Source organism: Syzygium oleosum, unplaced genomic scaffold (genome assembly GCF_021117445.2).
Source record: "Syzygium oleosum isolate NSW1041296 unplaced genomic scaffold, Sole_v2.1 Sole_v2.02, whole genome shotgun sequence".
NCBI classification, from domain to species: Eukaryota; Viridiplantae; Streptophyta; class Magnoliopsida; order Myrtales; family Myrtaceae; genus Syzygium; species Syzygium oleosum.
In genome coordinates, this window is record NW_026607486.1 from 10,433,431 (window position 1) to 10,505,519 (window position 72,089).

At 41.8% G+C, this 72,089-nt stretch overlaps 3 protein-coding genes and 2 pseudogenes across 3 annotated transcripts in view; 3 read left to right on the forward strand and 2 right to left on the reverse strand.

Moving 5' to 3' along the window:
* The window catches only part of LOC130137500 (uncharacterized), a 2,956-nt gene extending 2,917 nt beyond the window's left edge, over nt 1-39 (forward strand). The window contains exon 6 of the mRNA XM_056308943.1: nt 1-39. This exon is cut by the window's left edge and continues 331 nt beyond it. The gene's annotated coding sequence lies outside the window, so the exon portion shown is untranslated.
* Nucleotides 40-4,825: 4,786 nt separating this feature from the next.
* On the forward strand, nt 4,826-6,630 carry LOC130137132 (uncharacterized). Its single transcript, XM_056307896.1, has 5 exons — nt 4,826-4,900; nt 5,007-5,112; nt 5,264-5,401; nt 5,786-5,867; nt 6,378-6,630. Exons 1-5 carry the CDS (start codon nt 4,826-4,828, stop codon nt 6,628-6,630), a joined length of 654 nt encoding a protein of 217 aa, XP_056163871.1.
* Nucleotides 6,631-27,612: 20,982 nt separating this feature from the next.
* LOC130135311 (uncharacterized) lies at nt 27,613-28,521 on the forward strand. Its single transcript, XM_056304116.1, has 3 exons — nt 27,613-27,774; nt 27,863-27,936; nt 28,046-28,521. Exons 1-3 carry the CDS (start codon nt 27,718-27,720, stop codon nt 28,284-28,286), a joined length of 372 nt encoding a protein of 123 aa, XP_056160091.1. The 5' UTR covers nt 27,613-27,717; the 3' UTR covers nt 28,287-28,521.
* Nucleotides 28,522-30,268: 1,747 nt separating this feature from the next.
* Nucleotides 30,269-32,486, reverse strand: LOC115690054 (protein FAR-RED IMPAIRED RESPONSE 1-like; annotated as a pseudogene).
* A 54-nt stretch (nt 32,487-32,540) lies between these two features.
* On the reverse strand, nt 32,541-33,285 carry LOC130137147 (protein FAR1-RELATED SEQUENCE 5-like; annotated as a pseudogene).
* Nucleotides 33,286-72,089: the final 38,804 nt, after the last annotated feature.

Below are 72,089 nucleotides of genomic sequence, written 5' to 3' on the forward strand. Positions count from 1 at the left end.
ATCAAAGTGTAAGATGTCAAATTTGAGTTTGTGTTTGTCGGTCGTTATGATGGTTAAGCTAATTTATGATGTTTAGGCTTCTGTGCTGACAATCTTATTCAATAGTAAACCTAAACTAAAATAGTGAGTTACTAACTAATATAGCTACATGGGATACAATCATACAATGTGCATGGACTGGAATAGAACAGAACATCGATATCTAGTATCCCGAAAACTGCATGCTCCAGGAAATCTCAAAGCAAAAGCGTGACAAATTGTGAGATCCATCTGAGGTCTTGTTCTTGGTATATTGACAGTAGGAGTACCAAATCCATATACATTTCAGGAAATGATATTTACCTTGTTGAGCTTGCACGTAGCATAATACAATCTCAGTTCAAATAACATAGGTATAAGTGGGAAAATCTAAAACAGGGATTTGATGCACATGAATGAATGAGACAATTTAAGAAGCATCATCGCCAGTAGTCATTGCATGTTGCATCCCTTATGGAGATATACTTGATGGTAGAAAGAATCTCCGCAAACGCAAAGATTTTTAAATACCCTGATAGATCTTGGACTGGAGGAGTTGCTTATAAGGCCAAAAACAAGGGCAGTTTATTCACTGAGATGGAGCAACTATTGTTCCTTTTGTGCCACCTCTACACCATTAAGATTAAATTCGGTATTCGGGGCATAACCGGTTTTTCTTTATTCGACTAACCCATGGGTCCAATTCGTCATTGATCTCTCGAGGTTAGGGTGTGATATAGAATTTTTGAACTATAATTTTCACTTGAATCCAGCTACAACCGGCTTCTTTGGTAAGATTTTTCAGTTTCCATCTTCTGTCTGATTGCAGCTGCATCTTCCCATAGACCTGTTGAGGCATACACATTTGCTAGCAAAATACAACCTTCAGGTAGGGTCATCCAGTTCCTGGTAAAAATTCATTGATGCAACTTATTTTGCAAGTTCAACATTGCGTGAACTTGGCAAGCTCCAAGAAATGTACGCTAGACCAGTGTATAAACCCGGAAGGCATTGAATTTATAAACTGACGGGTTACGACATCAGATTCTGATTTGCGCGATAAGTCCACCATGCATGCTTGGCGTTCAATTCTGGGCACGAATCCATGTTCTGTGTACATTAAAGTGTTTCCATCCATCAGAAATACCACATGGCTACAAGAGGATAAAACAGCAACATGGTTATCATAAGAAATCAAATTCTTTTCGAATAGTGCACCAAAAACCCTCTGAGCATCTTCGATGTGACTCGACCAAGAATACATGCTAATAAGAGAACTACCCACGCAAGTATCACGGCAAAGCCTAATTTGATTGCTAGAGTGTAGATTTTTATCCCCATATCTACATCACAAATACTTTCACATGCCTTGAGAACAATAAAATTCTGAAAGGGTCTGGCCTGACTGGACCTTTTTCATTTCCCAGGAGAGTTTGATAGCCTCCTCATTCTCCAGTTTGTGCATATCCTGTGATTATCGCTGTCCAAGATCTCACATTATGATCTTGCATCCGATCAAATACCTTTCTCAAATCATGAAGCGATCTCCTAGCTACAAACTTCACGTACATAGCTACCAAGCTGCATCAGACACGGACATTTGAAGCCAATCTAGACCGTATAATACTCCTTCAACCACCCCCAGCGTGGCAACTTGGCTGCTGGCACCACACTCAAGCACCAGCACCTTGGCCCCCAAAACCAGCTGCTGCCTTTATCACCATCACCATCACCATCGCCTCTCTCTCTCTCTCTCTCTCTCTCTCTCTCTCTCACGACTTCCAATGGAGGTCGTGCGACTCCAATCTAAGTTTGCACTAATCCGTTAAAGGTCAGTTAGAGAGAACAAGCTCGAGTTTGCAAAACTCCACCTCTTGGGATTGGGCTGCGCATGGAGAGTCGACACCGCAGATGATGGTGGTGGACATGGCAGGACGACTCCACTGACGTTACTGGTGGTGATGGCCAGCAACAATGGAGCGGTCAGCACTAAAGAAGAGAGAACGAAAGGAGCAGAGAAAAAGAAATAGTCTTACTTTTTCAGAAACCACTCTAAATTGAGTTACTCCATAATATCAATGATGTATAATTCTTTCTCAGTTAAGCAAAATATCAATGATTTGAACGGAAGACCACGTTGAACAGAATTTGAAAAGTACAAGGATTAAGTTAGCAAAAAAGAAAATTTAGGGACAACATCCAACGTGAAAAAAAAATCCAGAAATTACTTATTTTGTTACCTTTTTTCCGTGGTTTGGTGGGGGAGGGGAGCTATTCCTCTCTAATGATAACTGAGAGGTATTCTTCATGTTAGTAATTTAAAGGGGTAGACCACAATAAATCTCTTTCTTTATAGGATAGAATAGACATAATTGATAATAGTTATTCCTCTAGTGATCATTGCTGGGTATTCTCAAGATAATTTCCAAATAATAGCATCAAAGTTTCTTATGACTGAAATCAATTAAAATTCCAAATCTTTCTCGTTCCACGATCAAATGATTTTCCGAATATGATTTAGTTCCCATTTGTCCAAGATTAAGTAATCCCGCCAAAAATTTTATAATACTATTTAAATTTTAGAATCTTTGGAAAAAATATTATATTCGAGTTTACCTGCCAATATTTATATATTATGAAAGTTTTGAATATTTCGGGTTGAAAAATTCAAAGTGAGTCTGTTGCAAAATTTAGATTGAATGAAAAGTAAAAGTTTATTTAGACACGCTCCTATTTTGGTCAACCTTTTTTTTTTCTATTGATAATGTTTCCACTTATTTTCAAACATGCGTTTGTACTGTTTTGCTAGAGACTTTGAAATAGATGCAACTAACGATAATAATAGCGATTCAAATCCAATGGAGATCCGGTTTCATCATCATTTTGACAAGTCATTGAGGGGCACAAAACAACGCTAGAAATCATCATTTGAAAAGCATACTATCGAATCAAATATCATTTTGAATGCCATCATCCTATGGAAAGGCTTACATTCGGTGCCAACAGGCATCATTTTTTAAGATTGTTTAAAAGGCACACATTCGACTCTAGAAATCATCATTTGAGAGTTTGGAAGTTACACGTTCCGCATCGAAACTATTTTTCAATAGTCAGTCATTTGAAAGGTGTGTTTTGAATGCTATAAGAATTATCATTCTGAAGATCATCAAATCAAATAATTATAATTAATCACATTGATCATTGACTCATCGTTCGAATTATCATACAGTTGCATCAATCATCAAATAGCTCATTCAATCATTAACCAAGTCATGAACAGTGCAGGCAATTATTATGAAAGTATATCATTTATAATTATCATACTGTATTAAATAAATATTTAAATAATAACATAAAAGCATGATTATGATAATTAACCATAAATATAATAAACACGAATCATTCTTTGATAATGTTGATTTACTTTTAACGTTATTGCAAATGCAGTCTCTGAGAGTCATAATCAACTACAAAAGGGGGCTGTCTTGCGTAAAATAAGGCAAAAACCTTACCAATCTATCATAATTGGCTAAAATGTTCATTTAAACTAGGGTTGATGCCATGAAAAATCCAAAACTAGTACACCTGTGACAAATTTATCTCAAACTAATTTTTTGATCACGAAAAACCCTAAACTGGTATACTTGCAACAAATTTACCCCAAAAACCCCAAACTGGTATATTTGTGACAAATTTACCATCCGTTAAAATTGAATTAATACCACAAAAATCACAAATTGGTACACCTGGCAAATGGAGGGTAAAATCCCAAACTGGTATACACGTCAACTGCCACATGTCATCCAACTCAAAAATTTGACAGTAAAATTTAACGGAAACAAATGGAGGGTAAATTTATCACAGGTGTACCAGTTTGGGGTAAATTTGTCACAAGTGTATCAGTTTGAGGTTTTTCATGATATTAACCCTTTAAACTATGATAAGTCTAATGTCCGTAAAAAAAAATATAACCCTCTTCTTTGATAAAAAAAAAAAAAAAAAGAACATAGGTGATGATTATCGATTTATGATTATAATCCCGTTCCCTTTGCTTTTCAGGTTTATGCATTTCTGTTTCATAAGAAATATTTTAGTTTCTAGAGCTGCTGAAATAGTAGTGCGAGTATACTTAATATTATTACATTATGTACTATAAAAGGTTGAACCATTCAAAGAGCCTTGGCTATAACAAAATAATATTACATTAATTGATCAACAACACACTTCAAATAATACTCTTTTTTCTTCCCCTTATTCCTAATTTACGAGTTGTCACTCATCTAATCTGTTTCACAATATAAACTGCTGGGCACAACTGAAAATTTTCGAATTGCTGGGGTAGAACTGAAAAGTTCATGAGAATTCTTCATTTAACTTGCTCGTTTTCATCCGATTTCAAACATTCTAGTAGTAAAGAGAACACAAACGGAGGGAAAGAGAAAAAGAAGGGCCAAGATCGAAACTAAACTCTAGTACCATAGAATTGCTGGAGTAGAACTGAAAAGTTTTGAAAGCTTAGGGTTGAACTGAAATAATTCAAAGTTCGGGGAGCAATTGGCAAAAACAGTTGGCGTCGTTAAAAAGAGGCGGTGACAGTTGAACAAAATGCTAGTCCATCTCCAAACTCCGCAACGAGAATCAACTTTCGGTTACTCTTAGTCACTTCGTCTTCGCCAGGTCTTTCTCTGTCCTTTCACATATTTTTGCTCCAAGTTCCTGGTTCAATGGCTATCGTATGAAATCATCGTGCATTATTTTAATTCTTTCGTTATGTTTGATTGCAGAAAGTGGTTTTCACAATAGAATCATGGCGGCCCCGGATCCAAACGCTCGGCCAACCGAAGGCAAAAGATATCCTGAGGATGAAGTCGAAGAGGCACAAGTTTTATTATATTTCGAATTAATCTCTCACACTACATTGCATAAAGATCGCCAAGTTTCTTCGAATTAAAGGGTCTTTAATCGCATCGCGTGTTCTTTTTCTGTAGGCCCACAATTTGATAGAGAAGTGCATTCAGCTGTACATGGACCGTGACGAAACAGCCCGTGCGTTAGAAATTCATTTCGGGATCGTCCGCCAGCTCACACGTCTCAGTGAGAGATCATCTTTTTTGGTCTGATCAGTGATTAATGCTAAGAACTAGTCCGGTTGAGTATTCTGAATGATTCGGTCCTGTTTACCCACCGTTTCTTGGATGGGTTATATCTTGATGCGAAGCTTCTGAACTTGTCCTTCGAATTCCAGTTTGGGACAAATTGGAAGAATGTAATCAGGAGTTTTTCCAAAGTTACTACACAAGGCTAGCCTTGAAACAACAGATCGTCAGGTTCAATGAATTGCTCGAGCAACAGCATCAAGCCATGAATTCTCCTCTGGTGCCTGGTAATGCTCTCATAAGACTGCACTTCATCAATGCATAACTTCACGGTTCAAATGCATAGCTTCTATCCTTCATAGCATATGGTATCATGTATACTCTGGTCAACTCCCGAACAAGAGTAAAAGCCCATCGAACTCGGTTCTTACACTATATCATAAAAGCGAAAGCTAGTTGCACTCTCAAGATGACTGTAAAAACTTGGGTATTGTCGAGTGCTCATCTAAGCGTGCCCATCTGTTCATGATTGTTTGCTTCTTGAAGACGTTTTGTGTAGACCTTGAAGTTCAACCTATGAATTTCGCCTCCCATTAGATGGCTCTTTGTTGCACTTTGAACACTTTGTTTAGTGAGGTATTAATTGTTCTTGCCCTCCTTTCATGGTGCAGCGGAGCAACAAATGTCAATGGAACCGGCAGAGACAGCTCCACGGGCTAATTCTCCAGTGAGCAAGACGAGCAATGAGAATGAGTAAGAAACTCAATTCTTGCGTTGTTTCCTTATCTCGTCTCTTCGGGAAAATTTATTTGGTACATCTTCTACAATTTCTTTTACCTTTTTCTCCACTGTGTCGAACACACTGATGATTAGCTTAACTATTTATCTCAATCTGAATCCTACTTACCTACTTTATAGGATTCTTCAATCAAATTACCTGCGTGTGCCCATTATTTAACTATGCAAATTCTGTTATCCGCACTGGTTTAAATTCATGCATCGTTGGGGACTGCAAGTCGCTTTGTCAGCTTATGGCACGAGGTGTGGCACAATTTCAGTTGCCTAGTCAAGTCTTGCTTCACAGGACATGAATATTCTTTTGATACGAATTGTATGTTGATGATCCTAAATGCTATCACGGATAAAACCCATTGGCAGAAACAACATGATAGTCACGGTGCGCATTCTTGTCAAACATTTTGCTTTTCAAGTTGTGATGCTGACTCGTGCTTATGCTTGTGGTTGAAAAATGATGATGAGCAGAGCTGAATCTAACAAGCTACCTGCAAATCCTGTCGGCATTGTCGGATCAGAAGATGTGGTGGGTTCCGACCCAAATCTCATGCCCAGCGGTAGTCTTGCTTGGTCTTCATTGGAAAATGCTGCATTAGACACTGCACATATGTCAATTTCGCAAGTCCCGAACCTTATCGCAGGTGACCACCACACTGCAAACTTCAGGGGACCTGTTCAATCATCATCCTCAGGGTTTGTGCCACTTGGACTCAAACCCTGAAGGTATTCATGATATTTAATGTTGAGCAAGATATTGCGTGTCGTCGCTCTTAGTTTGGAGCTTGGATTGGTGAATCTTTCCAGCAAAGGTTTGGCTGGGCATATTACTAGTCAGCATACTTGCATAGACATGGTGGTTTTGTTCGTTTGACACCAGGGCATTCAACTAATGGTGCATCAGATCTGATAAAAGCTAGCAATATGACACTAATCTATGTTTCAATTAGTACATCTCCTAGTACATACAGACACAATTTGCCATTTACAGAATTGAGACATCAAGTCAGCTTTCGGCAGCGACTTCATTCCATTTTGTTTTCTCCTAACAGAGATTCTTTTGGAGTCAATGAAAGCATTCAGTTTTTGACTTTGTTGTTTGTACTAGGAAGGTCATCTATGCTTTATCTGTTCCTACGCACTTTAAAAACCATTTGAAGCAATTGAAAATAGCATTCAAATTTGGAAATTGTTTTTGTAATTGGTGAGACGACCCAAGTTTCAAGAGCAGCGTGTGCTTTTGCTGCTTTTCAAGAAGTTGTGATAAACGAGTTTTTTTGGCAGCTTCCAAACAGAAGGACCTTGCTAATTCGGCATCAGGTCAGGGCTCTCTGTCTACGGATCTCTGAGTGAAGTGGTAGCATGCGTCCCTTATCAAGATCAGTGACTGGTGGAATGTTTGCTTAGTAGGGAAACTCATGCAGAGGGGACAATAGTGAGGACTACGATGCTTGTTTGGAAGAATGTAAGACACCATCTTTTTGTCTCATCATTGGGTGAACAAACAAGTTCTCACTACATTTAGGGATTGAGCTTTTGTATTTGTACATCATATTTTATGCTCTGATATGATGTTCAAATTTGGGACCTGTTAAGTAGAGAGGATGACTGAATTTCTAAAGATGATCACTTCTATCTTGTCCTTAATTAAGATCAAAGTGAGAGGTGTGCAAATTTGATTTTGTCTATGTCCGTCGATGTGGTAGCTAAACTAATTTATGTTGTTTAGGCTGTTGTGCTGACGATCAAATTAAATAGTAAACCGAAACTAATATAGTAATGTATTAATGAATATAGTTTCATGGGAACAGTGTGTTTGGACTCGCCGAGATCAAGATATCCGTAAAATAAATGAACTTTAATTAAGGGTAAAACCAGTAGCCAATATCTGGTATCCTGAAAAGTGCATGTTCCAGGAGAATCCCGAAGGCAAAAGCGCGGCTGTTTTAGATTCCATGACTCATATTGTTGAAATTTTGCGAGATTCAATTGAGGTGTTTAACTTGGTATTTTGATGGGAGGAGTACCAAATCCATATACATTTCAGGACATGATATTTACACAATGTTGGGCTTGCAAGGAGCATAATAGAATCCCGATTCAAGGTAGTGTCACGCCCCGTACCCCACGAAGCATGAGCATCCCGCTTATAGGTCGAAATAGTAGCGCGACGCTTCCAGGTTACGTCACCGACCCGAAAACCAAAATCAGAGAAAGCACGCCACATGCAGAAACGACGTATATGTAATAAATATACATATGCACCCAGACAATTTAAAAGCAACCACGAGTGGCAAGAGAAAAATAAATTACGATTGATTAAACCCCCATATACATTATCCGTCTACAAACAAAAAGGTACAACAAAAGGCCACGAACAAAAAGGGATCGGTGACCTAGGGGTGTCAAACTAACTACCGGAGGGGTACGGTCAAAAAGTGTCGACCCTCACTCCTATGCTGATATCTAACCTACGGTACCCAGTCAGGATCAGAACCCGACGACTCCGAAGAACTCTCGAGTCGCTCTTGATCCTCCTCAGAACTCATGGCCTCCAACTCCATCTCTGGCTCAGGGTCTTGTTCTTCGTACTCGTCTACGTCCATAGGCTCAGGGGCTTCTGCGTCCACCTGCTCTGGAGCTGGATCGACTATCTCCGGCTCAAAAGCTAATCCACCAAGCTCCTCGTGCTCTTCCTCTTCTTCCACAATCTCGTACTCAACCTCAGAATCAGGATTGCCCTCCATATCGACATCTACTATATCACCGTCTGGACATTGAATATCTAGCAGACCCTCTCCCACAAACGGAACGTCGGCGGACCTGATGGGACCGAACTCTACTCCAAAACGATCCCGGAAACACCAGGCTAGATACTCGTGAGTCTCAAAGTGAGCTAAGCCTACGTCTACCCATACTAAAGCATAGTGTCTATAGTACTTCTCCCCGTTCCCCACGGGGTGCACGGTCAGCGTACGCTCTATATGGTGGGGAATCCCAAAGCGTAACGGTGCGTTGTCGAAGTTCATGGCGGGAGATCTGAAAAGTCGGTTTTACCACAACCGTGAGAAAACTCAGCAAGTAAAAACCACTAATCCTAAACTAGGCTAATGTGCACCTCCAGAGGGTAAATAAAACACATATATAGATAAATAAACCAGTACAACAATCAATAAGCTCACCCGGGCCCACAGCCCAATTCACTACTTTGTCCTGCAGGTTAGACTTTTAATATAAATATAAAACATATGTGAGTAAATCGACCCGAAGGCCCGACCCGAAGGCCACAATTTCTCCCGACCCGAAGGCCCGACCCGAAGGCCACAATCTCTCTCGACCCGAAGGCCCGACCCGAAGGCCACAATCTCTCTCGACCCGAAGGCCCGACCCGAAGGCCACAATCTCTCTCGACCCGAAGGCCCGACCCGAAGGCCACAATCTCTCTCGACCCGAAGGCCCGACCCGAAGGCCACAATCTCTCTCGACCCGAAGGCCCGACCCGAAGGCCACAATCTCAATCACTTCAAACATGTACACCAATGCGTCCAATATTGATAAATCAACGTCACGAGAGATGAATACAAGCCAAGGCACTCAAGGTTAATCGCCCACACTAATGTACCAAGCATACTCATTCTCGACTTAGACGCATTCAACTCATCCTCAAAACAATCAATTTACTTCCGTTCTCACCCAATCCACCCGACATTGATTCGCACCTTTATTACCATTCAATGTAATGCACCTAAGGCCCGCCTTGGGTAATTCAAACTTAGTCCTCATTCTCATTGGTACGGGGTCACAAGATAGGATTTATATAAGTCCTAAGTAACCTCTAAAAATGCATAATTCCTTGCCATTAACCAATGACTCAACTAAGTATTCAACTTGGATAAATTGCACAAATTCGGTATTCAATGAACAGTACCAGGGGAGGACACATTTTGCCCACTAAACCACAATTAAACACCCTCATTAGGCTCCAATCTCAAGCTCCAATCACCCAACAACCAAATCCACTTAAATAAGGTTCAAACAAGCCTAAATAATCCCCAAAATGTCCACTTCCAAGTCATTAGCACTTGAACTCAATTAGTGAAACACTTAGACAAAATTTCACAAATTCGGTGCCCCATGAACAGTACCAGGAAAATCAACACTTTGGCACTAAACCACCTTTAAACCAACTCATTAGGGCCTAATCACTTACCCTAATCATTCAACCACTAAATATACATAATTAAGCCTCAAATAAGTTTAATTGATCCCTACAATGACCAATCCAAGATCATTATCAATTGAACCCAAATAATTTCACACTTAGACAAATTGCACAAATTCGGTATTCAATGAACAAGTGTCGAACGTAACTCCAATTAGGCCATAATCCACCTCTAACTTACTTCATTAGGCACTAATTAGGCCCCCTAATCACCCCACACCACATTAGGCATATCTAGACCATGATTAGGCTTAATTAACCCCCTAATTACCCTCTAAAATGCACAAATAAACTAATTAAGGGTTTAGGGGTTTATACTCGCCTAGAATCGACTCGAGGCGACGGGAGCGGGCGGTCGATTACCGACACGCGGTGAGAATCGACGGCGGCGCTCCGGTGGCAAGCCGGCGGTCACGGCGGCGCCGGTGTGATTCACGGCCACACTCCCAACCGGAACGGGGAGGCTGCTGGGCGTACGGGCCGAGGATGGTGGAGAGAGAGACGGTGAGGTGAGGTGGTCGACGAGGCGGCACACGGCGGTGGACGGCGGCGCGGTGCCGGCGAGGTGAAGACCGGCGGTGTTTCTCTCCCTCCCTCGCCTGGAACAGCTGCTGTGGGGCGGACAATGCAGAGGGTGGGGCTGGTCGACGGGGGTTGGGGCAGTGCCAGGGGGTGCTGTGCGGCGGCCAGAGGACAGCAGCCCCGGCGGCGCGGCTGTTCCGGCGTGAACAGTGGCCGGCGGAGCAGAACGACCGAGGAGTGGCGTGAAGAAGACGATCGTGAGGCCGCTCGGGAGAGAGAGAGAGAACGTGAGCTGAGAGGTCTGAGGAGAGAGAAGAAACAAGTCAAAAGTGGTCAAACTTGGGTGAGTGGAATCCAAGTGTCAACAATCCAAGGATTTGGACAATTTGCCCTTGAATCCAATGGCTTAGGTTCACTTCTCTCCAATAATTCAAGGGTGAGAAGGTCAAATGCCCCTAACCAAGGCTGACCAGGTCTGGTTTGGTCCACTTAACCTTAGTTAGTCCCCAAATTTTATCCAAATTTCGGAATAAGTTAAAATGGCCTAGGGGCATTTTCGTAATTTTCCGATCCCGGACCGAAATTTCAATTTTTGTCCATACCGGTCCTATATGTTCATGGGAGACTTAATACGGTGTCGGATTCGCGAAATTCACTTTCTACGCCTTCGAAAATCGCCTGCGAAGTCCCGGGAATAAAATAATATTATTTTTCCAATTTTTGCCGAAATTCCCGTTTTTGTCCAAAACCACTCTAAATGTACGTGGCCACTCCAAAATGACCTTGGCCGCGAAAAATAACCTCAAACGGCCTCCGAATCCCGCCCCCGTGCCCACGGGGGCAAAACCGTAATTTTCCCAATTTTTGTCGAAATTCCTATTTTCAGCCGATCTTGTCCCAAACTTACTTGGCCACTATAAAATGACGTCCGTCCTATAAAATAGTCATAATTACCCTTGAAATTTTGATATCGGAGTTCGGCTTAATATCGCGATCAAAATAACTCGTTTTGAAATCTTAGGATCTCTCACTAACGGGTGGCCATTTAGGTGTTACGCGTATCGACCTAAGACTGTCCGAGTCTCGATAGTCTCAAATCTCGAGAGAAGGTGAGAGATTATCACTAGTACCGGGGGTCGCGATCGTTCGGATATAATTTGGGATTTGTTTGTCAGGCGTACTTTCGGTCGTGCGGAATCACCCGCGATCCAATCGTACGTTACTAACTATATCAAATCTATTATCTTCCTAAGATCGGCCCATATTGGCTCAAGATATTCCCTCGACGTTTCTCGAAATCAGTGTCCAATCGCGATCGTCTTTCTCGGTCCACGTACCTGTTCCTATTTTAGCCTTTCCCATTTGGTTAGTATCCCGTGATTGATCAAGTCCGGGCGAGACTCACTAAAATCACACGAGAATTAATATACGCTTTACTGGTTCCGATAGCGGGTCAAAATTCAGGATGTTACATTTCTCTCTTGTCTCACTGAAAACTTGAAAAGCAGTTTCAAAGTTTTCACACCTTGAATACATAGTGATCAAAGCATTGGAAATGCACTGATTTGTGTGGAGTCCTGATTTTACCATCCTTGCATCGATTTACTCTTTCTACCGATAGCGCCAATACAAGCAGCTCCACTCAAAAGGTTGGCAAATGTAAAAGCACTCGTTCCAATTCCTCTCTCCCCAATCTCATGTAGAAGTTCAAAGGCGTCATTAGATTCATCTAGCTTTTTTCTGAAAACCCGTTTGGTTCCAATTATTGGATGGTTCTTTAATTTAGGCACAAGTTTCCATACTTCATTTACTCTGAACCAGTATATTTCTTCTTGTATTGCTTATATCCAGCATTCGTCAGAGAGTGCTTCTTCAACCTCTTTAGGTTCTATCTCGGATACAAGCGCCAAAGTGCTCATAATTTCCTTGAATGAGGATCGGGTTTTAATGCCATCATCCAACTTTGCAAGAACAAGTTCCTTTGAATGGCTGGATTTGTGTTTCTTTTTTTTGTTAAATCTACTGTTACGATCTTCATTTGCATTAGAAGATTCAGGTTGGTTGACTTCATCGCTTGCTAGGACTTCTTATGTATGATCAGATTCATAAGCATATTCAGCTTGTTGAGTATATCAAGTTATTGAATATCACCAGTCTCTTGAGTAGTACATGTAAGTACTTCAATATCATCAGCTGCTTGATCATATCCAGGTCCAATAGGATGAGTATGAACACTTTCTTCAAATTTCAGGTTCATCAATTTTTTGACAGTGCGAGTATTTTTGTTGAAAACTTGTAGAATATCCAAGGAAAATTCCTTTGTCTAATTTCTCATCAAACTTGTCAGGACAATCATTAGCACTCTTAAGCACAAAATATTTACAAACAAATACTCGAAAATATGAAATATTTGGCTTCCTAACATTGTAAAGCTCATAGAGGGTTTTCTCAAGAATTAGTTTAAGACAAACTCAATTAATTATATAGCAAGTAGTTGAAACGACTTTTGCCCAAAAATGTGAAGGAACTTTGCTTTAAATCAAAAGTGTTCTTGCCATTTCTTGTAAGGAACAATTTTTTCTTATTACAATACCATCTTGTTCTAGTGCACAAGGAGAAGAAAAATTGTATTGAAATCCATTTTCATCACAGAAATCTAAAAAATTGGGAGTTGCCACTAATTTATTTACGGTGGGTCAATTAGAAACCCAAGTATCAAGATATTTACTTTACTCTTATGAACCAAAGATTATGAGTACGGAAACTTGATTACGCTAGATTACTTTAACACCCTTTCAGTACATTTTCTTTTCATGAAATATTTGAGCAAACAGCTTGAATCGATTTTATTACTTCTTAACGTGTGAAGTGATCTCGAAGCAATGTAAGCATTTGTCATGTTAGTTAGAAAATCATATCATCAATCCTAATATGATTTTTAATTAACACGCAATTCTACTCAATGTATTTTCTTGGCTTTATCTTGATTATATGAAAACTAACCTATATGTAATTACGTACAAAAAATGACGTGCAATTCCTAATTAAATGCCCTAACATGCAATACTTCCCGTACAACGTTAGGTCACTTTCCTTTTGTTTTTCTGCGAAAATCCCTCCTTTTAACAACACGGCACCATCTTCAAACCAAAGATTCCCTAGTTTTCTTCAAAGTGAGGCCAAACGAGCATCACTACCCCCCTCCCCTTCCATAGAACTGCTTTTAATAAAATGCAGCAAGCCGACTCAAGTTACCAAAACTAGCAATGGGCCGCAGCAACAGCTACTAAAAATTGCTCAGTAACATTGGTGTAATGTGTTGCAGCAGGGCTTTCGGACGTGGTTCTCAGTTCCTAGGAAAATGCATGCTCATCCTTCTCCCTGTTCTGATGCAGCTCAACGGTAAGCATTGGGAGACCTGTCTGAGCTATGCAGAACAGACCAAAGCAGGTGGAAAGGTTGATAATATGGAGATGGATTGAAGGGGGCTCAAATGTCAATGGGCGAAGGGAAAGTGTATGAGGGAGAATTTTGTAGTGGCAATGTGAGGTGAGAGCAGCCAGCTGTGAAGCCCACAGCTTCCCTGTTCCATCAAGAAAGTTTAGAAGCAGGTCAGCCCCTTGAAATGGACGGTGTGGTTAGGGAAAAGAAGGCAGCTGGGAGGTAGACTGAACAGCCCCGAGTGAAGGACTGCAAGGGTTTACGGCATGAGAGGCTGCTAAGTGGGGATCGGGATGGGTGGGAATTGGAGCTGGTGAAGTTTAGGGTTTAGGGCAACTGGGGATTTTGGAGAAAACTATCACCATGGGGATAGGGAGAAGCTCTCAAAGAGAGAAAGAGAGAGAGTGAAGGGTGTCCCTATCATTGATCTTGGCAGTTCCATATATACATATTCGGAATCCATGTTCGTCGTTGTTTTATGGGCGTCATTTTTTTAGGTTCTTCGTCCAGTTACATATATACATGTTCAGAATGCTGTCCAGTGCCTTCCTTTGGTGTTTCGCTTTAAAAGTGAGCCTAGTTACTATTCGTACGTGTTTTGATACTAACAGAATGGTTGTACTTTTTTACTCTATCACAGAGAAATAGATGAAGCTTTGAGACCTGGGGTGTATGCTTTAATTGATGCTTGCTCAGCTGATGATCTTCAATATCTTCATACAGTATTTGGAGGTATGCTTTTATAAGCTAACCTGGCCGTAAACTATTTTCAATGGATAACATAACATTTTCTTTTTCAAGTTTCATATGTTGCAATTTCCTTCTATATGCAGAGGGTCCTTGCAGAAACACTTCGGCATCTCTGCAGCATGACTATAAAGTGTACTTTCAGTACGAAGGAAAAGTTTGATGTGAGCGTACTCCCTTTGAATTGGTCCGTCGGATTAAATCATCTTTTTCGGTTTTTCTAAAATGAAGACATTTTGGTGCGTATTGTTGCTGCTGCCTTTCGAAGGGGACATAAATTCTGCAAAATATGACCCTGTTATGAGGACTATGAAGAAGTGCTGTGAAGACAGGAATGATTATAGTTATTTGCTTCACTTTGTTGCAACCCGTTAATCACACGACTGGAGTATCATCGATTAATCATATGCTTGAAGTGAAATGTTGTTGTGTATCATCCTTACCAAAAAAAAAATGTTGTTGTGTATCACCAAGATATGGAAGAGCTATTGAATGGGAAAGATGACCTTTTCTCATACATACTTGAAGTTACTAGAAAACTTCGATAAGGGAAGACAATTTTGACACCTAGACATAAACAAGTTTTATCAGGAAATTGGATTACAAGCAACTAGGTGATTCATGTACATTCGATTCTTATAGAGTTTTAGGCTTATTAGGGGTGAGCATGGTTCTAAGGTAGAACTTGGAACCTGAGAACCGGGCTGATGAGAACCTGTCGGTTCCAAGTTCCCAAAATTGGAGAACCTGTTTTGATGGATAGGTTACAGGTTCTAGATATGTGGAATCTGAAACCTAGAACTTGGAACCTAAAATAAGTTTTTTTGTTTTTTTTGTGTATGTCTTCGCGCGATCCTGCGGTATTCCATGGCATCCAATAACGAGTGTATAATCTGGAATCACTAGTCTGAGCTTTCATTTTATAACCGAAACTTTTATTTTGTTAATGTTTCGTATTCTCCTTGTGTCTAAATATAAGTTGTTGTCAGTGGATTGTAACAACAAGTGGTAGTTATTAAAAATGATAAGTCACTGCAATCATTCAATTAATAATACAGGTGAAACATGGATAGACCCTGGAACTTGTGATAACGTAGGTTCCAGGTTTCAAGTATGTAAAGTAGGTTCTAGGTTTCAAAAAATGAAAAACATGTTCCAATGGGTAGGTTTCAGATTTCAGGTGAAACCTGTATAGAACCTAGAACCGCTCACCCCTAAGGCTTATATTGGAGTTAAATTAGTTAATGGCAATACCATGCGATTTTGAGTATTCTCCAACCTAGTGTAAATGGCCTCACTACGATTGTAACATTTGTAATTTGTTTATGTAATTTTTTCCATTTTTGCCTGTCTGTGTTATATTTTCAAAATAGAAAGTTGTAAAATCGCCCAGAAGCAATGATAACAGAGTACGATTCACTTTGCCTATTCATGCTTTTCATGTTCTTTTCTAGTCGAGATGAAGTCTGATCTCGCTTGGATTAACCCTCCATACTCTTATCTTATATATTTCTCAACATGCAAGTAAGGGGGATCCTCTTATCATATAACAATTCGCTGGCATCGGAGTGTAACGTGCGACCTCATTTTGACTAAAATCGTAAGATGCAAGGAAGCAAAAACGGGAGGCACTAGTTATATGCTGTCTTGCATCATATTTTCTCCATACCGACTGTTTATATATTGCAGCGACTTATCAGATGGTTCGGTAGTCGCGACTCATCTTTACCTATGGCTGATTCATACTTCGAGCCTCTCGGTTAATTTATCTTGTGTGGAGACTAAATCAGGTACCAAAAGGCTTTCTAGTGTCACAGCCCAACATGCTTGTTTATGATCCTATAAAGTCAGAGAGAGAGAGAGAGAGAGAGAGAGAGAGAGAGAGAGAGAGAGAGAGAGAGAGAGAGAGCATGTATTTATGCTTGATATGCCCTGTTACTTGACCTTTTTAATTGTCTACCCTGTGTATTCTCATCGCGAACCAGAAAGATTCTAAATGGTTCACTATCCCTACCACAAATGCAGAGCTCGAGGACCTTTGCCATACCCAGTTCTCCTTTGCTTGGCCTTGGTCTTTCTCTTCATCGCCTTATCGAAATTGTTATCGTGGGACTCGCCCTCTAAATCTCCTAAGAAGATCAAGATCAATTGGGCACTCTTGGCTGTTCCGATAGCCATCTTAGCCTTGGTCCACTGGATTTCTTGCATGGAGAAACGCCAGCACCGTGTTGCCATTGCTGGAAGACCCACCAATGCTATTGCCGTTAATCACCGTTGGCGGTGACGGCGGCGTCTCTCATGGTCAATGCTCGTCCCCACTCCCGAAAGCATGGTGACAGCGGCGTATCTATTGGTCACTGCTCGTCCCCACTCCTGGAAGCGTCTGTGTCCCGGTACTTCCTCATGTGCATAATTTTTATCTGTCAACAAGCCAAGAGCTCAAGAGAGCGGCTATGAGGTTCTTGTTCTGTCGTGATCACAAACAGCAAAAAGAAACGATCACGACCAATATTGATCTGTTGATTTGCTAAGGTAACTTGTGTATATGCTCTTTCAACTGAATTCTGAATGACAGTCCGATTGGAGTGGATTTCTGTCATGGTGTATATTCCGCCTTAAGACATTTCATTTTCCATAGTGCCGAGAAACTTATACGGAAAGATGAGTTGAATAATTATTCCGTTTTCATTTAGGTTCCGTTTGTTTCGTTAAAAATGAATAATTTAGAAAATATTTTCCTAATAATAATCGCTTCTATTGCTTAAAAATAATTAATCAATAAAAAATATTTTGATTATCAACAACAATTTATGTCTAAATATTTTCGTGAACGATGAAAACACTTTTTGTTCATTCGTTTTGCAAGCAATACAAGTAATCATTTTTAGGAAAATGTTTTCCAAATCATTATTTTTTTGCGAAACAAACGAAACCTAGATAAACAATATTATTTTCCAAGTCAAGCGTTATAAATCTCGAGGGTAATCCGGGGAACTGAATTATCTTTATCTCAAATTTCATGAGAACTACCAAGCCATGGTGATTTTCTTCCCCTTTTTTCATGTTCTGCAGATTGTTTTTCCCTAAGTTTGCCACATGTTGATATTTTTCCTTCAACTAAGGTGAAAACTGAATGATAATGGCTACTAAGTTAAGTTCCATCATGACGTAAGGTAAAGCTTTATTGGGTAGGCCAATTTGAGTAACCCTGAATATATCTGTCACAACATGCAATAATATCTGTCAGTATCAAACCCTAATTGAAGGAATCATACTGGATTGGGATCATTCTAATCAAAGGGGCCTTTCCTTCGTTAACACTTCCCATTTTTCTCATGAAAATGAGCATTTTCCATTGCTGTTTGGTTTCCTAGTGGATGCGAAGTATTCACTCAGAGCCACTGCTGTAGTTCCAAACTCTGGAATACCATATTGTTTCGTTACGTCTTCACTCAATAGAGACGACTAATCGACCCTTGACCCTTCAAAATCGTTTAACAACAGTGTTTAATCAAGTCCCAAAGCTACTGAACCAATTCGAGTTTTTATCTATCATGATTAATGTCTAGATGTGGGAAAGCCACAAATGATGATGTCAATCGAGGTGAAAATTATAGTAGCATATGCTTATGTCTAATCGTAGTTCATTTTGAAATGCTAATAATTAACATGTAATCAGGAACAAATGGTTTTCGTTTAAAAGTACGAAACAGGTGAAAGCAATTTTCTGCGGATTTGTTCATGAACAAAAATCGATTCATGTGCCACGATATATATAACCTGGTGTTTGTTACGGTCTTGAGGTATAAATTATCATAAGTTCAATTGGTAAAAATCTTGTGGGAGTAGAACCAAATACTCTAAAAGTCTAAGTATCAAAGGACGGTATCTGTATATTTCAATAATAATAGCAAGCCATGAAATTTCGCTACGGAGGAATTAATCATAAGACATTTGACATTGACTGCTATATCTGCACCAAGAAAGAAAGAAAGAAAGAAATTGACTGATAATGGATGCTAGCTATTTCAATTGACAAGCTGTTTTAGACAACTTCTATATTGTGCCATTCAAAGAAGTATATAAATTCCTTTTCCACTAATGGTCCCATTGGATTTTCTAATGTATTCATGCTAAGGCAATTTTGATAATGTCATCAATGGGTCTCATCTGGAATATTTCGGACATGCATATGCCTATTTTAAGTATAATTTCGGTAGAATTGAACTTTCTCCATTCCACGTCCATCAGTGTAAGCCAGCCTAGCCAAGCCAAAGGGATACCACATATTGACGGATTGATCGGATTTCCGCTGATTGCGGCCTTAGAAATATTACTAGTTCTGAGACGCGGCTTGTTCTTCGGTTGAACGATTCTTATCAGAAATCCCCCTTGCGTCGTGGCCATAACAATTCTTACTAGCTCTAGGCCGCAGCATGTTCTTCCATCAAACGGTTTCTATTGAAGTTTCTACTCCGAGAATTACCTAATGCAGGAAGGTGGAAGCGACCAAAGGGTCTTAATCGTTTATGTGGTCTGAAGGGTCTTGATAATTATGTTCACTTGAATGCATGAACTTTCGAGTTCGATCCTTTAACCGGGAAAAAGAACACGTGCTACCGTACGTCCATTAAACACATAGCCCTTGAGAAATCTTAAATTTAACCTAAGTAAGAATGCTTCATGGTCGAAGTGTTGACTAATCTTGTATGGTTTTGGTGATTGGAAACATATTAACGTTAAGCAATGTCTGCTGGTGAAAAGAATGAAAGTGCAAGGAACCTAAGGATAGTCTAGTTTTAGTACGCGAATATTTTTAATGGACATGAGCATACTCTAGCCAAAATTCACGACTTTTTCGCAAGAGGCAAGGAGCAACTATCCTCAGCCTCCTCCGTAATTGTCATGCATGCTTGGGCCAAGAATTGCTGAAGAATGTGGAAAAAGTTTTCAGAGCAAAACACGACTTGGACTGGCCACGCACAAGCCGGTCAGTTTGGCTGATCAAATACGGAAGGATGACTAAGATTAAATTTCATGGTTAGGACAGAGAGAGACTAAGATAAGAAGTGACAGTATCGGCAGCTAGTCATCCTATGATTCCTTGTCAGTAATTAATATAATATTGATATACCCACATTATACTGCACGAACCAATAGATGAACCAGAACTTTCAAATAATAGAACGTCTAATGTGCATGGAATATGATTTTGTTGACCCTTGTTTTATATGGGCGGGGTTAGGTGCCTTTTTTGCGTGACTTTGGCTTTTGCTGTGCAAGTTTTTGCAACATGCTGAAGAAAGTGAAACCACCATAATGATGTAATGCGATGGCTTATAAAAGCAAAGTGCGCTATTTTAAGTTGAGGATGTGAACAGATACCTAACACTAACCAATGCAGACAATCCACCAAGTGCTCACTAAAAGTGAAGTGGTTATCGCTGAAAACCTTGCTAATCATCTTCAACACCCCTTTTCCAAGATTAAATGTATATCCCCCACCAAATGTGCACATTGTTTACAAGAAATAGTACCTAATTGATGGCTCACATCATCGTAAAGCTCTCCTTTTGGCAAAGAGTGTATTATCTTATTCATGGGTCTTATTTGAAAGTCTAGCCTAAAAACTTAAATTGATAGGTAAAGGAAAACTACACAAATATTGGGTACATTGAAGCACCGTAGACAAGACATGTGGAATATTCTAACATCCCCACTCCCGAGCAACCAGATTTAGGACGGCACATGGAATTGATGAACGAGAAGCCTTACATGTGAAATAAATCAAAGGTGAACCTGGATCTAATACTATGTAGGATTGTACAATCCAAAAGGCTTAATCTAATAGGTGGAGGGAGATACATGGATAGTACGTGTATTGATACCCCATGTATAAATGATGTGGGATACTTTAACAAACCTAGTGGTCCGTTTTCAAATAAATTAAGATATTCGCTTTAAAAAATGGTAATTCCTATTTTTCATGTTTGTCACGGCCTACCTTTTTCCATCCGAAGGGGGGACAAGACAAGTTTAGGGGTATTTCCCAAAAGGAGAGCTGACAACCCTCGTTCAGGCACGGGCTCTCCCAAGCCCTTACCTCGCACGACGTTGGATTTGTTTTAAATTCACAATTAATTCCTAAGGATTATACATGAGACATGAGTCGCCACTAGTTTATTGGAGTCGGCTAGAAACCAAATGAGACACGGGATATTTGTCTCATTTCCTACGCAACTAAAGATCTAGGGTTGGGGACTTGATTACGCTAACGTTTCTATTAGCACCTTTTTCAGTACCACTAACTTGGAAGGTTGTTAATCTCAAGCAATCTTGATTACCAATTATGAGCCTAAACGTATCAAAGTCACTATGATCATGTGATGTTCTTACGAGGCTTATTATGATTCTAAAGTTAATCATAATCATTATAGAAAGGGAAATTAACAAACAATTTATTGAAATGCGATGCGGTAAAGAAACACTCAAGTATTTAAAGCTTAAAAGTAAATGCGTAAAAGAAAACCCGAAACAATTTTAGCAAACAATATACATGGCCATGTTATTAGTCCCAGGATAGGACCCCCATGAACTAAATTCAAATCAAGTTCAGTTTCCGTAACATCCTGAATTTCGACCCATTTCCGGGATCCGACGAAGTGGATATTATTTCTCATCTGATTTTAGTACGTCTCGCCCGGAGCTGGCCCCTCGCGGGATACTGACCAATGGGAAAGGCTAACTAGAAAAACGGTACATGGACCGGGGACCCGATCGCGAATCAAGTGCAGATTCCGAGAAACGGCAGGGAAGTATTTTGGGCCAGTGTGGGCCGATCCTAGGAAGGTAACGGATTTGGTTTGGCCAACGACGTACGATCGGATCGCGGGTGATTCCGCTCGACCGAGAGTACGAGTGGCGAACAAATCCCGAACTTGAACCGAACGATCGTGACCCTGGAATAACCAATAATTCCTTGCGTTCTCCCGGTAATCGAGACCGTCACGACTCGAGTGACCCTAGGTCGATACACGTAACCCCTAAACAGCCACCCATCAATGAGAGGCTCTAAAATTCTGTATTGAGCAATTTTGATCGCCAAATTGGACCCGAACTTCGATGTCGAAATTCTATGGGTGTTTGCGACTATTTTGCGAGGTCGACGTCATTTTTGAGTGGCCACACACATTTGGGGTCGGTACGGTCGAAAAATGAAATTTCGACCCGGGACTGGAAAATTACCGTTTTGCCCCTGGACCCTGTACTGGGTATTCCGAATTTTGGATAATTTTGGGCAATAATTGAGGATTAAAATAAGTGAATAAGGAATTGGAACTATTGAATTACCCATTTGCCCCTCAATTATTGGATTGGGCTAATTATGGACCGTTAGATCAAGGGCAAAATGGTCCGAGGGCTAGGATCGCGACACGTGGCACACCTTTTTGACCCATAAGACTCCTTTGACCACTCTCTCTCCTCCCATTTTCCTCCCCCATCAGCCGTGCACTCCCTCTCCCACGCCACTTCTCCTTCATTTTCCTTTCCTTCTTCTCTTTCATTTTCTTCTTTGTTTGGCCGTGAGAGGCCCTCGCCGGAGGAGCTCCGCCGCGCCGCCGTACCGTCGCCGCCGCACCACCTTGCCACCACCAGCAGTCTCATCTCTCTTTCTTCCCTTTCCTCAGCCGTGTGAGCAGCCCCCACCGTGGATCGCCGTCTGCAAGCCGCCGCCGTTTGCGCCGCCGTGGAGGCCGTCCGTCGCCGCCGCTTGCACCGCCGTGGAATCGGCTCAGCCCACCCATTTTCCCCACTTGTTCAGCCTTTTAAGGAGCTTAGGAATCCAAGTGAATGGAAACCCTAACCCTTAATTAGGCTTGTGTGCACTTTGGACAAGTTTAGGGGTTATTATGGTATTTTAGGGGTTAATTAGTGTGGGCTGATTTGGGGCTGAAGTTGTGGTGACTTTAATGGCCTAAGGTGATGATTTAAGGATGGTTTAAAGGCTGTGGATAATTGGATTAGTGGTTTGTTGAGCTTAGTTTGCTTGGTGATGCATATTTGTTGATTTCCGGTACGGTTACTGTTGCGTTGCCAGATTTTGTTATTTTTGGTGTGACCTGTGTGGCCAGAATTTGAAGAAGTGTTCTTCATAAAAGTTGTTCCCAACATCTTTAAGTATAACATATTTTAATTTGGGAATTTTTGGAAATCATTTGATGCCATTCGGAAGTCTATCTTTGGACCGAAATAAAACTGCCCGATTACTGTTCACTCGACCTTCGGGTCTGTTCGAATTTTTATAAATTTTTCCAGGCCTATTTTCGAAATACTTCCTTCACAAAAATTGTTGGGGACATTTGTGGATATAACATATAAATATTTCAAGGTTTTTCAAAATGATTTGGGTACCGAATGAGTTGTATTTTGATGGCCTGAGGGGCTGTCCGAGCGAACCGGATTTCGTCTGACTTTGAGTGTCGAAACGAGGTGTTTACGGTTAGAACTGGGTTTCATGTTCTCATGGAAAATGTTCATCGAGATGTTTTGTACAACATATCCAAATTTCAGAATTTTTGGAATTGATTTACTATTTATTTCAAATGGATTTCGGCTACTATGTAACTGCCCAGTTTGGACCCGATTTTGTTCATTCTCAGTTTTTATCTCTCTCGGACTGATTGGTGGCTGTCCACATTGAGGCGTGACCGGATTTAAAATCGACAATGTGAGTATAACCTTCTAAACCCAGTCTAGGACAGTGTACATTTTTAGACGGACCCAGTTTAGTTTATTAGTGGTACGATTTGAGGAGAATTGATATTAATAGTTCGAGGTTGAGGTGAGATCGCGATTAATTTGATGGATTATTGTGGCGATCTAGTGGCGAATTGGAAGTCGATAATAGGGTGAATAGTAGCCATCCCCAATAATGGATATTCGGATTGGTGTCATTAAATTGGAGATTTATTGGCTGAATTGCCGGGTATGTCCGGGTTAACTGGCTTATTGATTGTCGTGCTCAATTGTTTAATGTCATGCCGCCTGATTGCGTGTTCGAGCAATGCGGTGTGTGATTGGCCAATTATTGATGTGAATGTTATTGCCCAAGTGCGTGAATTATGTTTTGGGCCACATGGTACTAGTTAGCCAAGTGCGCATGTTATGCAAATAAGTATGGGCAATTGATTGGCTGTTTGAGCACGTTGATTTGGCATGTTTGTTGAAATGCCGTGTTGAAATTAAATGCTCATGTTGCATCGTACGACATTGCATGGCCACGCATTATGTATGCCGAGAATGGGGCATGAGATGAGATTGTGCGAGAATGCGTGCCTGACATAAGCATGTGATCACCTAATTGCCCGATGCGTTTTACGCTGGGTTCAGATAAAAATTGGCAGTGTGCCCCATGATCACTTAAGGCTTTCGGGTCGTGGCCTTCGAGTCGTGCCGTCCTCATGCACTTTGAAGCGGGATGATGCCCGGTTTGTCCGGAAGACGGCGTTGGTCCGTAAGGAGATCGGTGTTGCGCCTCATGCACTTTGAAGTAGGCTAGAGATACTGGGCCGGATGCGCTTTGGCGCGGGCCGCGGAGTGTTGTGAGCTTTCGGGCCGTGGCCTTCGGGTCGGAAAATTGTGGGCCTTCGGGTCGTGGCCTTCGGGTCGGTTTATAAACTGCAAAATGAGTCGTGTGCCAGAGTGCATGATTTGAGAAAATTCATAAGCATGGCAAATGTGTGCCAGAGTATGTGGCTAATGTGCGTGCTGGTGATTCGTGTGTGAGACAGGCACTTTGAAGCATGAGCATGCGTGTGGCGTACGTGTGGCCAAGTGTGTACACGCATGTGTTGTGATTATCATGTTGTTATTGCCTAACCTGCAGGGTCAGCAAGGTAAGCGACCCGAGCTCAAGGACCTAGGTCATTTGATTGACATTATTGTTGATTGTTGTGTTGATTTGCTTGTCGGGAGGTGCATGTTAGCCTAGTTTCGGTTTAGGGGGCCTACTCACTGAGATTCGCCTCATAGTTGTTTAAACCCCGTTTTTCAGACCCCTGTTAGAGGATACCTGGTGTACCCGATCAGTATGAGGATTCAGAGCCCATAGAGCAGGATTCCGAACAAGATGGCAAGGTCGAACAGATGGATTCGGAGGATGAAATAATCGAAGCTGAGTCCGAGTCATCAGAATCTGATCCGGATTGATGTTCCTAGGATCAGTCTTAGTCGTAGAGTGGTAGGGCCAGTAACCTTTTGACCTTAGTGGCTGTTGATCTGTTTTTGGTAGGCTGTTTGTATATGATGTGTAAAAATGAATATTGTAAGTGTTTTAATGGCAGTTAATAGTGTTGTTGGATTATCCGTTGAGTGATGTCTCTATTACCCTTGGTCATGTATTGTTTTGTACGGGTGTTTTAATTATTGCTTCCGCATGTGCCTTATGCTATGTTTTGGGAGATGGGTCGGCGACGCGTCCTGGGACGTCGCATCAAAATTGACCAGTATGTGGGATGATCGCGCTTCGAGGGGTTCGGGGCGTGACAGTTTCTTATCATCTCTTAATACTAAACTTATACCAAAGGTAACTCACTAAAATATCTAAGTTATATAAAGAAACTAAACCAAGTCTAAAGCTAAAGTCACACAAATAGGTCAAGCTTCCTATTTCTAACCATTTTCTGATTTTTTATATAATTTTTTATTCTGAAAACAGGGACCCGAGCCAGTAAGGGTGTCAAAACCGAACCATATACCCGAATCGAAATACAAATCGACCCGAACCGGCCCAAAATTTTAAGTTATTTTCAGTTCGGGTCTCATTATGTTCAAGTATACAGTTATAAAATGGGTATTGTGATGTGTTTCAGTTCGGTCCGGATCATAACACGAACAAAACCGAAACATGTTACTTCACCAAAAGCATACTTCGTCTTCGCCACTCGGCAAGTTGAATCCAAGAGAGAGGTCTGGAGTTCAATGAGTTGCCCAACGTCATCAGACTTTGTCTTCACTTCACCTCTTTTCACGTCATTTCACGTGACTCTCTCTTTCATCTTCTCTTCTGAGAAAATATTGGCTGAGTGGAATACTCCACGTAGGCTGTGCATAACACCATTGAGTGCATGACACATGGCCAGCGGGCTCACAAGTCAGATTTATTCAAAAATCTAACTCTTTCCCTTCTCTCTCCCAATCTCCATTAGCCTCCATTAACCCTCGCTGCTATTGCATTTTCACTTTTGACCTGGTCTCTCTCTCCCTCACTCCTCCTGCTCAAAATTTCTCCCATTACCGACCTCCCGATAGCTCTTTCTTCCTCCGTGACTTCGCCTCCTTTGGTCATGAACCCGCCGCGCCTCCGCCAGTTGCCTCCGCCATCCCCTTCCGAGAAAACCCATCTGCTCACTCTCTATCTTTCCTCCACAAAGCACGGCTCTTTTTGTGAACCGCATCTCCACCTCTGCCGGTTGCCTTTGCTGTCGCCTCCCGGAGCCCATCGGTGGCTCAGATCCTGACCACGCGGCCGTCTCTGCCTACGCCGTTGCCTTCGAAGACCCCATTGGCGATTCGTCCTCTGCCCCTCTCTCTCTGTCTCGAGAAACGATTCCGCTCAGCTCTCTGTGACAAACCGCGACTCTGCCGTCGCCTCCCGAAGCCCCGTTGGCGATCTTGGGCTCTGACTCGCCCTCTACGTTGCCTCCCGAAGCCCCATTCTCAGATTAGAGTTTTGTAGGACTTGAACTTATTCCAATCGTTTTTGCCCTAACGTGAAACCGAGCTCGTGCCTTACCTTTTTGGCAGTTTCATAATTCATGCTTTTAGGGTTTGAACATTGGCATAAGTCCTCTGCAATATTAAGTCTATCTAGCACATTCTTTGCCTCCTACTAGATTGACAGCAAGCTATCTCCCCCCCCCCCCCCCCCCCAAAAAAAAAACGAAAACTGGTGTATCCCACCTAAATTGTGATCTTTATGGGCCTAGACATTATTTGGTTTTGGTTTATTTTCTGTTTATCCATCACTTTTGTGACCAATTATGAGCTGCAATATAATTTGAGAATGGGAGAGATGTCTTTTGCAAGTAAATGAACAGGGGAAAGCATTTGGTGCTTTTTTGGTACGATCCTCTTTGAAGTGGAGGGACAAAATGAAATAAAAATTATTTAATGCGGCAATAAAGCTAGGAATGCTTCAAGGACAGGGTGTTAGGCAATTAAGTACCAACATGTACGCAAAAATGACTGTGGCGGAGATGAGACTACTCTATTGCATTACAAACAGACTAGAAGAGATATTAGATTAGACATGAAACTGTCTAAGGAAAAGTAGGTGTGGCTCCAATGAGGGAAAGACATAAGTCCATGACACCCCATTGAGATGATTTTTCCTGTTTGGTAGTAAGTAAGAGATTAAACCCCAATAACGTTAATTTGGATTTTCCGTTCGTTATTGATGACGATGTGGAGTTTAGTAATTACATTGGGTCCCTAAAGAAATTCCATGCTTGTACATTCTGCTCATTGTGTTTGATTGTGCTCTAAAAATGTTTGCGTGAGTGATTGTGTTCTAAAAATGTTTGTTTTGGGACAATTTTATGATCTTCTTTGAAGTGGAGGGACAAATTGATTTGCACCCTAAAGAAACAAGTTAGGATCAACTCATAAAAAGATCACGCTATTATTTTAACTCTCCACTCTTCCTTTTATGTATAAATTAGATCTATCAATTTGGAAGTGACCTATAGTGCTTGTTGAGGCTGGGCATGAGCCAAAACAAATGCAAAAGATAAATCATGATACTTCCCTCAACTTTCTCCTCATCTTCTCCTTGTAGTATTAGAGCTCAACATTGTTTTTTGACATGCACTTTCCTCAATGGTTCTCAGCTTACAAAAGGACCGTCAAGAAAGATCTTCATCTTTGGACCTTTTGGTAAGTGATATGTAATTGTTAACTATCTAGTTCAAATATAACATTGTGCCTGATGGGTAATTGACAATGAATTCTTTCGTTATTTTAGAGTCATCCTTTCATCAAAAAGTTTGAAGACAAGGATATTGATCTCGGGATTCTCGTAGGTAGCTTGGAACCTCCGTAAGTTTTCAAAGATAAGAAGCTATGGGTGTTTGTGGACTACTTACTACTAGCGGTCATTGAGTTTGAGCAGAAGTGAAAGAAAGTTGTGAATGGTGATGTCTTGCAGGTGCATGATGTCTTCATCCAGTGTGAATGAAGATAATTGGAGCAGATTGACCTTTCAAAATAGAATGTGCAAGTGTGGTAGGCGTGCTGCCGTGAGAATTTCAGATCTATCAAAAACAAACATAAGCTCTACTATACTTGTGAGGATAAGAAGTGTAACTTCTTTTCTCAGTGTTTTCCTACAAGCGATGTGGCTTATTGTTTCACGAAGGCTCCGCCTGCAATATTTGAAGATGACATGAGAAGCATTAAGTAATTACTTGAGCATTTGAAAGATGAACACAAGAAGACTGATCAGAAGCTGCAGGGATTGAGTCATAATGTGCACCATTTAAGTGTCTTGCAAGTTAGGTGTATTTTTTTTTGTTTGTCTATTATGTATATTATGTGTTGTTTTATTAGGACTACTTGTCCAGAAAAACTAGATGGTTGGAACTTGTAATTTTGCTAGCTTGAATCAAACATTATGTTGCGTTGGCTCTAATGAACACAATCGCATTATCTAAGTTCATATTTACCTTTTTCCATCTTAACTCCAGTACAATTGAATGGGCATTATCTAGAGTTACCTTAGAGTTCTCATGATTGAATCGAGTTTCAATATCTTGCCCTTTGAATTTTCAACCAAAATCGATGCCTATATCTTCCTCTTTTCTAACGGAATCAATAACAAACATTAATGCCTGACTTTAGCATGTCAAAGATTGGAGCAGAGAACTTTCAACATTTAGTTATACTACTTCTCTTCCTCTTTTTGCCTTTGGTGGAGGATTCACAATTGTCCTTCAGACACATATTAATCTGCATTTGGAGGTGGAAAAGAGAACAAGAGATAGAGAAGCTATTGATCACTTCCTCTTAAAGTCCAAAAGCATAGCTTTCGCATAATCATTTACTTCAAATGATGGCCAATTTTGTATTGCTTTCACTCTCTCAACTTATCAAACATCTTTGAACTCAAGCTATGGCACTAAAAATAATTGTAATAAATACAACTTTAAGTCTTCCAATCCTTTTCCAGAGAGATAAGACATTGAGTTACAAAGATGGAAACAAACCAATAAATACACTCATATAGCTTAACCATGAGATGACCGGGATATCTACTATAGAAGAAGAGGAACCGAAATGCATGAATTCCAGACTCAGGAAGTTCACACATTATGGACCCAAATACTAAATTGCGAGATGACGCCATACGAACTCGTTCCTTCATATCATTCTTGAAACTTCACACGATGCTCCATACCAGTTGGCGGCTTTCTAGCATGATGTTTATGAGTTCATGCATTCTGGACCCAAATACTAAATTGTGAGACGACGCCATACGAACTTGTTCCTTCAGATCATTCTTGAAACTTCACACTAATACTTCATACTAGTTGGCAACTTCATATCATTCTTGATTTGCACATCACTGAACAAATATTACTGATGAATGAGCCTCCGATCACTAAATGGTAAGTCAAAATACCAATGATTTCATTGTAAGTAGTAGCCCAAAACAAATGGTAAGTCGAAATACCTTCAATCATGAATGAGCCTCCAATCACTAAAGCTGCATATTGGATATTTTCCGAAGGCTAAAGAAGACAATGAACTTATATATCAGGAACAACTTTGCCCATTTTATGAACTGGCTAAAACTTGAGAAGAACGGTAAAGGATAAGACAAAAAAAGAAGATTACATGTGCAATCCACAAGCTTTGAATTCCATTAACAATTGTACCACCATATCCAAGACGAAAAAAATGCCAACGACATATATCAGAGCCCAAACAAATCTTTCTTTGGAATACCCATAACCGCAGAAAATGAGAGAACATAGTGAATACTCAGAAGAAGAATGAATCTCTGCATATGGGTGAAGCTCTCAGCAAATTTGATAAGATCATAACTTACATAGAACTAAATCTTTACTACTCTAACAATCCTTTTCTAATGTCTATCGAAACTATGCCCCCAGTTAATCACTACATCATGTCAAATGAATATTGAACTTGGTTCCTGCTGGATTTATAGCCCAACTAAGAAAATTGGAAATATAAAAACATTTCTTCCAAGTAACAGCCAAGGAAATACAAAGGAAGATCTTTTCATATAAAAGGCACATATGCAAATCCCAAGTCACAGCGAACTCATACTACAATAGTTACCATATCAGAGAAGGACGCAAAAAATATTTTATTCGGTGAAGGGACTTATTACAAGGGTTCCCCCCGACTATTTATGTTGTGACTGTGCGTTGTCTATGCTTTCAAAGGGGCCTTCAAATTCATACATCTCAGGATGCTGAAAAGAGTTCGATGACCCCTATATAAGAGAATAACAAATATATTTACATTTTACTAAGCAATATGCCTAGATCAATATGTTTCAAGTAATCCCACATCAACAATAGCCAAGTTGTACCTTACACAAAATGGTTCCATGAGATTGATTATGATACTCCAACATCTATCCAAAAGAAACAATTAACAATAAATATTACAATAGTAATAAAAAGTTGAAATAACTCTAGAATCTAAAATGATTTCATAATAAGCACCTGATTAGTGAATGGGGAAAATCCACCCCTTGGCGGCATGATGTATGGTGATTGCATCTACATAAAATAAATTACCTCATTAGCATAAAGAGGCACAGTAACTTGAATAACATACAAACAAACTGATTGATCACCAAACTATTAAATACCCGACTAGGGAATGGGCAAAATCCACTCATAATCCTCGACAACATGATGTATGGTGGCTGTTGCATCCATATAAAAAAATGACCAATTAGTAAAACATAAATACAAATTAAGGACAAAGTGCAATATACCTGATTATGAAAATTTAGATTTACAGTAGGACCACCAATATTGCTAGGATAAAAGGCACTTCAAAACTAATTTGAATTACTTGAATAATATGGGAAATGAGTTTCATTATGTGTCGCTTGGACAACCAACTCTATATTACAAAGTAATAAATATAAGTGAAAAATTTAACTAATTATATTAACTAGAATAATATGTCACTCACCTCGACTTTCTATTTGCGTTGGGGGAGTTCCTTTCTTAGATTTTTTCTTCTTTTTCTCACTTGAGCTTTTAAACCTTCCATAACTTATTCCCTTTCGTTTCCTTCGAATGCCGTCCGCTACCGAAATATCACACAAAGAAGCCTCATTATCCTCATCATCACTAGCATCATCAGTCACAACTATACTTGATTTGTATGATGAAATTTCAGCCTTTGCTTTTAACCATGTGCTTCCTCAATATTCTCATAGTATGTACACCTTCGGCTCCCAAACTCAACAATTCAAAGGATTCATACACTAACGTGGAAAATCGAATAACTTTAGATGGACCCGGTGACATTTGGTGAGATTCATCATTCACAATCCCTTTTTTGGCATCCTTAGTCCATCTTTTCAAAATATAGGAAGATGGAATGACCGTAACCATCGATATGTTCACATTCAACACGCGCAAGGCATAGCGACACAACCACCCTTTTGATTCAAATAATTTGCATTCACAAGAAACTGAAAAGTCTATAGGGTCAAATCTAACAACATATTCACCTTGAATCCCCATCCCCATATACTTGAGAGTATATAAAGAAACCGATCCATCAAATTTAGTACTTGACATATGTTCAGAGAGACTTTGCAAAAATTCTTCACTAAACCTTTGAAAAATGGTACGAGTGTATACCGAAGCAGCATGCATCAGGATCCCATTATTTAAAACCTGCAATTTGGCTGTCCTACGAGAACTGTAATCATCTTGACTTTCAACTTCTCTCATATGCTTCAGTTGTTCTTCATAATGGTGGACAAATTCCACAAGAGACAATGTCTTCATCGACTTATGTTGGAAGACATTATTGGTGCTCTCAGTCCTTTGACTTGACCTTATACCACATGTAAAAGAGTCATGACCAAAAGCTGAACTCCATTTATGTCTAAAGTCATATAATCTCTAAAGCCAATTGTTATTCTCAATACCCCACACCTCTTGCATTTCCCTCCATGTAGCTTCAAATTCATCCTCTGATTTGCATTTATACATAAGCGCTAAGAAATATTTATTCTTAAAACCCAGCTTATGGTAAAGATGTGCAATGTTTTGATGGGCATTTTTCTCGATGTGCCAAGTGCATAGACGGTGCCGTGTATTCAGAAACACCATTCTAATGGCTTTTGCCATGACTTGGTCTTGATAAGTGAATATGGTTTTCGAAGCCTTATTTCCCATAGACTTCAAAAACACCTCAAATAACCAAATAAATGATTCTGCAGTCTCGTCCAGCAAAAATGCACAACCAAACAGAGTATTCTTCCAATGGTGATTAACCCCAACAAAAGGTGCACATATCATGTTATATTTGTTGGTACGGTATATGGTATCAAACACTAGCACGTCACCAAAACAGTCATAATCAAATTTGAACAAGCTATCTCTCCAAAATAAATTGTTCAATCTACCATCCTGATCTACCTAAACAGCATAGAAAAACATTGTGTTTTGCATTTGCATGCAATGAAAATGGTTCAAAAGACTTTGACAATCTCCACCACTTATAATCCTGGATCTTTCCGTTTGCAAAAAGTTTTGACAACCACGTAGGATGAAACTCAAGTTTTTGCTTTCTCTAGCTTCGTTTGCTAAAAACTTATATGCCAAAGTCCCCCCAAAGCCTACCTTAATCATGTCAACCAAAACACCCTAGCACGTGTCAAATATCATTCTTCCACATCTAATCAATGCTTTTGATCTTCTGGTACAAATGCATGATTATGCTCAGAAACATAGTCCACGACTTCATAGACACCATTATCAACATTAAATTTGATATGAGCAAGACACCCACATCTAACTTCAAATCTCTCATATTTCTTTTCTTGATCAGATGAGCCGACCAAATGCCCTTCACAATTACACAAAAATGTCCGCCGGGTGATTTCACCTTTTCTATTTTTAACCGCATTACCCTTTCTCACTCCAAATCCTTTGCCGATTGCATAAGCCACATACTTATGATATGCTTCAAGTTCATTTGAGAAAACCATCCCTACTACAAACTCAAAATCATTTTCCATATCACGCATTACATGAACATGATGGGAAGTTTCATGCTACAACCAAATGAACAAAAAATAATTCAAGAAAAATAACATCTCATCCTTTACTTAAGAGAGCAAATTATGTTTTATGAGTAAAGAATTACCTCTGAATCAACCATTTGATATCTTTACAAGTGCAAAATAACTGAGGTGATGAGAGACTATAAAGTTCCCTCCTAATGAAATACAAAAACAAACATTTATAGAACACAATCAAACACAATCAGTATAATGTACAAGCACGGGATTTATTGAGGGACCCAATGTAATTACTAAACTCCATATCGTCATCAATAACGAACGGGAAATGAAAATTAACGTTATTGGGGTTTAATCTCTTACTTACTGCCAAATAGGAAAAATCATCTCAATGAGGTATCAAGGACTTATGTCTTTCCTTCATTGTAGCCACACCTACTTTTCCTTAGACAGTTTCATGTCTAATCTAATATCTCTTCTAGTCTGTTTCCAATCCAACAGAGTAGTCTCATCTCTGCCACAGTCATTTTTGCGTACATGTTGGTGTTTAATTACCCAACAACTTGTCCTTGAAGCATTCCTAGCCTTATTGCTGCGTTAAATAATTTTTATTTCATTTTGTAAGAGAATCATACCAAAAAAGCACAAAATGCTTTCCCCCATTCATTTAGTTGCAAAAGACATCTCTCCCATTCTCAAATTATGTCGCAGCTCATGATTGATCACAGAAGCGACACATGATGGATAAACATTAAATAAACCAAAACCAAATAATGTATAGGTCAATAAAGATCACAATTTAGGTGGGATACACCAGTTTTCTTTTTTTTTTGGGGGGGGGGAGGATAGCTTGCTGTCAATCCAGTAGGAGGCAAAGAATGTGCTAGATAGACTTAATATTGCAAAGGACTTACACCAATGTTCAAACCCTAAAAGCATGAATTATGAAATTGCCAAAAAAGTAAGACACGAGCTCGGCTTCACGTTAGGGAAAAAACAATTGGAATAAGTTCAAGTCCTACAAAACCCTAACCTGATTAATGGGGCTTCGGGAGGCAACACAGAGGGCAAGTCGGAGCCTGAGATCACCAATGGGGCTTCGGGAGGCAACGGTGGAGGCACGGTTCGTCACAGAGAGCCGAGTGAAGCCATTTCTTCGGACAGAGAGAGAGGGGCAGAGGACGAATCACCAATGGGGGGCTTCGAAGGCGATGGCGGAGGCAGCTGCGTGGTCGGGATATGAGCCATCGATGGGCTCCGGGAGGCGATAGCGGAGGCGGAGGCGTGGTTCACAAAAAGAGCTACGCTTCGCGGAGGAAAGAGAGGCAAAGGGCATATGGGTTTTCTCGGAAGGGGACGGTGGAGGCAACCGGCGGAGGCGCGGCGGGTTCACGACCAAAGGAGGCGAAGTCACAAAGGAAGGAAGAGCTATTAAGAGGTCGGGAGTGGGAGAAATTTTGAGCGAGAAGAGTGAGGGAGAGAGAGACCAGGTCAAAAGTGAAAACGCAATAGCATCAAGGGTTAACGAAGGCTAACGGAGATTGGGAAAGAGAAGGGAAAGAGTCAGATTTTTTATTAAATCTGACCTATGGGCCCACTGGCCATGTGTCTCGCGCTCAATGGTGTTATGCACAGCCTACATGGAGTATTCCACTCAGCCAATATTTTCTCCTTCTTGAGACTTTGTATAGACTCTAGGAACCTGCACTCTATCTAGTCTCCCCCACAAACTCTCACTCCCCAAAGCATACTCTCTCTCTCTCTAGTAGCTAGTACCCAGCAGCTGGCCCTCCCGATAAGCCTCCACATACCTCTATGCACTTCGAAATTCAAAACAAGTCACCTTCCACTTCTCTTTGTCTCTTTCTCTTCGCTCTCCAAGCCCACAAAGATGTCAAACACAGGTTTTGAGTTTCGGTGACGGGGGGTTGGGGACCGGTGATTATATCATTGGTGCTTGTCGCGACCTAAACTTTCTCTCAGGCTAATGGATTATTAGGACTAAGCCTAACTCGGGCCCTCCCAAGCCCTACCAATTCGCAACTTAGGGTTTAAGTTTTTAACATGCAAATGTTTTCATGCTTGGAGTCGCCACTAATCTATTTGTGGTAGGTCGATTAGAAACCTAAATAAAACATAGGGAGATATGTTTTATTCCTACGAACCAGAGTTCTAAGCTCGGGGACTTGATTACGCTAGATCTAGTCTAACGCCCTTTCGGTACCTTTTCTTTTTAAAAAATATTTATGCAGGCAGTCTGGATCCATTTCAACTTAGTCACTAGCATGTGAGGTGATCATGCGGGTGCGCAAACCACCAAAGTAACACCCAATAATCAAAACATTAAATAAATTGCAAGATTGGGAGAATTACTTACCTCGAAGCAACGTAAGCATCTGCATTGTTAGCTAGAAAATCACATCAACAATCCTAATATGATTTCTAATTAACAAGCAGCTCACTCAATATTTTTTAGGATTTTCATTTATTTAAATGAAAACTAACCTATATGTAATGACGTGCAAAAATTAACATGCGATTAATGCAACCTAACATGCAAACTATATGTCATGCGACGACGTGACCTAATTCTAATGACGGACAAATGATTTATTTTTGGTATTTTCAAATGAAATTCGGAATTAAAAGAAATGCCTAAATTAACATGCAATCTATTCTAAAAAAAAGATAATTTAATCTATCCTAAAGTGGCTTCTTTTTGGTATTTTTATGAAAATTCGAAATCAAGAATTACCCTAAAATGAACCGTCGAGATCAGGATAATATCTAAATTAAACTAGGAAATAAATTACTCTAATTCCTAATTTAAATTAAAAAGTTATCCTATCGACTTATTCAAAGAAAGTTATTCTAAACCTATCCTAAACATGCATCATTATCTTCTAATAAGATCAATTCAAATCCTAACTAATCTTTTTTTTTGGAATTTTCTTTTTAAAGGAAATAAATCAAATAGATAGATAATCACCACGATCAAAACCAGTCCACGCGATCCGCAAGATTTGTTTTATTATCTTTGAATTAGGGAAACGATATAAACCGGCGATCATATCCATGTGGTTATGGATATTGATGGAAGGCTATTCGTTTGAATTTGGGAACAAAATAAAATCCACTATCGTGTCCAAATATTTATGGACATGATAAAGATTTTCCGTGCCACCGAGTATCGTATCTCATGGTTGAGATCGGATAGTCATCCCGACACGTTGTTAAGTTAGGAATTTCCTAACTTAGTGTATTTGTTGGAATCTTGCGAATATGCCATGCATCATTCGAATATATCTACTAACTAACCAAAGACAACAAAATCACTCGAATTAGGAATTTAAATATTTGAAACGATATCGGATAAAGTTTCTTACCTAATTTACGGATAACTTCCAAATTCGAGCTTGATGCCGGATCGGGTTTGCGGATTTCTTTCCAAATTTGAATCGTCGGGATTGCGGATCGGGACGGTGACCAACGGTGGGTGATCGACGGCAGACGCAGCGGCGACAATGAGAGGCGGCGGTGATGCTGACCGAGCTTGCATGGGTCGACAATATCAACGACGAGAGGTCTTTGGACCTCGCGGAACAGCAGCAGCTCACCACAGGAAGGCAGCGACCGTCGACGATGGCAGCAACTTCGGAGGATGTCAGCGTCGTGGTGAGGCAGCAGCTGGTTTGGCTCCTCAGGAATCGAGTAATCCCAAAGAAAATTTTCTTTGGTCCTTTTACTTTGACCAACAACAAATTTTGATAACCGCTTGACTTTTGACTGAATCTGATTGCTCCTGTGACGATTTTCTTCAATTATTGAACTTTGATTCTCAAAGCCCAACAATCAAGTTCTTTACTTGTCGCTTGGAGGATAGCTTGATGGCAAAACCGGTCTGGTCGTGCAGGGACGTCGGGCTGAAGTCGTCACGGCAGGACAGCAAAATAAGCAGGTGGATCTGATTGAGAGCAACAGTAGGCGGCTTCGTGGGCAGCAGGGATTAGTAGCTTGGCGTCGTCATCAGTTGATCAGCGGAGGAAGCAGCACGGAGCAGGGGCAAACCTCCCGTGGCTACAGGTCTGGCCGCGAGGGAGGTGGTGGCGCGGCACGAGTACAAGGCGGCGCAATCGCAAGGTGGTGCGACGGTGAGGAGGGCTCGTGCGCGACGGACCCTCTCTCTCTCTTGCTCCTTGCTCTCACTCTCGGTCACGTGTATCTCTCTGAAAATTTTGCTATGGGAATTATGAGAGCTCCCCTTGATTATGACGCATAACGACATATTTATATCGCAACCCTAGGTTAATTGACCGGACTTCCTAGTCCTAATGGGCTTAGGCTTAGGCTTTTATCCTTTAATTTTTATTTAATTCCAAATGGGCTAAATTAATTCAGGCTGATTTAAGCCCAAATTAGACTTGTGAATTTTGGCCCCCAATCCCTTGAGTGAGCCGAGTGCTCGAGCTCGGTTTACACGATGAATTTTCAGCTTTCTCGCCACCGCCGGTCCGATGCGGAATGCAACTAACCTATATGAACTTAAACAATATGCTATGCAATTTTAATATTTTTGCTTAGGGGTTAAAATTTAATCTCTAATTTTCTATGCAATTAATCACTAAATGGTTAGTCAAAATTTAGGTGTCAACAGTTGCCCCTCTTTGAAGGTGAGCTCGCAGAGGTTGCATTCAAAGACTAAATGAAGCCTAAATTTTGGCCATGAAAATGCAATGAATGTTATTTTTGGTGGGAGTATGAGTCCCATTTTGAAATGCAATAAGAAATGATGCATGCTGACGTGAATAAAAAATATACCTGGAGTTACTCACCTAACTTGAGTGGTGAAGTAATTTGAGGCATTGCCATGATTCTTGAGATTGTTTGGCAAATGTTTGGACTCTATCCCAAAGGTATTGCCTGATGAACACTGATGAACTCCGGTGACCTGCAATTCAGTCAAGACACGCGAAGAAAGCTCGATGTATCCAGTTATCATCTGGGGTTCTCGAGAGAAAAATTTAGCAAAATGGAAAATGTTCCGACATTTACAAACTACCTATACATCGCCATAGGTATTCGTAAAGATTTGGCCGCTGCACCTAATTATCATCGTAGGTGCGACACGGGGGAACTTTTCGAGATCAGGAGGATATTCCGACCTTTACGAGATACCTATACATCGCCATAGGTATTCGTAAAGATTTGGCCGCTTCACCTATACCTTCCTCATAGGTGAGCCGCGGGGGAACATCTGGGATTAAGAGAACATTCCGACCTTTACGAGATACCTATACATCGCCATAGGCACCGGTAAAGATTTGGCCGCTACGCCTATACCTTTCCTCATAGGCGTGTCACGGGGGAATCTTCTGAGATTGGGAGAATATTCCGACCTTTACGAGATACCTATACATCGCCATAGGCACTTGTAAAGATTTGGCCGCTGCGCCTATACCTTTCCTCATAGGCGTGTCTCGGGGGAATCTTCTGAGATTGGGAGAATATTCCGACCTTTACGAGATACCTATACATCGCCATAGGCACTTGTAAAGATTTAGCCGCTGCGCCTATACCTTTCCTCATAGGCATGTTACGAGGGAACATCTTCTGAGATTGGGAGAATATTTCGACCTTTACGAGATACATATACATCGCCATAGGCACTTGTAAAGATTTGGCCGCTGCGTCTATACCTTTCCTCATAGGCATGTCACGGGGGAACATCTTTTGAGATTATGTAAAAAGTGTGCCTAACAAAATATCTAGTTATCATCTAAGATATTTGAAAGGACTTGATCGATAAATACCTGGATATCGTCGCGGGTACTTAACAATTGGCTGAACCAGGGGCTAGCCCGAATGTTCAGGGGTTCTTTGACAAAGTACTTGGATATCATCAGAGGTACCTGAAAAGACTTGATCAATAGATGCCTAGATATCGTTAGAGGCGTCTAGAGATGCAACAAAATGATCAAATATGGGACCTAACAATTGCTCAAACAGGTTAAGGATACCTGGATAGTCACAGACATCCAAGGAATAGAGATATACTTACCTGGTGAAATCTCCGACTCTTGAGGGCGTGTCTACTGCTGGACACGGTTTTAGGCAACATGTAATATGCATTCATGGACAATCAAGAACACATATACTCATGCACTATAAATTCAACTGGTTTTCATGCATGACGGTTTTGTCAAATCAGCATTACTAAATTTCACTGGGGAAAATCATGATAAGACAATCCGAACTCACAAGTAGATGTCTTGAAAATGTCAAATGAGGGACTTTCGGTCCGAAAGGGCTTTCACTCACTCTCATCGAAAAGTGGCTAATTTATGAAAATCACTCTATCTCACCATCATCATGTCGACAAGGGTCCGAGTATTCTCGTAAGCGGTACAACCTTACCAATCCGAGAGGTCTTTGCTAGGACCGTAACGTGGGCTTGGTCAATGGCTTAGCAAAAGGGGACTCTTTGAGTCAAGGCTATTGAAAGAAAATACTCCGCAATCGTCTCCGGGTTTACAAGTCAAGAACCCTGTAAAATGAGATAGAAATAGACTTGCTCGCACTTCTTCGAGCTAAGCTTATAAACATCTAAATCCTATATTAGTTCAAGTGCCCTAATCTGAAGAGACTTTACAAGGGACGTAACGTAGGCTAGGCTCATGAGTTGAGAAATGAATGGATCATTAGGCTCAAAATGTGTATAATTGGGGTGAGAGTTGGTGATCATCTCGGCATTATCACCAGTCCTCTTTTCCGCCAGGGATTGTCTTCTCGGTAGATGCTCCATTGGCCTCGAGTGCTTATCACTTGACTCCTTAAGACTGTGGATGACTTTGACACATCTTAACATTTTCTACTCCGAAGTTCTCTCCTTTTCCTTCATTTTTTTTCTCTTCTTCTTCTTTTCTTTTTTTTTTCATGGACATTGGCCTTACTTTTACTAGGCACACTGCTTTTTCATGCCCCCTAGTTTTTTTTTTTCATTTTTGACTTTTGACACACACTGTCTACAATGCATATATTGGCCAGCCACCCTTTGGCTTGTTTTGACCGAATGACTAACATTTGGACTTTCAGGGTCTTCGTCTTCTATTGGCGCTCTGGATATGCTGCGTGGACAGTGATGGCTTTTATCTTGCCCCAGTGTGGGGGATGATCACCAACTGGGTTTAAGAAACGAATTTGCAGGCTCAATTGGGCTTAGCAAAGGATAAAGTGTGTATAGGATAGAGAAAGGAATGCTCTTCATCATCCTAAGGTACTTGAACTTCGTGTGAATTCATCTGAAAAAGCAACACTCGAAGATTGATGCAAGTGAGAGCAAGACAATCTCTATTCATTTTTCACCTTATAATGCTGACTTACTTCCAGTTTGCCCCGATGTGGGGTGGTTCTTGACAGGGGTAATTTGAAAGAACTTCACCAAGTGTTTGGGCTCAAAGTGGCGAAATAATGGATAACCTGTATTGTTTAGGATAGAGAAATGAAATGCCTCTTGACGTTTTGGTTGTCGTACCTTTTGCGAGATAACCCTTTACCTTGCAGACATGGAATTTTTCCACTCAACTCACTGGGGATTAGTGCATGGGACTATATATAGGATAGGGCTTGCCTTTCGTCATCCCAATGTACCTCATTCAACACATTCAATTCATTCCACATGAATTATCAGATTGTCCAAATAGATTCCCCTTTTGAAGTCGATGATGCAGACCGACAAAATAACTATGCAGAATTTAAAGCCAATGCATACATCTTAACTTGAAATTGATTGAAACCATTTATTCATCAGTGAAATGTTTGCAATTCAGAATATAAAACCAAACACTTGAAAACTTTTGCTGCAAAATGTTAGATTTTATCAGGGGTAATACATCTTCACAGCATCAGAATTAATAGGAGTGGAGAACTCATGACCATCCATTTCTGCGAGAATCAGGACACCTCCGGGAAGCACCTTTTTAATCACATATGGACCAATGTAGTTTGGGGCAAATTTACCCCTAGGAACACGAAAGACTGGCAGTACCTTCCTTAGGACTAGATCATTTACATCGAAGTGTCTTTGACGCACTTTTTGGTTGAAAGAATTACCTACTCATGCGGCAACTGGGTCGGGCGTTTCGTCTCACTCTTAGGGTGATTTGCCCCTCTCTGCACTTTTCTGGGTTCTCCAGAATCACTCGGGTTAATAGTGATAGTTTGGTCTGATGTGAGGACTTTGGGCCTTTCATGCCGCTCTAGATCGCGTTGAATATCTGAGGAATCGTCGAGTTCGTCGGTGTCATTGGGATCAAGCTCGACTGCACATGATTCATCAGATTGGACCGTTTTCATACCCTCACGTGTCACAAGATTGCCCCTGAAACATAAAGTAGGGGGTTCAGAAGGACAAACAGGGCTAAACAGTGTACTTTTATTTCTTTTGATTTTTTTTGTGACTTTTTTTTCGAAATTCTTTTTAAAAAAGTTTTAACGCGAGGGAACATGAAGAAGCCCAGGCCTCAGAATTCTCCTTGGACTATATTTTTCTCTTATTGGTTGGATATCATCACCGGGCTGGTTTGATGTACCTCAACATGTCCTCAAAAATGAAAATAATTTGTAATTTCATTGATTATCACCAAATGAATTACATTTATTGAATGGAAATTGCAACGATGAGTCCTAGAAATGAAAAATCCTAAAAAGCAGCTCCCGAGACGGGGCAAGTCCTAGAAAGCAGTAAAAATTCCCGCGCAGAGGAGTATGCGGAAAAAGGTAAAGATGTTACTCTTGTGGGCTAGTGCCCATTCCATCCAACGGTCCTTCCTCAATAGTTCCAATAAAGAAATCATCGAACAGGGCAATGATTCCCTCCATTGCATCATCAAGATCTTCTGTCACTAGAGGTGTTGGATCATCCATACCTCCCCATCCGTCGCTCAGTTGCCCCAATGTGTCGATCACCTCTTTTTCTTGATCAGCTTTAGGTGTGCTCTCTACGATCTCTTCATCATCGGACGCATCTTCGAGCGGAGGCATGTCTTCAAGCAAAGGACCGAGCTTGTCATTCCCGGTGTTCAATGTAGCAAACTCCTCCTCCCAATTAATAACGACTTCGGAGATAGTGGAAACGATGCCAGTGTGGTCAGCATAAACGATCATCCCAGCTTCTACCATTCTTGAGATTCTTTCTCTCATGATAGCCAGGGGAAGGACCTCATTACTCGAGTAATAATCGGCTTTCACTAACTCACCGTAGACATCGGTGGTATTCACCTTGACATTCTTGATTTGACCAGCATCGTAACTAAATATGGCATTCACATTGCCCGCGTGATCAGGGAGCGGGTTGCTCTGAACATTCGGCTTAGCGGGTTGAAATGAGAAAGCCTTCGTGTCCAGGAGGTTCTGGATTCGGTGCTTGAGGGTAAAACATTTGTCGGTTGAGTGCCCCACCTCGCCCATATGATAATCGCATTTCTTAGCCGGATCGTAGTTATAGAACTGCTCAGGATTGGGCCGCTTTGGCTCAGTGGTAAGCAAACCTTTCTTCCGGAGGACCGCCAGTACTTGAGATAACGACCCGGGAAGGGGGGTCAATTGCCTCTTGTTGTTTTTCTTCTGAAAGGGTTGACGACCCGTGCTTTGTTGTCGAGCTTCTGCTACTTGGATTGCTGGGACATGGTTAGCATTCCGCCGGCCCGGTTGGGTATAAGTCACATTCACTTCAGCTGCCGGCTCTTTCTCCTTTCTTGCACCAAATCTTTTGGTCGAGGAAGACGGCTCCACAAACCACCCATCTTTCAGCCCTATCTCAATCTGTTCGCCTATAGGGATGAGTTGATTGAAGTTGTCAGCCGGAGTGGCTACCATCCGATTACGGTATTCGAACGGTAGAGTTTTAATAAACATCCTCTTCAATTCACTATCTATGGGTTCTGGGATAATCTATGCGGCTATGTTTCTCCATCTGATTGCATAATCCTTGAATGACTCATTCTTCTTCATCTGAGCACGCTCGAGGTCATCACGGGTGGGAATGATGTCCGTTATGAACCTGTACTGCTTTAGGAATGCTTCGCTAACTTCCTTCCAGGTTTTGAAGCCATTTATCTTCTTCATGAGATACCAGTTCAAGACAGGACCCGTCAGACTTGCCTGAAATGCATGAATCATCAGGAGTTCATTATCAACGTACGGTGTCATTTGTACGTGATATAGCTGCAGGTGGGCTTTTGGGCAGGAGGTGCCATTGTACTTGTCAAAGTCTGGCATCTTGAACTTCTTCGGGATTTTGATCTGTGAGTACAGAGACAAGTCAATTGAGGGTGAATCATGTGAGCCTTCCAGCTGCTTCACTCTCTCTTCAAGTTTGTTAACCCGTTCATCAGGTTTGTCCTTGTTGACGATAATCTGGACGGGGTCATCTACTAAATCGGGAAGGTCGTCATCTGCCTCACTATCGACATTTTTTTCACCTTTATGCTTTAGGGCTGATGCCTCAGGGGATGCGGGAATGGGAGTCAGCCGAAGGGTTTTGATCTCAGCGGACATCTGTTGCATTGCGACGAGGAGTTGCTTCATTTGGTCCTCAATGCCAACGACACGATCTCGTAAGCCAGTTTGATCTGCCATTCTAGTTCTCGACCGCGTACGAATAGGCGATCGTGATCGGTCCGTAATTACCTAATTCACGGATAAAACAGGCATATATAAGTGTCAAGAAGAATCACATGCCGATCCATGACATTGGTATGAATGATTTAATTAAAAATAACCTTTTTATTGAAAATTTTTTTTTGTGTTTTTACAATGACAATGACTTAAAATCTCTTAAAAAAAACTCAATTCCTAAACAAGACTAAAGACTAGAACTGAAAAGAGAATAAAAATTCAAGCTATTCTATTTGACTTGATCCATAGACATATGGGCGGCGACTTCCTTCTTCAATTGCTCATAAGCTCGAGCTATCTTGGATGCTTTCTCTTGAGCTTCTTCGGCCTTCCTTTTGAGACGGTTGTTCTCTGAGCGAGTGGCGGGCTTGAGAGGCACCTTGGGTATCTTCGGGAGTAGTTCTTGTGGGACTTTGTGCTGTCGAATATACTCAATCGTCGCGAAGTAGGACTTCTGTTCCCCCTTGAGCTCCTTTTGGGGTCGGGCTATCCTTAGGAGGCGACACTTCTTCCACATCTTCTTAAGCTGAGCTACGGTCCCTTCGTGGTTTTCATCGCCATTGGTGAAGTCGACTTGGAGGAGTTCTGGTTGTAGTGCTGGAGGGATTCCTTGGAGAATCTAGTACTGACGAGACACTCTGGTGGGGTAGTATTCGATCACACCAGTGAAACCCAAGAGTGGAACCGGTCCAATACCATTACACGTAAGCCGAGCTTCCTCGACTTGGAACCAGTTAGCATGCCATTGGAAACCTTGGGGTCTAGCGTTTTTCATGAAAATGATCCATTCAGAGTAATGATAATCAGGTACATCCCCTTATTTTTCTTTATACCTCAAGACTGGATGGCTAGAATCACTAAGCTTAGATATTGTGAATAAATCGCCGCACCCTTTTATGTGAGACAAAAACCAAATTTGCAACAGTTCAAGGGAGGCATGAAACGTTTTGTCAACATGTTGCTTAAATTTAGTGAGGGAAATGAAAGTCTCGGCTAAAATGGTGTTGACAAAATTCTTTCCAAGATAGATTTGTTGGACCAACCATGCAATTGACGAACTACATGCATTCTTACAGTGGGGAAAAATCACGAACCCGAAAAATGCTAACAAAAATATTCTGCCTTTTTGAAAAGATGTGGCTTTATCAAAACATTGACTAAGGTACGAAAAGGAACATGTCCCACGATTTTCTTTTAAGACTTTTCCCAATTCATCTTTTTCGACACCAAAAAATTCAGACAACATTAAGGTGGAATCGATTCCTAGAGGTGGTGTAACTAATTCCGACCGTAAAGGTTTTCCAATGATCACGCTATATTCTTCCAAAGTCGGGGTGAGCTCATGCTTACCGAATATAAAGGTAGACGTCTCGGGACACCAGAAATGTGCTAATGCTCGAACGAGGCCGGTACGGACTTTGACTTCCAATAAGGGAAGTAGCCTTCCGATGTAGCCTTCAATCAACTTACGGTTTGTTGGACTGAGTAGATTCCACCAGGCACGGAGCTCGTTCTTAGGAGCATCAAGAATCCGGATGTCTGCCCCTCCCATAGTATATAGACCAAGACTCACGACCGACCTAATGTCATGGACCGACCAAAGAAAATACGGAACATAAATAAATTGCGAAATAAAGGTTCAGAAAACTTACTTCACCCGATAGGACCATAGCAATCACATAGACATGCGCATGAAATGTGAGGTTCGATTTCTATCTAGACTCTGGCTTGCAAAATGGAGACGCGAGGATTACCGGGCTAAACCAGTCATGGTTGTGGTTAGGCCGGGGTTCCCCTTACTTCGGCTTAGTCAAGGAACCGACCCGGGTTGCAAAGGGTGCAACCGTGGTGGGAACTCAATGACACCGTGAAAGAACTTTCGGGACCAAGGAAGGCGACCCGTACCACGCGGGTGTGGTCGGGGTTTCCACTATCTCAGTACCATCCTAAACCTGTGCCGCCCAGGTCCGACAGCGGGTAGTGTGTGTGGTGTAATGTAAATGCAAGGCATGCACAGCAGGTTATATCATACAGCGCTTCGTGCATAAAATAAACCAAACATCCAAAAACACCTCCCTGCAAAACAATGGTTAACAATCACGCCTCCCCTTATACCTCCCATTCTGCAAAAACATTTAACACCTAAAGTGTTAGGGACGTACCAGGGATCCTCGCTGCCAAACAAAAATATTTTTCTGAAATGAAAAACTGCCTAAGTCCACTAAGAGTTTTAACTCAAGTCCCTAGTGGAGTCGCCAAGCTGTCGCGACCTAAAATTTCTCTCAATCTAATGGATTATTAGGACTAAGCCTAACTCGGGCCCTCCCAAGCCCTATCAATTCGCAACTTAGGGTTTAAGTTTTTAACATGCAAATGTTTTCATGCTTGGAGTTGCCACTAATCTATTTGTGGTAGGTCGATTAGAAACCTAAATAAAACATAGGAAGATATGTTTTATTCCTACGAACTAGAGATTCTAAGCTCGGGGACTTGATTACGCTAGATCTAGTCTAATGCCCTTTCAGTACCTTTTCTTTTCAAAAAATATTTATGCAGGCAGTCTGGATCCATTTCAACTTAGTCACTAGCATGTGAGGTGATCATGCGGGTGCGCAAACTACCAAAGTAACACCCAATAATCAAAACATTAAATAAATTGCAAGATTGGGAGAATTACTTACCTCGAAGCAACGTAAGCATCTGCATTATTAGCTAGAAAATCACATCAACAATCCTAATATGATTTCTAATTAACAAGCAGTTCACTCAATATTTTTTAGGATTTTCATTTATTTAAATGAAAACTAACCTATATGTAATGACGTGCAAAAATTAACATGCGATTAATGCAGCCTAACATGCAAACTATATGTCATGCGACGACGTGACCTAATTCTAATGACGGACAAATGATTTATTTTTGGTATTTTCAAATGAAATTCGGAATTAAAAGAAATGCCTAAATTAACATGCAATCTATTCTAAAAAAAAAGATAATTTAATCTATCCTAAAGTGGCTTCTTTTTGGTATTTTTATGAAAATTCGAAATCAAGAATTACCCTAAAATGAACCGTCGAGATCAGGATAATATCTAAATTAAACTAGGAAATAAATTACTCTAATTCCTAATTTAAATTAAAAAGTTATCCTATCGACTTATTCAAAGAAAGTTATTATAAACATATCCTAAACATGCATCATTATCTTCTAATAAGATCAATTCAAATCCTAACTAATCTTTTTTTTTGGAATTTTCTTTTTAAAGGAAATAAATCAAATAGATAGATAATCACCACGATCAAAACCAGTCCACGCGATCCGCAAGATTTGTTTTATTATCTTTGAATTAGGGAAACGATATAAACCGGCGATCATATCCATGTGGTTATGGATATTGATGGAAGGCTATTCGTTTGAATTTGGGAACAAAATAAAATCCACTATCGTGTCCAAATAGTTATGGACATGATAAAGATTTTCCGTGCCACCGAGTATCGTATCTCATGGTTGAGATCGGATAGTCGTCCCGACACGTTGTTAAGTTAGGAATTTCCTAACTTAGTGTATTTTTTGGAATCTTGCGAATATGTCATGCATCATTTGAATATATCTACTAACTAACCAAAGACAACAAAATCACTCGAATTAGGAATTTAAATATTTGAAACGATATCGGATAAAGTTTCTTACCTAATTTACGGATAACTTCCAAATTCGAGCTTGATGCCGGATTGGGTTTGCGGATTTCTTTCCAAATTTAAAATCGTCGGGATTGCGGATCGGGACGGTGACCAACGGTGGGTGATCGACGGCAGACGCAGCGGCGACGATGAGAGGCGGCGGTGATGCTGACCGAGCTTGCATGGGTCGACGATATCAGCGACGAGAGGTCTTCGGACCTCGCGAAACAGCAGCAGCTCACCACGGGAAGGCAGCGACCGTCGAGGATGGTAGCAACTTTGGAGGATGTCAGCGTCGTGGTGGGGCAGCAGCTGGTTTGGCTCCTCAGAAATCGAGTAATCCCAAAGAAAATTTTCTTTGGTCCTTTTACTTTGACCAACAACAAATTTTGATAACCACTTGACTTTTGACTGAATCTGATTGCTCCTGTGACGATTTTCTTCAATTATTGAACTTTGATTCTCAAAGCCCAACAATCAAGTTCTTTACTTGTCGCTTGGAGGATAGCTTGATGGCAAAACCGGTCTGGTCGTGCAGGGACGTCGGGCTAAAGTCGTCACGGCAGGACAGCAAAATAAGCAGGTGGATCTGATTGAGAGCAACAGTAGGCGGCTTCGTGGACAGCAGGGATTAGTAGCTTGGCGTCATCATCAGTTGATCAGCAGAGGAAGCAGCACGGAGCAGGGGCAAACCTCTCGTGGCTGCAGGTCTGGCCGCGAGGGAGGTGGTGGCGCGGCGAGAGTACAAGGCGGCGCAATCGCAAGGTGGTGCGATGGTGAGGAGGGCTCGTGCGCGACGGACCCTCTCTCTCTCTTGCTCCTTGCTCTCACTCTCGGTCACGTGTATCTCTCTGAAAATTTTGCTCTGGGAATTATGAGAGCCCCCCTTGATTATGACGCATAACGACATATTTATATCGCAACCCTAGGTTAATTGACCGGACTTCCTAGTCCTAATGGGCTTAGGCTTAGGCTTTTATCCTTTAATTTTATTTAATTCCAAATGGGCTAAATTAATTCAGGCTGATTTAAGCCCAAATTAGACTTGTGAATTTTGGCCCCCAATCCCTTGAGTGAGCTGAGTGCTCGAGCTCGGTTTACGCGATGAATTTTCAGCTTTCTCGCCACTGCCGGTCTGATGCGGAATACAACTAACCTATATGAACTTAAACAATATGCTATGCAATTTTAATATTTTTGCTTAGGGGTTAAAATTTAATCCCTAATTTTCTATGCAATTAATCACTAAATGGTTAGTCAAAATTTAGGTGTCAACAGTGCTGTTGGTGCTACTCAGCCCAAGGTTATAGTTCTAAATCCTGGGACGCCACCAGGTGGTCGAGTTCGGCAACATGCAGACCAGTGGCACCTTCGTCATCGTCCACGCCGTTAGCTTCTTTGGCTTCATCACCATCTTTAAACAAGGAAAAGGAAAAATCGAAACTTTAGCTGTTACCAACTTGGTCGATCTTGGGTTCTTCCAGATCTGCTATGCCTCACCCCACTCTCTCCTCTCCATCATCAGGCCAGGGTTGAAGCCTAGGCCAAGGATGAGTCCCTCGGAAGAGGCAACGGTGCCATTAGAGAAGGAGGAATCAATTGAGGTGCGTGAGGAGAGAGTGACGGCGGACATACTTGGTGAAGAAAGACCAGAAAAGGGGGGAAAATCTCTTTTGCTAGACATCTCTCATGATCTTCTCCTTTTTCTAAAGTAGGAAATCGAGCCTGAGTGTGCCATAGAGGCTATAAATGCAAATGCAAAAAAAAAAACACAAAGCCCGACCCGACCCGAGGTTTCAGCTCAGGTTATTTGAAATTCGAGTAGTGTTTGAGTCAGCGAAAACACACATCTCTTATGAGTCAGGTTGGATAGCGTGGAAACCTGATCCAACCCAACTCACTAACACCCCTACAGGCCGGGCAACTGAGCCCCATCAAAATATGGACTGAACCTGGACTTACTAAGGCGCGGGCCTAATTCAATGGCCCATGTCCACATTAAGGTCAGGTTGGGATATATAAGGATATGCTTTGAATAGGTTTGCTATGTGGGCTTGTTCCAAATAAAATTTCACAAGCTCATATCCTTACAATTCCGCACTAGACCCAATCTCTATTGTAACTCCGCTCAACTTGCATTAAGCCCATACTAAACCATCTCCTATCATAACCCCATCAAGCCTACACGAAGCCCAATCTCTAATTTCCTTACTAATCCTACTGAGCCCACCTGCTCCTCACTTCAGCCAGCCCAGATCGAGACCCAAGTTCGACATGCCCAACCCGAGACCCGACTGCTCCTCCGGCCGCAAGTTAAGCACCCCTAAAACTAAACACTAACTCTGAAGCAAGAATGGCTAAACTAATAAACAATGCCCTCAATCTTCAAATCGGGGAAAAAATCACTAAAAACCCCAAACTATATTTACTGTGATACATTTACCCTAAACTTTTTTTCCTGACACAAAAAACCCCAAACTTTTACCCGTGTGACGACAGAATGCAAACGACGCTAATGTGGCATCCACATGGCGTATAAGAAGCAAAATTGCGTCATTTTACATTTTACATGGTTGAAGAAAAATATTGGACATCGTGTGTGTGTCTCTCTTAATAGCTTCCTACTCAAAACTCCATCCTCCATGTTCAAGAGCTCTTTGAATCTCTACTGTCTACACCTACATGAAGTTGCCCTTTCTTTGTGCTTTGCCTCTCTCTCTCTCTCTCTCTCTCTCTCTCTCTCTCTCTCTCTCTCTCTCTCTCTCTCTCTCTCTCTCTCTCTCTCTCTCTCTCTCTCTCTCTCTCTCTCTCTCTCTCTCTCTCTCTCTCTCAATTGAAAAACACACATGCCCCAATTTCTAGGGGTTGTTCATGCTATCTCTCTTTGGAAAATCTCAGTTCCTGTTTGAGATTACTTGTCAAATGGAGAAGCTCAATTTAGTCTTCTCCATTGAAGCTTCTTTAGGCCCGAGATGGACAACGAGCTTCCTCCCTTCTCTTTGATCACTTATTTCCTTTGTGCGACTCCAGGAAAATGAAAAAAAGGAAGAAAAAACCACGAGTCCCCCGTTGCATTGACGCCCTCATCAATCCGTTTCCTCTTCTGAGACTGTAAGAGTTATCATCTTCCCATATATTATCTGCAGTCGAGCTTTATTTTCACTCCTCTTTCTCGTACCGATTCACACCCAGTAAGAATTAAGCTAAGTTACGTGTGATACGTTTGGTTTAAGTAGCCCTCTGTGATTTCTCTCTGCGTATAAAGGTGTTGCTACCTTCAAAAGCTAATGGGTCTTTCTTTACATGCATAATTTTTTACATTTAGAGGTTGTTCGTGATTTTGCAACATTTCTTAGCATATTCTCTTGGTTGATTTGCTCAATGAATACACAATCCTTTTGGTTTATTAGCTTTTTAACTGCAATTACTAAGCTTTAATTCAGTACGGAAATCGAATCTCTCTTTGATGACTACTTTTTATGTCTCAAGTCATAATATATCCGCTAGCAAGTGCATGTAAATTGAACAATGCCTGTTGGTTGTAAGGTTAGTCACAGGAAGCCAGACAATGCTTTGAACTAGCTAGTAGGATTTAAATCGGCAGTCTCGAGTCTTGACCAGTGAATTTGAGCTTAAATTTGAAATCATAAGAGACATTAGACATTGTGTTTAATTGGGTGCAGTCATTTAGTAGAGTGCATATACCTTGCCACAATGTCCAATTCTTTGTTGTTATTACTGTTGTTGTTCCAATTTGACATAACTTAGATCATATGCTTAGATAATTTTCATCATTAACCATCACAAGCTTTAAGTTTTCAAACATAGAAAGTAAACCAATTTTCTCTCTCAGTCGAACGAAAAAATTCGTCAATGTTGTGCTGCAAATTTGTTGTGGTTAGATTACAAATATAGTAGCGTAAACACACCATTCGGTCCTTAACATCTCATGTTTCTTTCTTCCGTTAATTCTCTCTCTATTCTCTTGTTAGGATTTGGAGGACAAACTCCCCCCAGGTGATCCATTTGACTTGTTGGGTCTCACTAAGGACCTAGACCAGGCTGCCATCCTCAAGGTGAAGGAGATAAAGAACGGCTGCCTCAATATGTTCGCCATGCTTAGTTTCTTCTTGCAAGCATACGTTACCAGGGAGGGACCTTTCGAGAATCTTGCGAAGCACCTCAACGACCTATTTGGAAACAACTTACTCACTGTGATTACCGGAACAGCGGAAAGAACTCCTACCCTGTGATTTTAGTTCTTGAGATCATCCTCTTGAATATAGGAATGAGTTGTACATCTCATTGAGACAGTTTAAGGCATTAATCTAATCACAATTTTCACTTAGAACTCTCTCTCTTGTGATCGATATAGAGGGCATGATCAAGTTGGCCATAAAGACCATAACATCTTGAATATTCTTTGGTCATTGTATGTGCAAAATCTACTTCAGCACACTAACGCGCAATTGTTTGTCACGACCTGGTTGAACTTTGAACTTTCAAATACTCATCATCCATATAACTAAGATTGCTCAAACTAAGTCACTCTTTTATAGTTACCACGTATCATTCTTGGCATATCTCTGCAATTCTCCTATTAAGGCATTAGGTAGTTTCTTGGCTTTAGTGTCTTGCATTAAAAAGATAATGATGCTAAAGTTGGTCCCTTGCTCTGCAGCTTCTCATTCCGTCATGCTTTATTGTCAGTATTAAAGAGAAGTGGAAGTGTCTCTCTGTTGCCGTTGAAGTTGGATTATATTACCAACTATGTTCAATTGTACAGACAAATATAACTTGAATGTATTTCATTGTATTAGCAAATCCAAGTTGATAGAATTTATGTACAAGTAAGTGCCTGTGTAGGTGGATATCACTGATTTACTTGACAATATATGTACATGTTATAGTAATATAAGTAAAATGGTAAGTTATGCAATACTTGCAGCAAGAAATTAAATTGAACTAGTGCACAAGACCAATAATCTGCAGCCACCATCAAAACCTCAACTTCATTAATGTAACTAGACGCAAGACAAATAATTTAATCACATTAGCATACCCACAATTGGATAGTGATTCATAATTTAACTTGGATTACAACCAAAAATGAACTCTTGCAGTTCAACCAAAAAAGAACTTGGATTACAACCAAAATGGTTGTACTCTTTGTTTTCAATTACAACAAAGAAAGTACAAGCAGCCGAGATTTTACATTAGTGTTGAACTTAGATTACAACCAGAACAAGCAACAGCTTCGTAGCTATGAACAATTGGATGAAATTCACAACTACTTCAATGTGCGGCATGGCTTGCAGATTCTTGAGTTCCACATGGTCCAAAAGCCTCGATTGAGACATGGTGGGTCTGACTTGCAGATTTTTGTGTTCTTGTATCTCCTTATCTAGTAGATGTCCCTTCCGCCATGGCTGGTCTCGGATGTTTTCTTGGTCCTTCCTTTTTACCCTACATAGAAAAGGCTACGTAAGTTACACTAAGTATTGTCATGAGGCCATGTTGGTACCGGAGGCTTGGGCCATATATAAGTGTTGACACCCAAAATTACCCTTGATGGGAGTGGGCCAATTGCAAGTCACAAAGGACGAGAAACACGGCCCGCAAAGCATGAATCCGGAGAAAGGCCGTGAATCAGGCCCAGAAGCATCGGAAAGAGTTGGAGCAGTTATCGACAGGACACGTCATAGAAGTGTCGACAAGTTGACAAGTCCAAAATCACGAGCCTTACACATGACGTCGACAAATCCAAGATCATAAGCCTTGCACGAGATGTCGACAAGTTTAAGATTACAAGCTTTCCATGTGATGAGTTAAGCACGAGGTGCTACATGGTAAAGAAATTCATTTCCACGTGTCGAAAGGTAAAAACATGACCGTGGGCGTGAAGATAAAGGAAGCAAAATAGTGAAACGTGAGAAACAGCAGGAAATAAGGAGACACGTGGAAGAAAATCAGCTATTACGTGATGCCCAAGGGGCGTAAGCAACATCAACAAGTCAGGAAGCGGTTAGAGTGCGAAATGTAAGGAAGTGAAAAATAACTTTCAAGGAGAACTAGCCGATCAACAGTTATCAGGCTGCTCTATAAATACTCAAGGAATTCCAGCGTAGAGGGGACCTCCACACAACACAAAACATCTTTTATTTATCTTACATTAGGAGTAGTTATAGTCACAGTTTTCAGATTTCACGTCATAGATTCAATTCCGGCAAGAGTCTTTATCAGGTCCAGCATTGTTGATTAAATTCCAGTATTATGCCATCAGTTCAGAGTCGTTGATTAAATTCCGGCGTTATGCTTGGAATATAGCTGTTGATTAGATTCCAGCCATATTCTCTCAGGTCACGTCATTAATTAGATTCTGACATATCTGGAATTGCAATGTTATGTACTGGTTGTGTCGTTGATTGAATTCTGACATAGCTTGGTCTTGGCATTTGCAAGTTGTCACCCTATTGTTAGTATTGTTGAGTTGGGTGTATTATCGAGTTAAGTTGTAAGGAGCAAGTTGGGTTTAATAGACGCATTTGACATTCTCTGTCCGAGCTTGATTCAAGACTCTAGTCTCCTCTAATTAAATTCGAAACGCAGCATTCGGTGAAAGATTTTCGACGGGATAAAACCGGCGAAATAATAAGTTTTCTTGGTCTCCCTTTTTTCTTACTAAAGGTTTGATTTGTGTGGGTGCTAGAGGTTTGGAGCTTGTTCTCTTGTTGTGTCCCGACAGTTTGAGCATGAGATGATTACCCCAACTTTTGCCAATTTATTTTAATCAATATTTGGATTAACCGTGGCCTTCCCCTTTCTTGTCCTGTTTTCAATATTCTCATCTTGCTTATTGTGTTGTTTCTTGGGTCTCCTTGAAAGCTTTCCCAACGGCGGAGACAATATTGGCTCTTTAGTGGACAATGGCCACATTTTCTTCCCATTCAACTTCGAAAATGGAAATTGGTAGAATCTTTCATAGGCATCCTTCTTGAAACAATCATCAACATATTGATTAACCTCATACTTCATCAAATTGATGCATGAGATAGCATGGCTACAGGTATTCCTGAGATATCCCATTGCCTACACAAGTCCACGTGCTCCCTCTCAAATCCACCTCAAATCAAGCATCACCAACTTCAACTTCAAAATTTCCCCAATACATGGTTTGGTAACACAATACCTAAACTTCATCTTTGCTTCCTCTACCCTTGCCCTAATTCTTCGACATAATTCATCTTGGGAACCCAACATCAACCGGCATTTTTCATACATTATCATCATCAAAGTCATTCTTATCTCCTCTAACATATTAACAATTGGCATCTCTCTTTGTTTGCAGATATACGCATTGAAAGTCTCACTTAAATTGTCCTCAATGGCATCACATTTTTGCCCAACCTTTATGAATGCCCTGTAGAAGTGCTTTGGCCTTTGCCTCATGAAGTCTTCATAGACATCAACAGACTTCCCCATCATTCCTTCAATTAATATGTCGAATTCAGCCTTGTATGTGGCATGCACAGCTCTCCATAAGTAATTTCGAATTGTTTCTCCCTAGTATAGTTTTTTCCGGTTTGCATATATGTGCATTAAACAATTCCTATGTTCTGCACAAGGAGCCAATGAAGAAATTGCATCGATAGGGCCACGCAACACGTAATTGAAATTCATTAATAAAGCCATGCAAGACATAATTTAACCACCATTATGAAGGAACTGATGAAATTGGAGACTTATTCTACTTTTTTTATCACTTATGAAGGTCCAACCATCACCTCTGCCTACTTGGAGGTATGTAAATAGAAACCTAAAAAACCAAGTCCAACTGGCTTGTGTCTCCGCTTCAACAACAATCCATGCAACTGGAAACATCTTATTGTTTCCATCTCTTCCAATAGCACAAAGCAACATTTGCTTTACTACAGTCTTAATAAAACAATTGTCTAGTCCAATTACTTTCATAGAACCTTCTAGACAACCCTTTTTCAGCCCTTCGAAGCTCACATAAAATATCTTGAACATGTTTTGTGGGTGTTTAAGTAAAAGATGAAATGTGTTGTTCTTACTAGATTGTTTTAATTGAGCTTTATATGATGCCACTATATTATTTTGCTCGGCAAATGGACCCCTAATAGTCTTAAGAGCTCCAGCAATTGCACTATAACGGGTTCTTTTGTTGAGTATGAATCCCCACATCTCCATTGTATCTACCTGCAATTGCGTTGCAATATATTTCAAATTAGCTCTAATCTTAGACAAGAGCTCTTCTGCAAGTCATATGTAAGATGCACGTTTATTTCTCATGCTTTGAGGGCAAGTATGTTCTTCTCCAACCATCTTGATAACAAGCATTTTCTTTTTGTTCAACCAACTACCATAAAGGGACCATTCACATCCAGTCACACACTTCACATACATCTTTTTGAATTCACTTTTCTTCCAACCAATGTTGTAGCCATTTGTGATTGTATATTGTTTCACTGCCCTCTTAAACTAAGTATGAGACACAATCTCATGCCTGAATTAAATTGCAGTTCTTTATGATCACAGCTAGGGTCATATCTAATAGTCAAAACTCTTTTTTGGTCACATACTTCCTCATCTCTAGAATTAGGAAGATTGAGATCTTCATGTCCTTATCATTTTCATTCTCGCTCATGTCTTTTTGTCCGGCATCAATAGCGAATATCGCCTCCCTTACCAACCCCACCTCATGCATCATCTCCTCATCTCAAGATAGAATGTGTTCATCACACATCTAGGTTAATAAATCAATCTCACTATCATCACTCTCAAAATAAAGGCCATCATCACTCGCACTATCTCCACTCTGGCTAGCACCTCCACAAATCAAGCCCCACCTCAGCCCTAACTACAAGTTCAGTCCAATTTCATCACTTCATTCAACCCTAGCCTAAACTTCAAAATCAACTTCACCTTGGTTAGCACCCCCTGCTCCACCCCAAATTTTAGCCTCAAAGTCATATACCATTTTAATATCAACTCTATTTGTCATTCCCCCTATATGACCTTCCATGTTTTTGTATGCAGGAGACTAAAGCGAAGAGGCTCCACAATTTTTCTTGCAAAGAAAAGGCAACCAGCTTTAACAGTGTATAATGTTCTAAAGCAATATAATCTGGACATAACAGTTTTCCCTGAGTAAACATGTCACGCCCCGTACCCCACGAAGCATGAGCATCCCACCTTCGGTCGATAAATTGCGACGTCCCAGGAATCGTCGCCGACCACGCCCATACAGAGATCAAGCACAAGCGGAATTATAAAATAAACCAACCCAGACAATTACAATATGAGCCAAGGATAGCCATCCAATAAACAACGATCAACGCAGAAAATATGTACATACTTATATTACTATTTTAAAACTCTTTTTACAGTGTTCACGACAACCAAAAAGGAAACACCAACAGCTGGGAATAACCCAAACAGCCACTTCTCCGTTCTGCTCCATCCCCACCGGGGTGCATGCTCGACGACTGCTGGATAAAAGGGGGTATTCCAAAAAGAGGTGGTGACCTCGGCATCCTACTGCTGGGGGTCTGAAAAGTTTCGGTTTACACAACCGTGAGACGAATCTCAGTGAGTTCAACCCCTAAACCTAGGCTAGGCTAGCATGCAATCTCCTGACCGGAAACAAACATTTAAAATCATAACACAACCATAATCATACAATTCTCGACCGCGGTTAGACAGTTCAATATGTAATAATCACGGGACATACGTGGCACACATTATCACACGTACGCCAATCACATGCTCATACACCGAGTCTCACACACTCGCATGCTATTCAATGCATGTTTATGCATGCAAATGTCATTGACATGTCATGCACATTTCTTTGGCCCACTGGCCCACACTGGCACACTTGCCCAATTAATTATTATTACGACTCGAGTCATCAAATTTTCATGGCCCGGTGCGTCTAGCTTGCTTCAAAGTGCATGAGGCGCAGCAACCGATCTGCCCAGTGTCTCTAGCCTGCTTCAAAGTGCATGAGGCGCAACACTGTTCTCCTTGCGAACCAGAGCCTGCTTCAAAGTGCATGAGGATGGTCGCCTTCCGGACGTACCGGGCATCGTCCTGCTTCAAAGTGCATGAGGACGGTATCGACCCCGAAGGTTAGAGGTGGCCACGGTTCGGAACCGACCGGTTCCGGTTCGTGGCCAAGTGTGAACCGGAACCGGAACCGCCTCTGGCGGTTCCGGTTCCAGGCCGGTTCCTATTTTTTTCTGTTTTTTTTCTTTTCCTTTTCCTTTTCTTTTTTTTTTCTTCCTCCGCGGCCGGCCATAGCCGGGGCCGGCGCGGAGGTCGCCGGCCTCTAGGCGAGGCGGCCCTCGCCGGCGTCGGGCGAGGTCGAGCCTCGCGGAGGGCCGGCTCGCCGACGCCGGCGAGGTCGAGCCTCGCGCAGGGCCGGCCTCGCCCGACGCCGGCGAGGTCGAGCCTCGCGCCGTGCGAGGCGAGGCCGAGCCTTGCCGGCGTCGGGCGAGGCCGGCCTCGCCCGGCCCAGCGAGGGCCGGCTCGCCGACGCCGGCGAGGTCGAGCCTCGCCAATTGCGTGCGAGGCCGAGCCTCGCCTCGCCCACCCGGGCGATGGCCGCCCTCGCCCCACGCGGGCGAGGGCCCCTCGCCCGACGCCGGCGACCTCCGCGCCGGCCCCGGCCATGGCCGGCCGGCGGCCGCGGAGGAAGAAAAAAAAATTAAAATATAAATTATAATTTTAAAAAACAGAAATAAGGAAAAAAGACAAAAGAGAAAAAGGAAAAACAGAAAAGGAAAAGGAAAAGAAAAAGAAGAAAAACAGAAAAGGAAAAACAGAAATGAAAATAAAAAAAATTAAAAAAATACTATTCTTGTGATAGAACATTATTCAATATAAATTGTGATTAAAATATAAATTGTACTCAAATTTGGGGACAAAAAGACAAGAGAGAAAGAGAGGGCTTCAACTTAATAAATTATCATTAAGCACATTACAATTCGTTACAACGATCTTAAAAAAAAAGGAGTACAATATATATACCCTAAAATTATCCCAAAACCTAAGCATTCCGTGCGCAGGGGACCAGAGGTCACATATCGTCGGATTATATTTCGGTTTCCCTAAGCTCACGTGGGCGTACCCAGTATGAGAAACAAGAGTTCCCAAAATATTTGCCAACTCCAATAGTTCTTTTACCCTCAATCGTCACTACCCGTTCCAGTACCGATAGTGATAACGGTAGTATCTCCGTCGTTCAAGAATTCGGATTCATTATTCCGATCTATCTCTTGTTGCCGGTATTGAGCCTTCGTCCAATCAGCAACACAAGCTTGCATCTCCACTGATTCTGGATATAATCTTGAACGATGTTCGTTCAAAATATTACCTCCGGCACTGAATGCTTATTCGACCGCAACTGTAGAACAAGGGGTTGAAAAAATCTGTTTTGCAATAAGAGAAAGGATTGGGTATTGGCTTGCGTGCCTCTTCCACCAATCCAAAACAAAAAAATCTGTACCACCTTCGGCTTCAGTAAACTCAAATAAAATGGTTAGATAACTCTCTAATTCAGAAATATTTCCTATTACTCCCTTTTGTTTTTTTTGTCTATGTAATAAAAGTTGATACCCTCTACTAATTTTACCTGTACTGTCATTTTGTATCTCCGTAGATTGAGAAGATCTAATATCACCTAAATTATATTTAGTATAAAATTCATTATATAATTCTATTACTACTTTTTTAACCTCACATACTATGGTTGTAACATTTGTTACATCATAATGTAAACATTGATAATACGCACGCAAAAAATCATTTAAGCCATCCAATTTGCAACGTGGATCAAAAACACAAGCAACTAAATAAATCATGGGAATTTCACTATAATAATGAAGCCATTTCATTTTCATTGCAACTACAGTATGTTGTAATTCAACATCATTTTCATATTCATCAAAAGTTCCGACAATATTAGTACACTCTACTAAAAATAAATGTGTAGTAGGTTAATAAACACCAGACAAAGTATAAGTTGCATCATTAAAAACCTTTAAAAGATCTAAATTTTTTTGGCAAATATGCCACTCTTGTGGGTATAAATTAATCTCAGGTATATTATTAGAAATGAATGCACATAATAAATCTTTATATGCTAAAGATTCACTAAGCAAGTGGAAAGTAGAATTCCAACGAGTTGGAACATCTCTTGGAAATCTTTTTGGCTTTTTGCCATTATCTCTACAAAATCTACCCCATTCTTTCATTTTTTTGGGATGTTTCCATAAAAATTGAATCGCCGTTTTTATTGGTTGAAGAAAAATATCAAGAGTTTTCAAACCATCTTGTACACATAAATTTAAAACATGACAAGCACATCTAATGTGAAAAAATTTTCCGCCAAAAGCGGGTTTACAAATATTTTCTAACTCGGCAATTGAAGCGGTATTTGCTGCTGCATTATCAAAACCAATTGAAAAATTTTTGTTAAACAAATAATATTCTTCTAAAACTTGCCTAATTAGTCTATAAATATTATTTGCCGTATGATGATCATCGAAAACTCTAAATGCAATAACTCTTTTTTTAATAGTCCACTCGTCATCTATCTAATGACATATTATGCCCATGTAAGAATGATTTTGCCAATAATCACTCCAAATATCACTACCTATATGCACGCATCCATTAAATTGCATAAAAAAGTTTTGTAAATCATTTTTTCCATTTTTGTAAAGATCTTTAATTACTCGTTTAGTTGTATTTCTAGAAACACGTTTTGCTTGTGGAGCACATGCTTTTTGTACAAATTCATTAAAACCAAATCTTTCTCCAAAATTAAATGCTAAATGCTCAACGGAAATAAATTTGCCTAATTCTTCCTTATAAGTTTTTTCATTAAAACGAAATAAAGGGGAAGTGTTAGGATTGACGTACCCGGAAATTTGTTGTTGCCCGATATCGATTCCCGTTTCAGTTGGATGTTTGCTCATAAGATGTCGTTTAAATGTTCCATATCCTTGTCCACCTGTATATTTATATATTTTTCCACAATATTTACAAATTATATCATACCTTTTTTGACCGATATCAAACCTTTCCATTTTCGTGAAGTGATTCCAAATGTCGGATGTAAATTCCCGTTCCGCTTCCTTTGTTGTAGATATTTCAGCAGGAGGATGAAAACTTTCTTGCGTCGGGACGCGCTCCACATCGTGAAAAATGTTGATTTCATCATCTTGAAAATCTGCATATTCACGAGGATCAAAATAATGATGGGATTCCGTCGCGATATTCTTACCTTTGCCAGTTGGCACTCGACTTCCACTTGCCATTTTTCGAATGGATTGAGAGAATTGAGCGGATTAATTGGGAGAATTAAGAAAGAATTGCGTGGATTGAGAAAATTGAGAGAATTTCGAGTATTGAGAAAATTTGAGACTTGAGAGAAGAGAATTGGAGAGAAATTGAGAGAATTGTGTGTGTATTGTGAGAATTTGAGAGAATTTATAGGAAAAAAATAGAAGAAAATTTAGAATTAAAAAAAATAAAACATAACCGTTGTAAAATTGCAACGGTTATGTGTTTTTTTTTTTATTATAAAAATGCCCGTTGGGGCGTAGCCGTTGCCCCAACGGGCCGCACGCCGCAGCGCCGCAAGGTGCCGGAGCCCCGCTGCAAATAAATCTTTTTTTTTTTTTTTTTTGGTTGGGCCGTTGGCCCATTCTCTCGCGGGCTTTGGAGCGCTGCAGCTGCAGCATGGCCTCGCACTGCAGCGTGCCGTAGCTTGCACTCGCAGCTTTTTTTTTTTTTTTTTTTTCGCGAAACGGGCCGGAACCGGCGGTTCCGGGCCGGTTCAAATTTTTCTGGAACCGGAACCGGGACCGTATGCCACGGGCCGGTTCCGGTTCCGAACCGCGGGCCCGGTCAACGGTCCGGGCCCGGGTTTGACCGGGCCGGTTCCGGGCCAAAACCGGCCCGTGGCCACCTCTACCGAAGGTCCTTAGGTAATCACACAGCTCATTATTATCTGAACCCAGCGTATAACGCTTCAGGGTATTTTAGGTGATCACATGCTCGTGGCAGACACGCATTCTCGTACAATTTCATCACATGCCTCACTCTTGGCATACGCAATGCGTGTCCATATTATGCAATGCAATGCACTACGAGCACCAATATAATTCAGACACCCAATGTCACAACACCTGCTTAATTGTCCCAATTAATACCGTGTGGCCTAACGTGCGATTCACAAGTTAGTAATTCATTGCAAACCAAACAATGGCCAATCACACTCCACAAAATTAGCCACACCACATACGACATAACAGTACGAAATCAACCATAATTAAGCACAATTGACGTACAATCAGTCAACCCGGGTACACCCGGCAATTTCACCAACGAGCTCCTAAATTGATCATTAAACCCCATTATCCTCCCCAACGATTCTCATTAATCCACTAAATTTTTCCGATAATAATTTCTACCGGTCAATTCTCAACCCAGTCTGAAATACACACTGCTATTATCTAAGCCAGCCCAAAATGCACCGATAATACCTAAACCAGTCCAGGAAAAACGCACTATCAGTCCTAATCCGGGTTTAGGAATTTTACTCACCTAATCCAAAGTCACGACGTCGGGAACGGCAGCCGATCACCGGTGAGAAAGTGAAACCGGCGGCGGAATTCCGGCGGACGGCAGCCGGTGTACGGACGGTGAATGGCCCCCGCGTATGGACACCTGTACGGACGGGCCGGGAACGGTGGCCGGCGAGGCGCCGGTCACGGCGACGACGGCCGTACGGTCCGGATGAACAAGAATCAGACGGGCGCGTGAATGCACCGTATGGTCACCGTGACGGACGGGCCGAACGGCGACGTATGGACGTCTTGGAGGCCCGGTGTGTCGACTTAACGCGATCGGAGCTCCGTGCATCGTTTGTAAAACAGAAAAATGAGAAAAGAGGGAAAAGGAGAGAGAGAGCTGTTTTGGACTATACCCGGGCCGTGGTGGTCTGCACGAGGTGGAACTAGTGCTGGTGGTTCGGCTCTGGGCGGACAAGACGGCCGGTATCTTGTTCCGGCGTGAACAGTACCAGATGAACAGAATGCAATCCACGAAGAAGATGAAACAATGAAGAAGAAGAGGAAGAAGGGAGGTCTCGGCAGAATGGCTGGAGGAGAGAGAGAGGGTCTGGTCAAATGGGTCAAAGATGGTCTTAGTGGAGTCCAAGTGTCATTATCTAAGCCCATTTGACAATTTTACCCTTGATCTAATGGACTAGATTTGATAAAATCCAATAATTTAGGGATAAAATGGTCTTTTGTCCCCAACCATGGTTGACCAGACCTGGTTTAACCTTAACTCACCTTGGTTAATCCCAAAATTAAATCCAATTTTCGGAATTAATCAAAAATGGCCTATGGGCATTTTCGTAATTTTCCGATCCCGAACCGAAATTCCAATTTTCGCACATACGCGTTCCATATATGCGTGGCCAACATAATATGACGTCGGAATCGCGAAATTCATCGCGCAAGCCCTCGAAAATCCACGTCAAAGTTTCGGGAATAAAATAATATTATTTTTCCAATTTTTGTCGAAATTCCAATTTTTGTCCAAAACGACTCCTGGTATGCGTGGCCACCCAAAAATGGCGTCGGCCACGAAAAATAACCTCATTTGGCCTCGAAAAGCGACGCTGGCATCCCGGGGGCAAAATCGTAATTTTTCACCCCCGGACCGAAATTCCAATTTTTACTCGTACTAACTCCACATGTGTGTGGCCAGCGTAATATGACGTCAAATTCCCAAAAATAGTCTCTTAAGCCTTCGAAAATCGATACCGAAATCCGGGCCCAATTCCCTGAACAAAACCCGCTAAACTTTCAATTTCAGGGTCTCTCACTAACGGGCGGCAGTTTAGAGATTACGCGTATCGACCTAGGGCTACCCGTATCGTAATGGTCTCGATCATTGAGAGAATGAGAAATTATCACTAGCCCCAGAGGCTACGATCGTTCGGTTTAGGTTCAGGACTGATTGGCCACGTGCACTTTTCGGTCATGCAGATTCACCTGCGATCCGAGTGTACAACGTTGGCCTTGGCCAAACCAAATCCGTTACCTTTCCTAAGATCGGCCCACATCGGTTCAAAATATTCCCTCAGCATCTCTCGCGATCGGTATCCGTTTCACGATAGGGTCCCCGGACCACGTACCGCTTTCTAGTTAGCCATGCCCCATTGGTTAGTATTCCGAGAGCGATCAGCTCTGGGCGAGACTTACTAAAATGAAATGCGAATAATATCCGTTTTATTGATCCCGAACTTACATCGAAATTCGGGCTGTTACAATTCTTCCCCCCATACAAAAATTTCGTCCTCGAAATTTGCAATCTATCCTTATCTACTCAAATAGCTGGGGGTGTTGACGTCTCATAGCTTCTTCGCTTTCCCACGTGGCACCTTCTGTTCCGCGGTGTTCCCAGACAACTTTGACCATCGGAATCGTCTTGTTCCTCAGCACACGCTCTTTTCTATCCTCGATCCTGACTGGCCTTTCCACGTACGACACTTTATCATCCATGTCTATCTCCTCGTACCTCAAGACATGAGTCGGGTCTGGTTCATACTTTCTTAACATCGACACGTGGAAAACATTGTGTACTTGGGACAAATTGGGTGGCAAGGCAAGTCGATAGGCCATCTCCCCAATCTTTTCCAAAATCTCAAATGGCCCGACATACCTAGGACTCAGTTTTCCCTTCTTGCCGAATCTAGATAGTCCCTTCATAGGCGACACCTTAAGGAACACGTGATCTCCAACCTGAAACTCCAAGGGTCGTCGTCTTCTGTCGGCATAACTTTTCTGACGACTCTGCGCTGTCCTGAGTCTGTCTCGAATAACCTCAACTGCCTCAACGGTTTGTTGGATCATTTCGGACCCGTGATACTCCGTTCACCCACTTCATCCCAACATACTGGCGTCCTGCACGCCCTACCATATAAGGCTTCAAACGGTGCCATCTGAATGCTCTGCTGATAGCTATTGTTATATGCAAACTCCACCAAGTGTAACTGTTCCTCCCATTTGCCTTGGAAATCTATCACACAAGCTCTCAGCATATCCTCCAGGGTTTGAATGGTTCTTTCAGACTGGCCATCTATTTGCGGATGGTAGGCCGTACTGAACTGTAACTTCGTTCCTAAGGCCGTTTGCAAACTTTTCCAAAAGTTGGCCGTAAATCTCAGATCACGGTCCGAAGTGATCGTTACTGGTACTCCATGCAACCTCACGATCTGCCTCACATACAAGTCTGCATATCTTTCCAACTCAAAGTCCTTTCGCACAGCCAGAAAGTGCGCTGATTTAGTCAGTCTATCCACTATCACCCAAATTGAATCATGTCCTCTCTGGCTTCTCGGCAGTCCCGACACAAAATCCATTGTAACATGTTCCCATTTCCACTCTGGGATTTCTAACGGTCTCAATAGTCCTCCAGGCTTACAATGCTATGCCTTCACTTGTTGGCACGTCAAACACTTAGCTACGTGCCTGGCCACATCCACCTTCATTCCATTCTACCAATAGTGTTGTCTTAAATTCTGATACATCTTCGTACTTCCCGGGTGGATACTGTAATTGCTCCTATGAGCCTCCGACAAGATTTCTTCCTTTAGCTTTACATCATCTGGTACACAGAGTCGCCCTCTAAACTTCAGAACTCCATCCTCGGACACTTGAAAGTCCGGTTTCCTCTTAGCTGCATCCATCTTCATAATCTTTTGGATTTCTGGATCCGCAGTCTGTAGTTCCTTAATCTTGATCTTAATCTCTGGCTCAATCCTTAAGGCGGCCATCAAATTTGACACGTGACTCACCTCCAACTTAAACTCTGAATCCCTGAGTCTTTCCAATAAGGTCCATTCCTTGACCATTAGATGCGCCAAACTAGACTTTCGACTCAGAGCATCTGCCACTCGATTGGCTTTCCCAGGATGATACAGGATGTCGCAATCATAATCCTTTAGAAGCTCCATCCATCGGCGCTGCCTCATGTTCAACTCTTTCTACGAAAATAGGTACCTGAGGCTTTGATGATCCGTACAAATCTAGAACTTCTCCCCACATAAGTAGTGCCTCCAGATCTTAAGTGCAAACACTATAGCAGCTAATTCCAAGTCATGCGTCGGGTAATTCATCTCGTGTGATCTCAACTGACGCGACGCATATGCTACCACTTTTCCATGCTGCATCAGCACACAACCCAGTCCTCTTAGCGACGCATCACTATAAATCTCAAATCCTCCTGGGCCCGATGGAATGGTCAATACAGGAGCAGTCGTTAACCGGTGTTTCAGTTCCTGAAAACTTCTTTCACACTTGTCATCCCATTCGAACTTCACCTCCTTCTTAAGCAATCTTGTCATTGGCATGGCTATTGACGAAAATCCTTCTACGAATCGCCTGTAATAACCAGCCAATCCTAGAAAACTTCGGATTTCGGTTACTGATGTCGGTCTAGGCCACTTGGTAACTGCTTCAATCTTAGCTGGATCCACAGAAATCCCATCCCCAGAAACGATATGTCCAAGAAATCCTACTCTGCTGAGCCAAAACTCACACTTGCTCAGGCGCCAATTCAATCACAAACTCCACCTCTCGCTCAGGCGGTAAACCCGGCAATTCCTCAGGAAACACATCGGGAAAATTGCTTACTACGGGTATATCTTCCAACTTAGGTTCAACAACTGTTGGATCCACAACATTCACCAAATATCCTTCACACCCCTCGTCCAACAGCTTACTTACCTCGAGCGAGGAAATCCAAGGGATCGAGGTTCCTCCTCGGTTTCCCTGAAATACAAAACTAGGGCGTCCATCCGGATTAAATTGGATCGTCCTATCGCTGCAATCCACTACAGCTTTCTGTCGGACTAACCAGTCCATTCCAATAATCACATCAAAATCGAACATGGCTATTACTGCCAAGTCGATGCTTTCTTCTTTACCTCCAATAATTATCTTAGAGTTAGGACATCCAAAAGAAACTAGCAACCTATCATTCACAGGTGTCGACACGCAAAGCACATGCTCAAGCAGCACTGGTTTCATACCAACCAACTCAATAAATTGCTCTGAAAAGAACGAATGGGTTGCTCCCGGATCAAACAATGCATACGCGGCATGATCACACAAAGAAATCGTACCTGTGATCACGCCCGGCGCATTCTCAGTTTCCTTGCGCGCCATTGCATAAATCCTTCCTTGAGCTAGCGGTCGTCCCTGATTAGCCGGTGGGGGAGGTCCGGCTTGATTTCCAACTCGTGGTGGCGGCACTCTGGACGGTCCTGATGGTTGCATCTGTGGGCAATCGCGGATCCGATGTCCCATACTCCCGCACTTAAAACACGCCCCATATCTACCCAACTGGGGATTCGGTTTTCCAATGTTCCGTTTGGCTGGCGGGACAAATCGCCTATTTCCAGTCATAGGCCTCTTCCCCAAACGGCGATTATCTCGATTTTGAGCAAACCGCAATCCTGAAGCGGCTGCCCTTTCCTGCTGATCTCGTTCCATGATCTGTGCCCGTCTATACATCTCCCTATAATCTTTGATGTCATGGGACAAAATCAGGCTCCGAAGATCCGGCTTCAGTCCGTCCCGGAATCTTCGCGCTCTATCCCTCGGATTCTCCACCATAGTCGGTGCAAACTTAGCTAATCTTGCGAACTCCGCCTCATATTGATCCACAGTCATTTGTCCCTGGCGCGAGCTCATAAATTCCATCAACTTCTTCTCTTGCGCATTTTCCGAGAAATATTTTTCATAAAAGTGTTCCACAAACACAGCCCAAGTCGGGGCCGTTCCTACTGGAAACACTCTATTCTCCACGGCATTCCACCAATCATTAGCACCCTCTTGAAGCTGGTAAACCGCCAATGTCACCTTCTCCTCATCGGTGCACCCTAGAACTTTGAAAGTTTTCTCCAGTTCCTCTATCCATCTTGGCGCAGCCTCGGGGTCACCACGACCATGAAATTTGGGCGGCTTCAATTTCATAAACTGTTCTACTAACTGGGGCATTTGTCTAACCCCGGCTGGCTGAACCTGTCCAGCGTTAGCTTGATTCTCATCTACCGCAGCAGCGGCTACATTATCTCGCCCTTGAGTCTGCCTATCCAGCACGTTCCCAATCCTTTCTAATACTCGCAGAACTCCTTCCATACGTAGATCTTCCACGGGTCTAACATCAACTCGGGGGTCTACTGCAGCTCCCATATTAATTCCCAGATTGTCTACTGCTCCTACTCGAGCACGACCTCTACCTCGGATTCCTCTTCCTGCACCCCTTCTGGGAATTCTTCCTATACTTCTCCCCTCGCTACTCATCTTGGTCACTCGGTTCTACGACTACCTGCTATAATTCCACAAAGGAATTAAAGACTTAAACGAATCTATCCCAGTCTAAGTCCTAGGCAGGTATTAAACAACAATCAAGCAGTCAGCATGCGGCTTAATAAAAACTAGCCAACTCAGCACCCAAGGGATTCACATACTCACCTCAGGTCCTGCCGCACCTGCACTTACGGGTCACACAATCACAATTCAAAAACAATCACAAGCTGTCAGGAGATGCATGTAGCACACGAGGTCACCCTACTGGCTACCCAGGGTCTCATCGCTCCTTATCACTCCAAACCTCGACCAAAGGAATCGAGCTGACCTTGCTCTGATACCAATTCAAACGGGGATGTCACGCCCCGTACCCCACGAAGCATGAGCATCCCACCTTCGGTCGATAAATTGCGACGTCCCAGGAATCGTCGCCGACCACGCCCATACAGAGATCAAGCACAAGCGGAATTATAAAATAAACCAACCCAGACAATTACAATATAAGCCAAGGATAGCCATCCAATAAACAACGATCAACGCAGAAAATATGTACATACTTATATTACTATTTTAAAACTCTTTTTACAGTGTTGACGACAACCAAAAAGGAAACACCAACAGCTGGGAATAACCCAAACAGCCACTTCTCCGTTCTGCTCCATCCCCACCGGGGTGCATGCTCGACGACTGCTGGATAAAAGGGGGTATTCCAAAAAGAGGTGGTGACCTCGGCATCCTACTGCTGGGGATCTGAAAAGTTTCGGTTTACACAACCGTGAGACGAATCTCAGTGAGTTCAACCCCTAAACCTAGGCTAGGCTAGCATGCAATCTCCTGACCGGAAACAAACATTTAAAATCATAACACAACCATAATCATACAATTCTCTGACCCTGCAGGTTAGACAGTTCAATATGTAATAATCACGGGACATACGTGGCTCACATTATCACACGTACGCCAATCACATGCTCATACACCGAGTCTCACACACTCGCATGCTATTCAATGCATGTTTATGCATGCAAATGTCATTGACATGTCATGCACATTTCTTTGGCCCACTGGCCCACATTGGCACACTTGCCCAATTAATTATTATTACGACTCGAGTCATCAAATTTTCATGGCCCGGTGCGTCTAGCCTGCTTCAAAGTGCATGAGGCGCAGCAACCGATCTGGCCCAGTGTCTCTAGCCTGCTTCAAAGTGCATGAGGCGCAACACTGTTCTCCTTGCGAACCAGAGCCTGCTTCAAAGTGTATGAGGATGGTCGCCTTCCGGACGTACCGGGCATCGTTCTGCTTCAAAGTACATGAGGACGGTATCGACCCGAAGGTCCTTAGGTGATCACACAGCTCATTATTATCTGAACCCAGCGTATAACGCTTCAGGGTATTTTAGGTGATCACATGCTCGTGGCAGACACGCATTCTCGCACAATTTCATCACATGCCTCACTCTTGGCATACGCAATGCGTGTCCATGTTATGCAATGCAATGCACTACGAGCACCAATATAATTCAGACACCCAATGTCACAACACGTGCTTAATTGTCCCAATTAATACCGTGTGGCCTAACATGCGATTTACAAGTTAGTAATTCATTGCAAACCAAACAATGGCCAATCACACTCCACAAAATTAGCCACACCACATACGACATAACAGTACGAAATCAACCATAATTAAGCACAATTGACGTACAATCAGTCAACTCGGGTACACCCGGCAATTTCACCAACGAGCTCCTAAATTGATCATTAAACCCCATTATCCTACCCAACGATTCTCATTAATCCACTAAATTTTTCCGATAATAATTTCTACCAGTCAATTCTCAACCCAGTCTGAAATACACACTGCTATTATCTAAGCCAGCCCAAAATGCACCGATAATACCTAAACCAGTCCAGGAAAAACGCACTATCAGTCCTAATCCGAGTTTAGGAATTTTACTCACCTAATCCAAAGCCACGACGTCGGGGAACGGCGGCCGATCACTGGTGAACAGTGAAACCGGCGGCGGAATTCCCGGCGGACGGCGGCGCGATGTGCGAACGGTGAACAGTCCCCCCCCCCCCCCCCCGTACGGACACTATACGGACGGCTGGGAACGGTGGCCGGCGAGGCGCCGGTCACGGCGGCGACGGCCGTACGGTCTGGATGAACAGTAACCGTACGGACGTGAACAGTAACCGTACGGTCACTGTACGGACGGGGCTGAACGGCGACGTATGGACGTGCTGGAGGCCTGGGTGTCGACGGAACGGCGATCGGAGCTCCGGCGAAGCTCCGGCGGTACTGTTTGTAAAACAGAAAAATGAGAAAAGAGGGAAAAAGGAGAGAGAGGGCTGTTTCTGGACTATACCCGGGGCTGTGGTGGCTGCACAGAGGTGGAACTAGCTGCTGGTGGTTCTGGCTCGGCGGGGATAGCACCGGCTGGTACTGTTCCGGCGTGAACAGTACCAGATGAACAGAATGCAATCCACGAAGAAGATGAAACAATGAAGAAGAAGAGGAAGAAGGGAGGTCTCGGCAGAATGGCTGGAGGAGAGAGAGAGGGTCTGGTCAAATGGGTCAAAGATGGTCTTAGTGGAGTCCAAGTGTCATTATCTAAGCCCATTTGACAATTTTACCCTTGATCTAATGGACTAGATTTGATAAAATCCAATAATTTAGGGATAAAATGGTCTTTTGTCCCCAACCATGGTTGACCAGACCTGGTTTAACCTTAACTCACCTTGGTTAATCCCAAAATTAAATCCAATTTTCGGAATTAATCAAAAATGGCCTAGGGGCATTTTCGTAATTTTTCGATCCCGAACCGAAATTCCAATTTTCGCACATACGCGTTCCATATATACGTGGCCAACATAATATGACGTCGGAATCGCGAAATTCATCGCGCAAGCCCTCGAAAATCCACGTCAAAGTTTCGGGAATAAAATAATATTATTTTTCCAATTTTTGTCGAAATTCCAATTTTTGTCCAAAACGACTCCTGGTATGCGTGGCCACCCAAAAATGGCGTCGGCCACGAAAAATAACCTCATTTGGCCTCGAAAAGCGACGCTGGCATCCCGGGGGCAAAATCGTAATTTTTCACCCCCGGACCGAAATTCCAATTTTTACTCGTACTAACTCCACATGTGTGTGGCCAGCGTAATATGACGTCAAATTCCCAAAAATAGTCTCTTAAGCCTTCGAAAATCGATACCGAAATCCGGGCCCAATTCCCTGAACAAAACCCGCTAAACTTTCAATTTCAGGGTCTCTCACTAACGGGCGGCAGTTTAGAGATTACGCGTATCGACCTAGGGCTACCCGTATCGTAATAGTCTCGATCATTGAGAGAATGAGAAATTATCACTAGCCCCAGAGGCTACGATCATTCGGTTTAGGTTCAGGACTGATTGGCCACGTGCACTTTTCGGTCATGCAGATTCACCTGCGATCCGAGTGTACAACGTTGGCCTTGGCCAAACCAAATCCGTTACCTTTCCTAAGATCGGCCCACATCGGTTCAAAATATTCCCTCAGCATCTCTCGCGATCGGTATCCGTTTCACGATAGGGTCCCCGGACCACGTACCGCTTTCTAGTTAGCCATGCCCCATTGGTTAGTATTCCGAGAACGATCAGCTCTGGGCGAGACTTACTAAAATGAAATGCGAATAATATCCGTTTTATTGATCCCGGACTTACATCGAAATTCGGGCTGTTACAAAACACGCTTAAGACCCAACGCGACTGCATTATCAAAGGTATATGCACTCTACTAAATCACTGCACCCAATTCAACACAATGTCTGATATCTCTTACGATTTCAAATTTAAGCTCAAATTCACTGGTCAAGACTCTAGACTGCCGATTGAAATCCTACTAACTAGTTCAAGGCATTGTCCCGCTTCCTGTGGCTAACCTTACAACCAACAAGGTAGCGTTCAATTTACATGCACTTGCCAGTGGATATGCTCCGACTCGAGACACAAAAAGTAGTCATTATAGAGAGATTCGATTTCCCTACTGAATTACAGCTTAGTAATTGCTATTAAAAAGCTAATAAACCAAAAAGATAGTGTATCCACTGAGCAAATCAACCAAGAGAGTAGGTTAAGAAATGTCGCAACATCTTGAACAACCTTTAAGTGTGAAAAATTATG

Bases quoted from the DNA above. Each gene is read 5' to 3' on its own strand.
- LOC130137132 (XM_056307896.1), top strand. From the start codon at position 4,826: ATGGCGGCCCCGGATCCAAACGCTCGGCCAACCGAAGGCAAAAGATAT. The intron at 5,113-5,263 runs GTGAGAGATCAT...TTCGAATTCCAG, and splicing joins CCGCCAGCTCACACGTCTCA to TTTGGGACAAATTGGAAGAA. The intron at 5,402-5,785 runs GTAATGCTCTCA...TTCATGGTGCAG, and splicing joins GAATTCTCCTCTGGTGCCTG to CGGAGCAACAAATGTCAATG.
- LOC130135311 (XM_056304116.1), top strand. From the start codon at position 27,718: ATGGTTCTCAGCTTACAAAAGGACCGTCAAGAAAGATCTTCATCTTTG. The intron at 27,775-27,862 runs GTAAGTGATATG...TCGTTATTTTAG, and splicing joins CTTCATCTTTGGACCTTTTG to AGTCATCCTTTCATCAAAAA. The intron at 27,937-28,045 runs GTAAGTTTTCAA...GATGTCTTGCAG, and splicing joins GTAGGTAGCTTGGAACCTCC to GTGCATGATGTCTTCATCCA.